Source organism: Onychomys torridus, chromosome 18 (genome assembly GCF_903995425.1).
Source record: "Onychomys torridus chromosome 18, mOncTor1.1, whole genome shotgun sequence".
Taxonomy (NCBI): Eukaryota; Metazoa; Chordata; class Mammalia; order Rodentia; family Cricetidae; genus Onychomys; species Onychomys torridus.
The window spans coordinates 62,233,582-62,304,092 of record NC_050460.1 but is presented as its reverse complement, the minus strand read 5'-3'; the positions used below and the strand labels follow the sequence as shown (position 1 = coordinate 62,304,092).

The 70,511-nt window shown below is 53.5% G+C and overlaps 1 protein-coding gene across 2 annotated transcripts; it reads right to left on the bottom strand.

Annotated features, from left to right (window-relative positions):
- Window positions 1–12,922: 12,922 nt before the first annotated feature.
- Mdga1 (MAM domain containing glycosylphosphatidylinositol anchor 1) lies at window positions 12,923–68,936 on the bottom strand. Of its 2 annotated transcripts, none has more exons than XM_036167548.1 (17): window positions 67,830–68,936; window positions 38,996–39,135; window positions 34,159–34,333; window positions 32,122–32,318; window positions 31,241–31,373; window positions 30,765–31,034; window positions 28,089–28,418; window positions 24,262–24,558; window positions 23,578–23,865; window positions 22,079–22,230; window positions 21,102–21,279; window positions 20,830–20,853; window positions 19,730–19,882; window positions 19,193–19,327; window positions 15,105–15,235; window positions 14,791–14,899; window positions 12,923–14,235 (listed from the first exon to the last, which is right to left on the bottom strand). In XM_036167548.1, the coding sequence occupies exons 1-17, from the start codon at window positions 67,894–67,896 to the stop codon at window positions 14,144–14,146; spliced, it is 2,871 nt and encodes a 956-aa protein (XP_036023441.1). In that variant the 5' UTR covers window positions 67,897–68,936; the 3' UTR covers window positions 12,923–14,143. The 2 variants fall into 2 exon arrangements, with proteins under 2 accessions (XP_036023441.1, XP_036023442.1); XM_036167549.1 differs by having other exon boundaries at window positions 14,174–14,235; window positions 14,791–14,847; window positions 67,830–67,899.
- Window positions 68,937–70,511: the final 1,575 nt, after the last annotated feature.

The following is a 70,511-nucleotide window of genomic DNA, read 5'->3' as shown; positions in this document are numbered from 1 at the left end:
TTTGTAAGGGAGAGGGACCTAGAGATCACACTAATTCAAAAGCCAGAGAAAGAGTGAGTCACTTCTGGTCTGTGCAGAGCTCTGGGCTCCAGCCCCACCCCTGCTTTGATTCTGAGAGACCTGGAGTCCTTCCCTCTGTGTTACCTCGGCAGCTCCAGTCAGGGTCCTTTCATTTGCTTTTCAGGGTGCCCTGGCCAACACCGAGCTTTGGAACAGTGTCTTCCCTCCATCTGCCCACAACAGAAGGCACAGAACTTCTGGATGGGAAAGAAAAGTGGGGGAGAGGGCTCCAACTTCTTCCTAAGGGCACTTCCCATCTTCCTTCATCACAAATAATTCAATAGAAAGACATTTAGCCCCAAAGAAGGTGATTAGCAATGAGGTTTCCCCACAGCAAGGAACACACCAGGATTAAAGAAGCTGGTGTGAAGTTAATGGAGAGAGATGTGTCAAGGTAACCTCTGGAGACCAGAGGTCTCAGGAGGACTGGGAGTCAAGGCTCCTCTTCTACCATTGGCCCAAATCCAGTGGCTAGGAGACTCCCAGAGGTGTGCGGCGGTGGTGGTGTTGGGGGGGCAGTCAGGGCCACCATTAGGCCTGCAGAGATGACAAAGGTTACTGGCTTCCCATCCGACTGGCTAGCATATCAACACATTCTTCAGACTGCTCAAGGAAAATTGCCTCTCTAATTGGCTCTTCTCTCAAACAAGCTGTAATGAGGCTAAACTTTACTCCCAGGGCGCTTAAACACCCACGAGCATTACGAGATGCCATCTGCAACGCTGCCACAGCCAGTGCTCTGGAGATGGGGCACATGCACGTGGGGCGGGGGGGGGGGGGGGCTTACCCAGCATCGCACTCAGGAGCCCAAGAGAATGTTCTACTTCTGAAATGCACACAGAAGATGTTTCGTGCAGGAGTATCAGTCCGAAAGGGACACAGATTGTCCTCAGAGGTTTCCAGTCTGAGGGTAACATGGCCTGTCCTTGGGGGACCCCGGGGGGATAGGACTCATTCTGGGGAGGACATAGCCCATCCTCAGGGGACCCCAATCTGGGGAAGACACATCCTCAATCCGAGGGAGGTATGGCATTAGGGAGCCCCAGGCAGGGAAGACACAGATTGTCCTCAGAGATACCCAGGCTGAGGGTAACATGGTCTGTCCTCAGAGGGCTCCAGGGGGCCATGGCCAGTCCTCAGGGAGCTGCAGTCTGAGGAAGACAGTTTGATCTCAGCACACCCTAGCCTGTGGGAGGAAGACACACCTCTGTAATCTCCCATACTGTATTTGGAACCTTCCCTCAGTTATAATGAGACCCGAGTATTTTGAGGACATCGCTACTCCCCCGAATCACTTACCCATCAGCAAGTGTCTTTTGATCCTTACTATCCGCCCTGCTGTGTTTCCGAAATTGGATTGGAGATTGATCTCGAGGAAGAATCATGGTCTCCACAGAGTGAGTCAGAAACTGCAATCCGGAGTTCCTCAGACTCTGCTGGCACATGCAGGGGCAGGGCAAGGCTCCTGACCACTCTCCCAGAGTCTAGGCCCCAGACTGCAGCATCTTCAGGATACAGGAGGTTGGAGGGAGTGTGGTGGGAGCTTGGAGGCCACACGGCACAGCAGTGAGCATGGCATGCATCACTGGGTCCCAGGGCAGACCCTACCCAGCCCCTGTTTTCTTCTCCAGGAATGAGTCCAGGGCAAGGTCAATGCCTTTCGGGATCCAGGCCTCTCACACACTTAGGACAGAAGGCCTCTGCCCCTGGGACATCATGAAGGCAGATCTGCCTTATTCGGAACCCTTGCAATCCATCTCCACCAAGGTCCACTGCCTCAGGCCCCAGCCAGATCTCTGGCTGCTGCTCCTCTCTCGCCTGATGCTGCTGGCGTGAGTCAGACACCCGCCCCAGGCCCAGAGCCCAGAGCTCAAGCCTGATTAGTGCAGTGCTTCTCTCTGTTAGTTGCTCTGGCCCACATCCCCCTCTCCGCTCCCCCCTTCCATTCCCCCTCCCACTCCCCCCTCTCCACTTCCCCCTTCCCACTGGGCGAAGTCAGCTGAAGCCCTGGGTCCAGTCACCTGTCCTCCTCCCAGTGAGGGGGGGGCCCGATTCAGGGGATGGTTGTGAGAAGAAGGAGCAGCCAATTGTATCCCACCTAGGCCTGGGTAGTGGGGCTCCCCAGCATGGAGGTGGAGACAGCAGACTCAGCTATATCAACAGAAACAGAGATGAATGTTGGGGTTCTCCTGGACCTTTTGTAGGTGTCCTGTTGTGAAATATTGGTTTAAGAGGTGTTACACTTGTTTATGCTGTGAAACATTTGTTGAACACTGTGAAGCTGTGTGACTGTGCCTGTCTAAAACACCTGATGGTCTAATAAAGAGCTGAACAGCCAATAGTGAGGCAGGAGAAAGCTAGGCAGGGAGAGAATAAATAGGAGGCGAAATCTAGGCTTGAGAGAGATGAGGGAGGAACAAGAAAAGAAGAAGGAGAGGAGGAAGCCAGGGACCAGCCACTCAGCCACCCAACCAGCCACGGAGTAAGGAGGAAAGAAAGATATCAAAATAAAGGTAAAAAGCCTAGAGGCAAAACATAAAGATATATGGGATAGTTTAAGTTAGATGGTTAGAAACAAGCCAAGCTAAGACTGGGCATTCATAAGTAAGAATAAGTTTCTGTGTATTTATTTGGGAGCTGGATGGAGGGCCCCAGAGTTAAAAATAATAAAAATAAAAACCAACTACATCATCCCTTCTCTTTCTTAGCATTCCTTAGGAACACACGACTCTCTCCTTTTATTGATCACTTGAACAGTAAGAATCTTTAAGTTTATAGACTCTTTCCTAATTCACAGGAAATTGGGCCTCGAGGGACCAGCTCAGCCATCTTCACACCAGACAAGTAACTTAGTGCATATCACTCCCTCAGCATCCAGTCTTTGTCTAGGCCTCCTCTCTCCAGTCTTCCTCCAGGAAATCCAGATACCCTCTCGGACCCTCTTGAGGCAGAGGCCAGCTGTGGGCCGCAAGAGCACTGTTGGCGGCAGGCATGGAGCCTGCTGTGTACAGGATGGGAAAGTTGAGAGGCTAACAGTCTTTCTTCCCAAGCTATGGCGGGTGCTTGACCTGATATAACATCTGGCCAAGCTACACAGTGATATGAGATTGATAGAAAAGAAGAACCTTCTACCAGGATAAAACAAAATAAATGTGTGTGGAAACCTAGAATGTTCTGGAGATTTCCCCATCTCCTCCTAAGGCCTGCTGTTGTATCACTGTCCCTGGGGAGATGGGGACAAATATCTGTTCCCTCCAGGTAGGGCACAGCCCACCGATCAAAGAAATGATACCACCACGTCTTATGTGGTGAACCAATGCATTAACCGCAGCATGGATGACTCCGAGGTGCTCACCCCAGCAAGGGTGACAGCTCACAAGAGCTCCCTGTCCAACTTGTAGGCAGCTCCACTGAAGAGTCCCCTCTCCCTAGTACTGTTCATGGTTTCTATAACTGCAGATAGGGGCCTTATGAGTATTGTCCCTTTTTTTTTCTGAGTTCTTGTTTTTGTGTATAACAGTCCTGGCTGTCCTGGAACTCACTTTGTAGACCAGGCTGGCCTCAGACTCACTGAGATCTGACTGCCTCTGCCTCCCGAGTGCTGGGATTAAACGTGTGTGCCAGCACTGCCCGGCTTTTTTCTGAGTTCTTCCAACTCTCTTGTGAGTTTCATGAGCCCCTCTTCTTAGCCTTTCAGTCTGGCAGAGATAGCTACATGGAACCTGCTGTCCCCACCTGCTCCTTCTCCCTGGACTGGTCACAAGTTCCCAAAGAGCTCTCCATCCTTCCTCAGATCCCCAAACTCCCTCAGGATGCCCACCCCGACCCCATCAGCAAGCATGTGATTCCATTTCTCTCCCTGCAGGGAGCCACTCACAGGGAGGGCTATTACATTCAAAGCCTGTTTACTTGGGCATAACGTTACCCAATGGACAGGTGGCGGGGTAAGAAGTCTGACCCAGGATCCCAGCACCAGCCTCTACAGCTGTATGGCCTCCCTGCAAACTACCCTTCTCACTCTGAGAGTCCTGTCTGGAGAGGGGCCTAATACAGCCTCCCAGGAAAGCAGAATGGCGGGCGATCCTTCTGTTTCCAGGCGGTCCAGTTTATGGGCTCATGGGCCAGAGTGACCGCTGCCTGATCCTTACCTCTCACTCCTTTCTTGGAGCTCAGGGCTTTGGTACCCGTCAGCCAAAAGAGAGAGGGGACAAGGAGGCTGATAGGAAGTGACAGGGCACAGGAGTCCTGGCTGATCACATCATCGGCTTCCTCCCCAGACCTCAGTCTCCTTACTGGGACCTCAACTCTGGGTGAGGATGCTAGAGGCTGATGAGCAAGATGAAGAGTGAGGAAAGTGTAGGAGCTGCAATCCCCACACCTCGCCTTCCCTGGCTTCTCCTCTGATGGTAGCAACCACCACCCCAGGGTATTTAATTACTCACTTGCTTTACAACTGATTGTAGGAGAAATGTAGCTGCAGACATCATAGGTGGGCATGCAATACACTTCCCCGTGTTTGTGCATACGTGCACATGTACTACACTCCCCTGTGTTTGTGCATACATGTACTACATTCCCCCATGTTTGTGCATACATGCACATGCACACTTTAGCCCTTCCTCTGTCCCTCACACACACATGCATGCCACTTTGGACATAACATTGCATGTTAGTATTTCTCCTGGAATTTGTGGATTCTGAGGCTTCTCTTACTTGGCTCAAGGGGGTTTATGAGATGGCTCAGAGGGTAAAGGTACTTGCCACCAAGTGTGATGACCTGAGTTCAATCCCCAGGTCCCACATGATGGAAGGAGAGACTGACTCCCAAGAGGTGTCCTCTGATCTCCACATGCATGTTGTGCCCATATGTATACACACAGACAATTAATTAGTTAATTAATTAATTAAACACCTGGCTCATACCCTTTCTTCCTGTCTTCCCTCTCAATGGTATGAGTATTTTTTTCTTTGAATAAATTAGGAAGAAAAGATCTCATTTCAAAGCCTCTTCCCAAGCTCTGAGATGTCTAAGCTATGGAAATAATATGAAGAACAGAAGGTGACCTTTACTTTTTAATCTATAGTCCTTGATGACTTCTGCCTTTTGTTTTCTCAGGGAAATAAGACTTTCTTCTTGGTTATTAAAAATCATACATGTTTATTTAGAAGTGTTCAGATAATGCAGAAGGCCTAGGGCTGACTCGGGGTCTCTGAATTTTCACCATTGTGAGAACCAGTGTTCATATGCCAGGGAAGAGTCTTAGGGGACACACACACACACACCCCGCAGCACCACAGATATTTTTATATAAAAATGAGATGGTAGCTGGGGAGATGGCTGAGTACCTGTTCTGCAACCCTGAGGAGGTGAGTTCACTCCCCAAGACACAGGTGAGAACAGCCTCGTGTGCTGACATGGATTTGTGCCCCTCTCACGGGGGAGGCAGAGACAGGAAGACTTCTTGAGCTCTCTGGCAACCCAGCCTCACCTGGGCAGGTTCCTATCTTCAAAACCAAACCAAACCAGTGGACAGTATGTGAGGAATGACTCCTGAGGTCGTCCTCTGGCTTGCATACCCACCCAGTCACATAGAAACATACACACGTGCACCTGTATACACACGAACACACTTACACACACGAACGAAGTGGTAACCAACATGCTGTTTTCCAATTGGCCATTCTCTCTCCTTGTTTTGTTTTGTTTTGTTTTGTTTTGTTTTGTTTTGTTTTGGTGGAGCTGAGGATCGAACCCAGGGCCTTGCGCTTGCTAGGCAAGCGCTCAACCACTGAGCTAATCCCCAACCCCTCTCTCTCCTTCATATATTGTGAATGCTTCTGACCAGAGAATACCCATGTACCGACACTGCATTCCCAGCACCCTGCTCCCTCCATTCCCGTTCAGCTCTTTTCTCCCCATCTCTCAGGTGAGAGTGAGTAGCTGGATGGCCGTGGGGGATAAGATCTGAGGGCGGAGTCCTGCTCAGGGCACCTGTCACAACTGAGTGAGGCTCCTAAGTGCAGAAACCATGCACCTGAGCTCCGGCTGGCCACAGGGTACCTGAGAGGAGCAGGAAGACCCCACTCTCCACCCCCATCATCTTTAGAGAAGATCTGAAGAGCTGAAGCGTCTGAATGATGGTGGATCAGGGGCTTGCATCTGAGGGAGCTGCCAAGTTGACCTCAGGGCAGGAAGCCACACTCGGTGCTGACAGGCTGCATGGCCAGGAAAGATGGATCTGGAAGCTGGAGGTGTGAGAAGCCGGCTGGAGGGAGGCCTCTGCCTGGGTTTGGGGTGACTTCAAGGAGAAGTGTGTAGGCTTTTTCCTTGGATTTATTTTTACTCAGCCTCTTTCTAAAAAAGGTGTGAGTGGAGCTTTCAACAAAGGACGTATGCAAAAAGGTCAGGATGCTAGAAAAAGAAAAACAGGAGCCGAGGACAGTTCCATCAACAGCAGAGGCTGGAGCCCAAGCCCCATGGGAAGGGCTGGTTTCTCTGGCGCCTGGGGATGAGCTGCTTAGCAAGATATGGCAATCCCCAGGAGGGAACACAGAACAGAGGCCATCAGGATGAGGAGGAACTCCATACTGAAAGCCAAACTTCTGGATGTCTCTCCAGAGCCTCCCCTCCTGACTTTTACAAACTTTGGTGACCACCTCACCTTTCTGAACCTGGTTGTCCTTATCTGCAATACAGAATTAAAACAGTCAACTGTGTGGCCCGTTCCTCAGAACTAGAACATCCCCTCCAGGAGGGATGGGGAGGCCCACGAGGTTCAGGAGGAAAGGGAAGGGAGCATGTCTGGGAAAACGGAAACTGGCAAGATTCTCAACGGCTCTCCCCAGCTTCAGAGAAACAGCACACAGTCTCAGGGGAGACTCTACCCAGCTGCTGCAGAGGGGAGATTTTCTTGGACTGTGGAGCTGCCCGTACGCTGTGCTGAGGACTCCCAGGTTGCAACTGTCTTGAGTCATCAGCAGTTTGGGGGAGAGGTTTTTGGTGATGCAGCTGCTTCTGAGTCATGCCTGCTCCTCCAAGTAACCTCTCACCCACACTCCTGTTAGTAGCCCCCCAAAATAAACAAGAACCTCATTGATTCACCAAATTGGATCTTAGACCAACGGCTTCTTTGGTCTGTCGAGGGCTCCCTTTCTGAGGTCAGTAGACATGTACGTTGCCTCTCCCCAGAGTCTCTCACTCTTCAGTTAACATGAGCAAACAGAGACTATGCTTCTGCACGTGACCTCACCTACCTGGATCCTGGTATCAAGACCTAGGGCCCTTGGCCAAGGTCAACCGGAGGACTTTCATGGTGCACGCGCCATACAACAGTGACCCTGGAATGGATGGCCACTTTAGGAAGGGTGGAGAAGAAAGGGCTCATGGGAGCCACCTGCCCCTTGCCTCTTGAAGTGGGTCTACCCACAAGCTCTCTAAAAATGGCAGAACCGCATGTTAGCCATGTTGTATACCTATGACCCCTTCCTTCAGCCCAGTTGATTAGCTCAGAGGTGGCACGCAGGCAGCTAGTCAACAGGTTGCTCAAGTGTGTGTGTTTGGAGGTACAACAGCAGTCAGGCCAGCAGCCACTTCTCTTGAGAGGATGAGTCAGTGGGTGCTGGCAGCTGCCACAGGAAGCTCCTGTAGGAGAAATGGAGCTGAGGTCCTGCTACCCGCTTGGCTGGAGTTCTGAGGGAGCCGACGTGAGTCAGGAGAGGAGCTGTGTGGTGGGATGGAGATGATGAATCATTCAGGCCAGGTTAACTCTTGCACTGGTAACAGGTGAACTAGCCCCTACCTCATGTCCCATGATGAGCCGGTCAGAAATTCAGGCAGATGTGTTCTGCACTGCACCAGCTGGAGCAATGGCTGGTCCGGAGTCCAAATGGCTCCACGCCCACATCTTCTGGTGCTTTGGCAGAAATGGTTAGCAGACCAAGCCCAGCTGGGATGGTCGGGGGTGGGGTGAGGGGGGGGGGGGGGACTCCCTGCCTCCTGGTAGTCTCGGTAGAGTCCGGTGCATGGTGGCTCTGGGACAGGACAGCTTGGAAAGTCGCATTCAGTTGTACAAAAAAAATCGCTAAGACCAGTGCAGACTGGAGGAGAAGGGACTCAGGCTCTGCCTCTCCCCTGGAAATGTAAGGAAGGATTTCCGGCTATCTTTACCTCACAGCAGGAGCTAGAAGTTTCTATAGCTGATGGCCTCAGCTCTTAGTTCTACCTTGAACCCAGAACCCCATGTAGCACAGGTCACCATCTCTGTCACAGTTCAACTCATGTTGGTATTTTGGAGTCTGTCCCTCTTGGTGTGTGTGTGTGTGTGTGTGTGTGTGTGTGTGTGTGTGTATCTCTAGAGAGTTTAAATTTTCTAGTTCCTTGTGAGCCAGACTACCCAAGCTATAAGCCTCTAGCCAGGTGTGTCCGTAAGAAGGTGTCTAGGCAGAGAGTCCTCAGCTTGTTGCCTTGTGAAGCCTCAGTTTCCCCAAGTGAAACATGGGCCTGGTGACTCTAACCACCTCAGTCATTGCAACCAAGTAACAAACAGAATCTTCTGCCACTTGCTCATCTCCCTACAGTCTCCATCATGACACCCATCCAGATGTGACCGTTGCTCCTCAAGCACCCCCAGCAGTGTGGGTCACCCTTGCCACTGCCTGTCCCGAGGCCTCAGCAAGCCCACTTCTCCTGAGGAGAGCTGAGGAAGAAGCAGAAGTGACTGAGACAGACCTCGAGGCTCTGAAGTCCTAGCAATCTGAGGCACCTGGACAATAGGAAAGACAGACGTGTGATGATTTGGGGCAAGTGCCCCCAAATACCACAGCACTATATCCCAGTGTTAAAATTTTATTTTTAATTACGTGCATGTGTGTCTATGTGTGGGTATGTGCACATGTGTGTGCAGGTGCCTGCAGAGTCCAGAAGAGGGCACCAGATCCCTTGGAGCTAGAGTTCCCAGTGGTTATCAGCCACCCCATGCTCGGGAATTGAACCTGGGTCCTTGGCAAGGGCAGTGTGAGGTCTTGCACCTGAACCTTCTCTCAACAGCCCCCCAACACATGCTAATTTTTTTAAATTTTATTTTAAGACAGGGTCTCACTAAACCGCTCAGGTTGGCCATGAACTCATTCTGATGTAGGCCAGCCTGGCCTCGAACTCAAGAGCCTCCTGCTTCAGCCTCCCACGTTCTGGGATTGCAAGCATGCTCCACACTTAACTGAATGTCCGAAGCCCCGGACCCCCATGCTCTTTGCCAGCCCCCTGCTTTCACGATCTACTTCTTGGCATCAGTCTTGGCTCCGGGTCTACCTCCCCCACCGGATGGGAGACTCCATGCCATCGCAGCAGAGCATGTGTCTGTGTGACGAAGGAACAGAAACAAGGACTCGCCGTGGGCTGACAGGACGCAGGTATCCTCTGTCTAGGTCACAGTGACGGGTGGCAAAGAGAAGCAAGGCTGCCCCTGCCCTGCTTGTCTCCTCGCTCTCTCCCTCCCTGAAGCCCAACACATGCAGGCTGACCCTGAGTTCTAGAACACTGCGTCTTTATTGATTGAAACAACCGCGGCCGCAACTAGAGGTTACATTTTGGGATTCGTGGGAGGGAGAAAGATGGGCAATGGAGGAACAGAAGTGGGTGGAGACAGAGAGCAAGGCGAAGGGGTGAGGCAAGGTCGTGAGACCCAAGACGACCCCAAGGCATGTCACCCGTGAGTGGGTGGGTCTCCTGTTGTGCTTTTACCTCAGTAGCAGGGTGGGCGGGGCAGACACATGGGCCTGGGTATATGGGGAGGGGTTGGCTTTCCTCCCATCTATGAGGCCCCAGGACTGGAACAGTCTCCTCTTTCCTGTCCCTTAGGGGCTGGGGATAAGGACTTGATGAGCAGGATGCCCTGGGGCAGGGGGAGGTGGTGGTGCTTAGGGATGCCCTGGGGCAGGGGGAGGTGGTGGTGCTTAGGGATGCCCTGGGGCAGGGGGAGGTGGTGGTGCTTAGGGATGCCCTGGGGCAGGGGGTGGTGGTGGTGGTGCTTAGGGATGCCCTGGGGCAGCCCCCCTCCTGCCCAACTGGGCCGAGATGGGGGGAAGTGGGGTGTCTGGATGGAGAGCAAGAAGGTGCTAGGAGGGGGAGCATTTCTAACAGGGCCCCTGGGCAATGAAGGCTGGCCACACATGGAAAGGAGAGGGATGGGAATAGGCAGGTGCCTTCTCTCTGAACCTCAGCTTTCTCACCTGTACAATGGGCACACCGGGTTAGATGCCTCTAAGGTCCCTTCCAGTGCTAAGGGTCAAGAGGTCTCCAGAAAAGAGTGGTCCTTCTGCCCATACACAACACACACACACACACACACACACACACACACACACACACACACACAGCACTGACAGAACAGAAGGCAGCCAGAATCTGAGCTCAGCCAATGGCCTGTAGGAACTCTCAAGTACAGGTTCACCCATCACACTCCTAGGACATTCCCGGGGAACCCCCTCCCCACCCCAGCCCCATGGAGCCGTCCATGCAGAGGAAAACCCAAGGACACTGCATGTCCTCTGCAGCCTTCCTGGTCCTGGGGAGGATGTCGGGGAGGATAAGGACACCAGCATCTGCTAGCCTTGGTGCCCAGCCCAGCCTCCTGTGCAGACAGCAGCGGCCAGTGGAGAAACAAAGTCTCCTCTGTCTGGATCCTGGAGGAGGAGCAGCGGCTGCAGCCAGTGTTGACAAAGAAATGGCAGCTTCCACGTGGCACCGTGCTGTCCAGGGGCTTGGAGTGACTGTGGCCTGGGAGAAGCCAGAATAGGACATGGAGACGGTTTCTCTCTCAAAAAATCCTCGTGACACCTGTCACGGGTGTGACAGGCCCAGCAGCATCGACGACAGCGCCCGTTGCCCGGAGAAGGGTCAGTTCCGCTCAGCCGCCTGGTGAGCAGTTCCCAGGAGCAGTGGCAGGTGCCGGCGACGCCCCCCGGGGCTGCAGCTAGACTTCCAAGGCTGGAGCCGGCCCCGCCCCTCCCCGTTCCAGCGTCTGCATCTGTGCCATGAGCTGCCCGCATGGTTAAGACTCATGCTGGCTCTGCTGGCCTGAACAGGTACGTCCACAGAACAGGAGAAAGACAGTGACTGGGAAAGAGGGGATGAAGGGAGGAATGAGCCCGGAGGAGCAGGCTTGGTTTTCAGATGAATGGCGCGCAACCCCGGGAGCTTCCCTATGGTCCCAGGAGCATCACAGTCAAGCTGAAACTACGGTTGCTATTCAGTACCTGGTCCCAAGAATCCCTTTCTCCCCCCACTCCCCAAGACTCTAACCTGCAGGGGCCAGGGGTAAAAGGGCCCCAGAACCCTGAGAGCTGGCTCTGGGATCCCTGTTTTAAGGCCACAATTTTCCTCAGTTCCCTCAACACAGAGAGGGTGAGGCTGCCACTGAAGAGATTCGCTAGATCCCGTCAGCCTGGTCTCCCTGGACTGGGGTGTTCACAGGTCACCTGACGCACAAGGATACATATAGGAATGCTGATTCACAGGCATCCATGTGCAAAGAGTTCCTACCCTACAGCTATACTGAGGTTCTCAGCCCCTACACACATCTAAGAGCTTCCAGTACACACGCATATTGACATCACAGCTCCTGCACACCACGGCCTCACACAGACATGCACACTCCGGCCTTACCCATTTGCACACAAGGGTAGGCTTCTTAGCAGACAGGCTTTGTAATCTCAGGCCACACATCCTCAGGCATGGCTGCTCTCACCACAGGGAAGATTGTGGAATATGGATGGGACCAATGCATACTGTGTACCTTTCCTGTGTCTGGCTCTGAGACATACGGTTACCATAATAGAGCAGTCAGGACAATGGACGGATGTGGGGGAGCAGGCTTAGGGTGGGGTGGGAACTCTGAGGAGGAAGAAGTGGAGCTGTTTCTCCAGCATGGCACTGGCCCAGGGGTCCTGGAGTTGAGAGGATGTGAGTTTCCCCTCTTGGGGAGTCCTAAGAGTCTTCTCAGTGTTCCTAATGCCAGGCTGCATTCCCACACCATTAAATCTCACCCTCACTCTCAAGCATTCGTACTTTTAGAAAGACCCCTGGAGAGTCGGTTCTATAGCCAGGGCTTATAGAATCCATTCCACCTGGTTTCCACCTTAGTCTCCCTTACAAGAGTGGAGGAGGGGCTCAGAGGGGGAGGGGCTTGCAGTCTAGCTGGGGCCACAGACTCCACACAGATGGGACAGTTAGGGAGCAATACCGGTAGATGCCATGGAAGCGTGTCCTGGAGACCAGAGAAACTCACTTCAGAGGCCTCCAAAAGGGCCAGGAAGGCAGCCACTCTGGTTGGGTACCAGAAAGTCTGGCTGTAGCCTGGCCTGATAACCCAGTGGCCCATGATGATGATGATGATGATGATGATGATGATGGTGGTGATGACATAAGCCAGGTGGAGTTGGGGGCTGGGCGCAAGGATCCTGATCCTCAGTGTGCCTCCCGGTGCTGTGGTGCTGCTGGGGTCCCAACCTCTTCTCTGCAGCTGCCCCCCCGCAAATGCACAGAGAAGAACCCTGTATCCCACCTCCGGCCAAGGGGCTAGCCTTGGGGCCAGCTCTGAGTTCTTTGTCATCCACAGGAGATGAAAGATTTAGTCTGTGGCAGGCAGTCTGAGACTGTAAATAAGGCCAGCACCCCACAAACATACTGTGTCATTAAGATGAAAATGCACAGTCACCCATGGGGATGGGGCTTATTATGCTCAACCTCATATTCCTGTACACACCCGTCCAGGGATGTACACAGTGGTACATGGACACAGATAAGCACACACACACACACACACACACACACACACACACACACACACACACACACACACTCTCTCTCTCTCTCTCTCTTACACATTCAGAGACACACAGACACACCACATGCGCGTGTATAGACTCATTCAAGAAGGGGCTAGGATTCTGCTCTCCCACAGAAGCTGGGCAGGGGGTAAAGTGGAACAAAGAGGAAAGTTCTAGATCCTATCCCATCAATTTCAAGCTCCAAGGGCAAAGCTCTCCCCAGCTCCCAGGGAACAAAGAGACACAGCCATCTCCATCCATCACCCCAGAGCTCCCGGGCTGACTAGACAGTGTCCTATCCTCCTTGGGCCCCTCCTTCCCGAACTCCCTGTCAGACTAAATACCTAAGAACCAGGGGATCCACTCCACTCATGAGTTCATGGTTCTCTGTGGGAACATGGAATCACAAGAGGCAGGAGGGGAAGACTCTGTTCCTCTCAAAGCCAAGCCCCACCTGGGAACATGGCATGGACACCTCTCACACGCCCAGCTTCTCCAGAAGTCCCAAGCTAGGACTATCTGGAGTGGGGGCAGGATGGGAGGCTCAGTCCTCACACTGCACATACCCTAAGCCCTGTGCTGGGTCCGTTCCAAGTGGGCACAGTGGGGAGGGGGGGGGGTATTGACATCTCAGGGACAGGATGATCTGAGTTGACTGGAACCTCACCCATCCAGCCTGTCTCCACACTCTGGGGACAGCTGTCTTCAGCAGGTACCCCTTCCTTCTCAGTCAGAGAGGTCCCACCTGGCCTGCCTCTGACCCCTGTGACCACCATCTGAGCAGCACAAGTCTGATGTGTGTGCCCACATCCAGCTCCCTTCTGGCAAGCCTCTGGGCTGGAGTTCGGCCTGGAGTCAGGGGACAGGGCAAGGTCAGAAACAGTGCAGTGTAGCCAAGATGAGGCCAGCGTGGCACCAAGGTCCTCGGAGGTGTCGGGCGCCATCCAGGTAAGTCCCTTGTCTCCATAGTAAAGAAGGTGCTGGCAGGTCGGATAGAAACTTGTGCTTTAATATATCTCTGTGTGTGTGTGTGTGTGTGTGTGTGTGTGTGTGTGTGTGTGTGTGTGTTGAACAACCATCAGAGCCTGGCCTGGCCTCTGTCCGTGTTCTCCGATCATCCTTGCAGCCAATGAAGGCCCCCTCCCTGGCGGGCCGGCCCCGCCCCTGGGCACCCCGGCTGGCAGGGGTCAGTCTTTGGTACGATGTGGACACTTTGGTGTGCCGGGGGCAGGGTGGGGTAGGGGCCACACAGCTCTCATCATCTCTGCAATGCCAAGAGGAAGATGGCCATGGATCCCCAAAGCTGCAGGCTGGACAGGCTGGGGGCTCCGCTGCCTGGCATCACCACCACTGCGACACAAGACAGAGAAGAAACAGGCCGGGGCTCCGGTTAGCTCCAGCAGGGGTAGGGAGAGACAGAGAGATAGGCCGTGAGAGGCCCCACGACTTTGCTGCTTCTCTTCTGGGGGTGAAGGATGCCTCAGGGTAGGCGTTCCCACAGTTAGCTCACACAGACACACTCATGAGGGTTAACTGGGTGTGCGTCTGTTCATGCTCACTCAGACAGAGCAAAGGACTTGACCTCAGTGAGCCTCAGTTTCTTCACCTACAAAATGGGTCTAGTAGTATTTGATATCCTGGGGAGCTGCAAGGAACATTAAGAGAAGCCTGCTACGCAGGTTTCTGCCCTGTGCCTGGTACACAGTCGTTGCTCAGACAACCGGAGCCACAGTATATACCATGGACAAGCCAGTAAGCTAGGGCCAGTGGGCCTCCGTCCGTCCTCCATTTTCCTCACAGCCTGACTCAGGGTAGTGCCCAAGTGGGCACTTATGAGCAGTTCTCGTCACCCAGGCATCCTAAACCCCCCACCCACCATCCCCCAACCCACTTCAGGTCACATACCTTTGTTGGGATCCATCTGCCTCCGGGGACATTCTCCCTTCTTCAATGTGACATCATCTATGGCAATATCCCCCAGGTAGCCCGAGCCTCGAACCCCCTCAAAAATAATCTGGGGTGGGGTCAGAGAGCAGGGGGAAGGGTTGGGGAAGTTGGGCCTGGCACCAGAGCCTCCCCACCCCTTCACCTCAGGCTACCTGGAAGCCCCCCATCCCCTGCCTTAACCGCCCCCTCCAGGAACCTGCACAGGACCTCCCTAAGAGCTTCTGGCCAGGGCAGCCACCTGCCTTAGGAACAGCCTTCACCAACTGACTCACCTGGAAAGGCCCACTGGGGTTGATGGGCACATGGGCCTGCTGCCACACATTGCCCTTATTGCCACTGAGGGACCAGGCATGTGTATCTAGAGCGCCTTTGTTCCTGGACCGCACCAGAAGGTTGAGGGAGCCTGTGGCAGGAGAAGGGAGAGGGTGGTGAGGCTGGCAATGACATCCTGGCCTTCCCATCTCCCTTAAGTTGGCCTCTCCCACCTCACCATTGCCCAGAGCACTGCCCTGCTTAAGGGGGCCTGTTCCTGTCCCCAAACCAGCTTGCAGAGATCTTTCCTCAATGAATCAGGCCAGGTGCATGGTGGACACACACACACACTCACACACACACCCTGCCATCCCCAGCTAGGAGAGAAACCATCCCAGAACAGGTGCATCCCTCACCTCAGCTCAGACAGGATTCTCAGAGCACAAGTGCATACCCACACGGTATGTGGTAACCATTTTTAATTTATTTGTAAGGTTTTAAAAATTTTATACAGAGAGATTTATTTTATAGATGCATTAGGCATCTTCCTGCCATCTTTTTGGACACTGACCCTGGAGCTCACTGATTGACAGCTTGCTTAGCAAACCCCTGGGATTTGCCTGTCTTGGTCCCCACCTCCCCACCCCACTGCCACTCAGCTTTTTCATGGGTGCTGAGGATCTGAACTCAGGTCCTCATGCTTGAGCAGCAAACACTTTACTGAGCCATCTCCCCAGCTCCTTATCTGGATGTCTTATGTATTGGGTAAAGCTACCCTTCCGAGTCACGCTCTCTCTAATACTGATGCTAGGATGAAGCTAAAAAACAACGCTGAAACACAGAATGGGTTTATTTAAAGATGTAAATCTGGGGGCTACATGGCTATGGTGAATACAATCAGGGTAAGATTCGGAGGGCGCCAGCCTATGGGTGCAGCCTCGGGGATCTGGATCCTAAGAGTGCTGAGGGGCACTTGGAGAACATCCGGCCGCAGCTTCCTGAAAGTCACACCGATGCTCTAAGTGTCCCCTGGATGTCTTTCAGCCCTTCTCCACCACTCCCATGGCACAAGAGACCTGGCTCTGCAGGAAAGGGAAATCCATCTTCAGAGGCGCCTGGTGGCTGGCATTTCCATGGAGTTGCCCACAGACGAAGCTGCACCATCTGGGACACCAGATAGACAGACACCTCCCTCTCCCCCACTGGGGGGAGAGTCACCAAATGTTACCTGCCTTGGATGAAAGGAGTTGGCTGAGACCAAGGAGAGCTGACGAGACACAAAGTTTAGGGACAGCTGGTGCCCAAAGCTGCCAGGCACAGTACGTGTGTGTTGGGGGGGGGGTTACATAGCAGAGCCAGGTCTGGGGGACATGCTAAAGGCTCAGGGCTGGCAGGGCCTTATCAGGCAGGCATGGGCCCCTAAGAGGGCAGCTACTTGTCCCAGCAGAATAGGAAATGGCCACCCTGGCTTCAGCAGGGCTCAGATCTATTATTTTTTAGGGTCCTTATAAGCACTCAACTACAAAACAATTTTGTTTATCTTGGGCTACATGGAACCCTGTCTCAAAAACAATCTTTTAAAAAGATGTATTCATTTGTAATTTATGTGTTTGAGTGTTGGCCTGCATGCATGTATGTGCACATGTGTCTGATGCCAACAGAGGTCAGAAGAGGGCATCAGATGACCCCAAACAGGAGTTACGGACCATTTTGGGCCATCACGTGGGTGTCAGGAATTGAACTCAGGTCCTCTTCAAGAACAGCAAGCATTTCTTAACTGCTACACCATCTTATTAGTGGGATCAGTGAGCTCCAGGTTCAGTGAGAGACCCTTTCTCAAAAATTAAGGTTAGCTGGGTGTGGTGGCACAGGCCTTTAATTCCAACACACAGAAGGCAAAGGAAGGTGGATCTCTGGGAGTTTGAGGCCAGCTTGGTCTATACAGTGAGCTCCAGGCCAGCCAGGGCTACATAAAAAGACTGCCTCAAAACAAGACAAAACAAAAAGCAAATAAGGTAGAACTTGACAGAGGAGCGATGCCTGAGGTTGATCTCCAAACTCCACCTACGGGTGCACACACACAGACCTGCACACATGCAGCCCCCGTACACACGCAACCCCCGTCCCCCCACAATCACACACATGCAAAGCAAAAAGCAATTTGAGGACAGGGGAGGGCAGCTGTGTTAGGTTTGCCTCAGGAGACCTGAGTAAAGGACGGAGTGCCAGGCCAGGCCAGAGGCCGTCCTGAGCAAAGCCCTCAGAGGCAGGAATGTGCCTGGAGTAGTCAAGCAAGGGATGGGACGCCAGTGTCAGCTGGCAGCAAACAGGACCAGAGAGGGGTCAGAACTGTGTCCGGCATGAGAGACCTGAAGATGGCCACAGGAATGGTCAGAGGGTCCTGGGCAGAGGAGAAGCATGATCTGGGATGGAGTCTGCCCACAGCTGGATAGTTTCATTTGTTCATGGGATGTGTTTCACCTCTGGAATAGCCCACTCCTGACCCATCGATCTGACGACGGGAGTCCCCCTTAGCTGGCCTCAAAGCTGCCTGCCTCCTCATCCCTTGGCTGCTAGTGTTTGCTCCACTCCTGGGAAGCCCAGAGCAAGGTCTGTGTGTCTGTCCTCTCAGGCTGTCTGTCACCCTAATTCCCCTAGACTTATATCCTCTATGATCCCCAGACACCTGGACGCCCAGGACCACTCTGAAGGTGTGGTGACGGTGACCCACCATCCCCATTTGCCTGGGGCTAGGGTGGCTCAGTACTAAGATGGGGGAGTCTAGAAGGAACTTACTGCTCTGAAACTCCGTGCCAACAGGGGCACACAGCCAGGGGCCCCATCTTTCTCACCCCAGGGGAAGCTTCTCACAGAGTCCAGCCAGACCCAGCCACGGTGCTGGCCTGAGCAGATGGTTGGGGGCGGGGCTCTGTGAGTGCAGAGTCTCCTATCCCACCCCATCCTGGCTCCCCGATTCGGCTTGGCCCTCCTCCCTCAATGTGGAGACTTCTCCTGGGTGGAACTTAAAGTCGCTCCCTCTGCTGTGCAGCAGAGAGGGGCATACAGGGGCCATGAAGCAGCTTCCGTGGACTGATAAGGAAGAATTGCCAGGATGATGGATGGTCCAGAGGGAGACGGTGAGTATAAAAACAGAGTATAAAACAGTGGGGAGAGAGAGAGAGAGAGAGACACCGTGCACTGCCTTCTGTAGTGACGGCAGGACCAGGAAGAGCGGGAGGTATTTACTGAACTCTTATAGCTTTTGGTCCCTGTAAAATGCATTAGCTCTGCTGCAGGTTAAAAAACAAAACAAAACAACAAAACAAAACACTTTGTTGTTGTTGTTTTGTTGTTGTTTTGTTTTTAAAGACAGGGTCTCACTATATATATAGTCCTGGCTGGCTTGGAACTGGCTATGTAGGTCAGTTCCCACAGGGCTGGGATCAAAGGCATGCATGGCCACACCCAGTGTAAACAGCACATTCACCAGTCTTCACGTTCACAGCAGTCTCCCAGGCCCAGCCTCCAGACAGACCCTGTGTTCCTTGTCATCTGCTGCCCCGGTGCTGTCCCTCCACTACCACAGTAGTCACCAACTCCTATCAGATGCCATTAGCGGTCAGATTTGCCGGTTCCCCTAGACTGAAGGACAGGGACTTGTCCATCTCTTGCATCAAAGCGACTGGTGCTGGCACATGGTAGCGGCGGCTGTGCTGGTGAGCTCAGGGATGAAAAGTGATGCTTCCCCCCATCTCCCTCCCCGTCCAGTGGTCCTTACATCCCTTTCATACTTAGGGAGCAGTACCTCCCCTCTCAGCTCAGGAAGACACACCTTTCCAGTGCTGTGTTTTAAGATCCTTGAGGAAACGCTTAAGCTCTCTGAATTGTGTGGACCCCAGTACCTGCTTGCAAGCAGTCGATACACAACCAAAACAGCTGAGGTGTAGTCCCCATCCTCAGCACCACTTGCCCACAATTCCCCGACCCCTACTCCCAGATTAGCCGACTTGAGAAGCTCAGGCCTCCTTGGGAAGTCCTCTGAGCTTTCTGTGGCTCCCTTATCCTCCCCAGGCAGCTCACACAGTCAATGTCATGGTCTCCAACTCACCGATGTGTTTCCCATACATGTGGTAGAAGAAAGAGACACAGTAGAACTTGGCGCTGGCATTGTACAGGGGACTCACCAGCCTTGCTCGGTCCCCCAGCTCCCGGGGTCTGGATGTCTCAATGAACATGTAATAGCCTGAAGTGAAAGGGGGGGGGAGTGTACTAGCAACCTCTCCTCAGCCACCCAGCCTCCGTCCAGCTGATTCCCGACCCCCCCCCCCCCCCCCCCACCCCCCCCACCCCCACCTCCACCCCCACCCCCCCCACTTGGTCTTTAGACCTAGCACAAGCTGCCAAAAGCCCATCCCCACCGAGTTCAGAAGTCCCCAGTTCCACGGACAATTTCTTCCGGCCTGATCTTCAATCAGGCCAGAGTTCTGTTGCCCTCAGACTGGAGACCCCTGAGACAGGGCATGTCTCCCTCAGAGGGTCCCCAAGGATTGTATGTGTCTCCCTTCACTCTTCAGACTGGGGCTCCACAGGCCTAGGGTTTTGCCAGAGGCCATCCTCTATTCCTAGCGACAGGCCATGTCCTCACCTTCAGGGGTGCCACTGATGTCGGTAGGGGGACCAGTATTAGGAGAACGCTTGGGATTCTGGGTAAGAGCATTCTGCCGAGTCCAGTCAAAGTTGTCTGTCAGATCCTGGGTGTAACCGCAGATCTTCTCATCCTCGAAGTGGCAGGTGTTGTCTGTGTGGAGGGCACAGGGGGTGAGACAAATAGCCCCCTTGTCTGTCTTTGCCCTCCCCTTAACATCCGTAAGCCAACTCTAAATAATCTAAACAATGGGTCCGGGACTTCAGGGCCAGAGAGACCAGGCAGTATGTGGGGGAGGGCCAAATTTATTCAGGAACAGAACTCCAGCCCTCTGGTTTAAGAGTTCCTTCCAGAATAATGATTCTAGACACATACAATAAAATGCACAGGGACTTCAAAGGAAATCAATTATATTGAAATACAGTTGTCAAAATATTCTTGTAATCTGTTCTATAATAACAGGCCTCTTTATTATGTAATTAAATCACAAGATCTAGTGTTAGGTCTAATAACTACCATGGTTCTGCAATACTAATGAATGGAGATGACATTTACAGATGTCTGCAACAACTGTAAGGCTACGGGGAAACACTGGGTATCTGCGGATGACAAAGTAACAGGTGCTGATTATTCTGCTGTGGCTTGTTGTCTACGCTCATCGTTAAAGAACAAATTTCTGCCAGAAGCTGGGAAAATAAAGAACTAACAATGCACCTCTTCAGATTCAGACACCCTTGAGTTCTCTGCAGAGGCCCCTTGCAGAAGTCCAGCAGCACAGATTGGCACCCTTGCTCCCTGTCTTCCCTAAGGTGCTTTCTGTTTAGGGAATTTACTGCAGAAACAGATGAAACCAGGAAGCCCGACTTTTCCATTCCTTTGGCGGGCCCTGCCCTCCCTCCACCAAACGTACAGTCTTTGAGCGCCCGAATAAACTCTGATTGCAAAGCATCTCCAGCCCCATCCTCTGCTGCTGGCCCTTCTCCATGGAAACACTGGAAGAAGTTATTTTTCTCTCTGAGTGTCTCTTAAGGTCCCTATATCCCATCAGGAGAGCCTCTGTGCCCATAAAGGGTGGGGGAAGTTAAGGACTGGGGTCTCACCTGATAGGTTGGGCGAGTTGATGGCTGAAAAAGAAAAAAACACAAAAACAAAAACAAAAAAAAAAAAAAGTGAGAATTAAGGTGTATGGCTGTGCAAAGTGCGCCCGGGCTGGGGGGGGGGGGGGGTCAGTGGGGAAGGGTCTTCGGAGGCAGGACTGGGGACCAATGGGGTGCTCCAAGTTCAAGGGCTGTGTAGGAGGGGTATATGCGATGGGCCCACCCTTCCTGCAGCCGCCAGGGCTGCCGCCGCCGCCGCCACCACCATCACCTACGCTCTGTGTAGTGGATGATTCGGGAAGCCATGTCACCAGCCCCAAAGGTGGTGTAGGGTGTGAGGCGGATCTCATAGCTGTGGGGCACACGAAGGTCAGTCAGGATGTACTCCAGCAGCTGCCCCTTCTCCACACGGCGCACAGGGATGGCCTTGACCAAGGCATTGTGCTGGTTCAACTGTGGATACAGGAGAATTCCCAGATGCTCAGCAGGCCATAAGCCTCCCCTGGAGGGGCAGCCCAGGCCCTGGAATGCTTTGGGGGAGCAGAAAGAGCAAAGAGCTGGGACATCAGGCCCTTGGTTTCCCCGTCTTTGAGATGGAACATTCTGCTGTTCCAGGTCCCCTCCCAGGATGCCACTGTACTAGCAAGGATGTATAGCGGTATACCATAGCAACAGGTAACAGGGACAATTAGTGTGTCCTGGGCACTACAACATGCTTAAGCTCCATAACTCACCTAATTCTCAAAACAACGATCCTCTAAGATAAAATAGAAACATTATCCCACTTCACAGAGAAAGAAATGAGGGTCAAAAGAGCTGTATGCTTACTAAACTCTTTAGAAGCTGCCCCGCCCCCAGGCCCTGTCCGCAAGGGCCAGTCTTCCCCCATCTCTTGGCGGGACCACATAGATTGGACCGGGCAGGCACGAGAGTAGCTCATGGACCCAGGCTCTGTCCCACAGAGATCCTGCCCTCCCCTGGACACCAGAGTGGATGCCCATTCTATAAGTCATACTGGTCTCGCCCTGCACTCAGCCGTCTTATTCTGGTTCTCAGGCGTACCCAGGGACAGTATGGAGGGCACAGTATGCTCAGAGGCTCCCAGCTCTGCCTGCTACATCTGGACTCTTCCTCTGCCTCAGAAAAGTTGCCCAGACAGGAGGGACTGTGTCCGGGAACTCCTCCCTGTCCTTATTTCTAGGACCCGCCACGGTACCATGCCCCATTGCCCGTGCCTCATGCCCTGGCCCACCTGGCGGATGCTGAGTCTGTAGTTGATCACAGGGTCCACGGCGTCCGGCTCCCTCTGTGTCCACTGCAGCACATAGGAGTAGTTCTTGGACAGCTTGTGGCTGCGGGTGGGGTTGGGGGTGTCGAAGTAAAACTCCGGGCTGTAGGCTTTGGCTGAGAGGTCAGGGAGGGGGGCCATGGGGCCGTGGAGGGCGGAGGTGGGAGAGACAGGGAGAGAGGAGCCATGGGAAAAGCGGGGTCAGAGGTGGGGGCAACAAAGAGAAAGGGGTGTCGTGAGGAGAGTTGGCGTTGGGAGGAGCGGGGATGGGGAGGATGCAGGTGAAGTGGAGGGTGGAGATGGGGGGGGGATTGTAAATTCCGAGAGGGGATGTTGGTGAGAACATCCAGGAAAGGCCAAGGAAGAAACAGAGGATGGTTGGTGGAGATGAGGGTCAGGCATATAGAGAGGAAAGGAAGAAGAAATGATAGGTGGAGGTCAAAAGGTGAGGAGACAGGGAAAATGGGAGAACAGGGGAAGGGAAGGAGGTGGGAAATGTCACTGGGGCCTCTGGCTGGCAAAGTTGAGTGGGTGGGGAGAGGCCCGGGAGGTCTGGCCCTGCCGTTTGAGAGGACCTGAGTAGTACAAGAGTCGAAGGGGGCACCCAGTGCCTCGGAGGGGCTATTGGGAAATCTGGGGGTGCCAGGCAGCCGGCAAACAGGTCTCCCAGGCTCACGGCCACCAGATCTGGCAGGAAGGCAGCTCTCACAAAGGAGAGGAGAAATGAGAGACCATTGGCCACCCAGGCAGCCCGGCTATTGTCCTCCCCATGCCTTTCTGTCCCCCATCCTGGCCCACCAGCAGCCCTGCGGGCTCACAAGGAGAGGCCTGATACAAAAGAGCAGTTGAGAAGGATGCCTGAGCACCTGACAGCCTGCATCCCTAGGGGAGGAGGGCTGGGGGACTTGTGTTCTGGCTAGCCCAGCCTCACCCCGACGACATTCCCCAGCTTTTTAGGGGCACCTTCTACCCCCAGGTTTATAAACGGGGTACCCAATGGTTTTCCCCTTTCACAATCTCTGAGGCCAAGGACCATGGAGGAACGGCTAGAGTTATGGCTGAGATGAGACAGGGCCCAAGTTTTGAGTGTAGGTGGGGTTGGAGGGACAGGAGCACTGGGCTGGACGAGGCTGAAGGGGTCTAAATCTGGTCGTTTGCAGAGACTGGATGGGAAAGGGGGCGTGGCTGTAGGAGGCCAAAGAAAGGGACGGGTCACCAGCCAGGAGCCTTAAGAGGGGGGGGCGTGACCTTGAGGGAGCCGGCCTTCAAGAGGAGGTCAAAGATTGGATCTGGGCTCCACGGGGCGAGGTCTACACCTGGCACGGGCAGGTGTCGGAAGGACAAACGCCTAAGACTGCAGGAACTAGATGCCCAGCCAAGGTGTGGCAGGGCCGCAGGGGGCGGAGCCTGGCCCCAGGTGGGCGTGGGCGGGAAGGCGTGGGCGGGGCCGACCGGACACTCACCCGAGACCTGGAAGAGGCAGGTGGCTGAGCCCACGTCGTTGGAGACGCTGCACTCGTAGCTGCCGCTGCTGTCCCGGGTCAGGGCGTCCAGGCGCAGCTCGGCGTGATCGGTGGCCTCGGCGGCGGCGGCAGGGACAACGGGCGGCGGGGGCAGCAGCTGTCCTTTGAAGCGCCACACGGCCGAGGCGATGCGCTGGGGGCTGCCGCGCAGGAGCGAGCAGCGCAGGAGCACCGGCCGGCCCAGCGCCTGGCGCACGTCCTGGGAACTGGGCTCCACCTCTGGCGGGACTGGGGACCAGGGCTGCGGTCAGTAGGACCGTGGAGGAGGAGGCTTACTTGTCCCCCTAATCCCGTGACCCTGGCCTGGGAGCATCTCAGGGCCAATACACACTCGCAACTCATTCATACAACAGCCAGGCTCAGACTGGGCCCCTGGCTGTGCCTCAGTGGGGTCCCTCGACCTACAACACTGTAACGAAAGCCCGCACCGCGCGCGGGGCGCCGCGGAGCTTGGAGAACTGTCTCTAGACCTAGTTCAAATCCAAGCCTTGCCGTGCAAACTGAGGCAAATTACTTAACTTCCCTGGGCCTCGGCGGAGGGATCGTCAAAGAGTTTTTGGGTGTGCAAGCAGTCGGTGAAGGGGTGGGGTTGGCCTAGGCTGGGTGTCTGGGGAGGGGACTCACAGTGCACCGTCAGCTGCACCTGAGCCTCCCGGGATCGCACGTTGAAGCCGTTGTAACGCGCCGTCTGGCAGCGGTAGGTGCCGCTCATGTCGCGGCTCACGCGCTCCAGCCGCAGCTTCCCATCCGGAGTCTCTTCCAGGGCCAGCCCTGAGGGCAGCAGGGCGGCCTCCTTGTCCACGCGGGACCACAGCACCGGCGGCCGGGGCTTGCCGCGCACTTCACACTGGAGCTCGGCAGGAGAGCCCTCGCGCACTGTCACCACCGAGCGGCCCTTGGGCACACTGATGGTGGGCGGCACTGGAGGAGGGTGGAGAGGGGTGGACGGAGTTAGGGACCCCTGGTCTCTGAGGTGGGGCTCTGCCTATCCCCTTTATCCAGCCCGTGGGCCCCACGGTCCCTCGGAATGTCCAGAGCACGGCGCAGTGGCCTTCCCCATCTCTCCACTCCTGGCATTGCCACCTCAGGCTCTCCGGTTAGAAAGAGCCCTGCAGTCAGCCTAACCATTCCCTAACATTCACACAGGGGGGCCCTGCTTTTTCTTTTCTTTTTTCTTCTTGCACACGCGGGAGGGTGAGAAAGGATCTCTTGTAGGCCACCTTTGTAGCTGGCCTTGAACTTGCTGTGTAGCGGAGGCTAGCTTTAAACTCATCCTCCTGCGTCCGACTCTCAAGCACTTTTAACCTCTCCCTTCCCAGCCCTTCTAGCCCTTCGCCCCTTAGAGATTTATTTGGGATATGTATTTATGTGTATATGCGTGTGTATGTACACGTGCATGCATTGGCCAAAGATCAAGGGCCCCGGATCCGCGGGAACTGGAGTTACAGAGGGTTGTGAGCCACCCTGGATCTCCAACAGGGATGTTGGGAACCAAACTCCCGTCCTTTACAAGAGCCAGCAAGTACCCTTAACCACTGAGCCATCTCTCCAGCTTTTCTTGCCTACAGTATCAGCACACCATAAGTCTAGCTCCCAACATCCTGTAGCCCTTCTTCCAAAATAATGACACTTGGTTTCAGAAGGGCGCGCCACCCAGACTAAAGACTACATTTCCCAGCATGCCTCTGAATAAATACTGACCAATGGGATATTAAAGAAAATAAAGGTCTGCAGGTCATAAGGCAGTTCACTGGCTGCAGGTGGAACTGCCATCATGGAGGAGGTGACAAGAAGTACTTGGCACCTAGAGTCCTGAGGACTTTAGGAGACCGCTATCCTAAACCAGTCGACTCACCAGCCGACCTTTACACGATGAAGCCACAGACATCTAGCACGCCCAGGATGGAGCCTGAGCTGTTTGTATACATGCTCAGCCAGTGGCACTGCGACTGAGTCACACATACACACACCCACGCTTAATTCACTGTTAATTAGAGTTCTGTTTGTCACAGCTGAACCCACTCCACCCCAACACACTGCCAAATGAAGGGTTTTGAGAAGACCTCCCTGGGTCTTAACCCACATCAAACATTTTATCATTAAATGTCAAGTATTGAACATTAAATATAATTAAATATAGAGTAATGATTTGTAAATAACTATAGAAACCAGGAGAGGGTCCAGTTATCAACTGTGCCCTGCCAACATTTGAGCATCTATTGGCTTCCATTCCACAGCTTTCTCTTTGTATTTTGGAGCCGGTTCATTCATTCCCCCCCAACCCCCCACCCACCCTCTGGGTTTAAATCGTTCCCAGAGGCGTTTACAAGGCTTCTATGCTCCAGGCATCCGACCTGTGAGCCAAATGCAGAAACAGCCATAGGCCCCTTCCCTCAGTCAGAAACTTCCTAGCTCTGAAGCCTTCCAGGTCCCCCAGGATGAAGAGATCCCCTCCCATGCGCCCTCAGGTTAAAGCTCTATACTTGGGCTCTGGGGAGAAGGTCCTCAGACTCTGGCCTCCATCATTCCCCAGCTTCAACTCCCATCTGTGCCCTGGCAAGCCCCAGCTGCATGACTCAACTTTGTGAGGAATCTTCTCACCTACCCCAAGACACACCTAGTCTCCTACACTGTGCAACTCTGTATTCTTTCTTCTTGCTGTACTCCTTCTGGGTTTATGTCCTCACCTGGCAGAGCCCACAGCACCCTCCAAGACTCACGTGGAACACACCTCCTAGAGAAAGCTGCCTCTGGCTTCCTAGGCAGCCTGGCTTCCCTTCACTAGCGTCTCCTTTACAGACCCCTCCTCTGCCTCCCAGGCAAGAGTTCCAGCATTTTCTCTGCTCCCTCCCTTCTCCTAACAGCCCTAGCTCCCCTGTCCAGACAGCGAGTTCTGAGGCAAGGGCTGGCCATGCTGGAGTCTGGGTTCTTAGCTTCCCACAGCTTTGCACAAAGTACTCTGCAAAACGACTCTTTGGTCTTGGTGGAGTTCCGATCCACTCTGAGTGGGGTCCTACTGAAGTCCATCTCCTTTTAGAAGCCTCTTCTGGACTCTCCACTCACTGGGTTTCCCTGTGTGCAGAGGGTCCTTGGAGGCCACTGGGTCTAATTGCCCACCAAGAAAAACTGAGGACAGAGCTTAAGTGCCAAAGGAGGAAATATTCATAACGATTTAAGAGTGTTGTCATTGTATTGATAGGTCATGTGGCTCGCCAGCCAAGATCAGCTCGCTTCTTAGGAGAAGGTCCAGGAGCCCTCTTCCAAAAACCACCCTCCAGCCTCATGTCATCCTCCTACAGTGCCGAGCACAGAAGGCCCCTGCCCAGGCTCTCACCCCAGCTCCACAGCTTGCTAAGTCTCTCAAACTCGTTTCTAAGGCACGCTTCTTCCTCAGTAAAACGAGAAAATAAATTGCTACCCCCAACCGGCCAGTGAGCTAACTCCGTGGTAAAGGCACTTGCTGCCAAACCTGACCTCCTGGGTTTGATCTCTGGGACCCCCATAGTAGAAGGAGAGAACCAACTCCAGCAAGCTGTCCTCTGGCTTCCACACGTGCACCACAGAACATGTCTACACATGCACAGCCACACAAAATAAATGAGTAAAATAATGGAAAAAAAAAAAAAAACCATGCCACCCCATAAAATGAGTCACAGAGGTGAATGAAGAAATCATATGCTCATAAGAACACACAGTGAATATTCAATTTCCTATTATCAACTCATTGTATTATAATAATTATTATAAGAATAAAGACCTAACTCTTCACCATGGCCCATCATAAGATGCATTCTGTCCTCTCAAAATCCATCTATTGTCATCCTAATGCTAGTGTATGAACAAAATGAGACTATTTTGGAGGCAGGCCTCTGAAGGCTGAAGTCAATGGGACCTCCCCTAATCCAGTCTAGGACACAGATATGAACAGGGAGAAGATGCCACCAGCCAGCCAGGGAGCCCAACCCTGCTGGCACCTTGACCTCCATGGCTGAGAAGTCCACAGGGCGGCCTCTCCGAGCTGGTACTACTCCACTCTCCTAGCCAGTGTCTCTCTTCCACCCTACAGATGACCAGTGGGCTCTCCCACCGCAGCAATTCTGGATACACAGTCTTTGTGGTCTCGCTGCTTAGCAGAATCTTGCTCCTCCCCCCCCCCCCCAGATCTCATTCACATTACAGTTTTGAGTGGTACGTTTATTCACAAACTGTCTGGAATAACCTCATCTTCCCATCACGTTCAAGGAACACAGCATCTCCCCTTTCCAGCCCTCTACCCAAAGGCCCGTCACGGAGCCTGGCTATGTATGACAGGGACCTAACAAGTGTGTGTGGCATGAACAAATGGTGTCCTCTTCCCATTAGACATCCACTTGCAAATTGCTGTGCCTCCCCTATGCACCTCCCCCCATTTGGGGCCTTCCCAGCTCCCCCTCAGCTCCCAAAGGCCCCACCTGTCTCGGAGGAGATGTTGACCTCAATGCTGAGGTCAGGCACTGGTGATCCTGGGAAAGAAGCCAAGCACAAATAAGTGCCGTAGTCACTGAAGTGCAGGTCAATGAGCTCCAGGCTGCTGGTGACGGCGGGCAGCTCAGGGTCATTGCGGGTCACCAACAGGCGCTTGGACATGCGTGCCGGCTTGCCATTTTTGAACCACTGGTAGGCCACCTTCTCCTGGGGCACCGCATCCACGTGGCATGAAAGCTTCAGGTCCTGACCGAGTTGAATGTTCTCGCTCTCTTTGATCACGTCGGGGGTGATCTGGAATGTGGCATTCTTCAAGGCTGCAAGGAGAAGGGGAGCGAGGAAGGGCTGGGGCTGACCCAAGGATGGGTATCCATGTCCTACCCCGGCTTCTCCTCTCAAATTGGCTGCACCCCAGCCCTGTCTGGAAATGGTTCCAATGGCTCAGAGGTGTTTTAATAGCTCTGAAGAGCTCTCTGCAGAAAAGCGAGGTTGGTGCTGACTCCAGGCATTATTAATGAGCACACTCCATCAGTGAGAGGTGCTGGCCCTGGTGTCACACATGGATCAGTGCATCTAACCCATCCCTGTCTCTGGACGGAACTGGGGCTCAGCCGGTCTGACTTGTACCTTCAAAGCCTTCTTGACCACACACTGCTTTGTTTTCATTTGTGTTTTAAACCTTGCATATACAAAGTACTGATAAAGAAGGGAAACCTGAGACTTGGTAGCTGCTCTATCCAGCGTGGATCATAAAGAAACCGAAGAGCAATTCATTGAACTCCCCCCCACACACACACACACACACACCCCGTACTGTCTGATTCTTTACAAGACTGTGAATTTTTTTTTTTTTTGATCATAAAAAGCCAACACGATGATCTTGCATGCAATTGCACAACATCACATGGTTCAGAGAACTAAGGGTCCGGATGCTTTTCAAAATGTGGGTCTTCCGTTTGAAGTCAGTTAAAGTCCCTTAATAGGCAAGGCGCTAACTTGGCAGAACACTGGTATAGTGGCTTGGAGATCAGCCTGGGGCTGGACAAGGTAGGCTGCAGAGCCACCCTGAGAGGTGATACCGCAGCTACAAACATCCAGAAAGATCTCACCACCCCAGGGTTTCCAGGTCAAGTGGGATCAGGTGGAGACAGCTCATCTTTGATGGGGAGTGTGCTGAGGAAGAGAAAGCTGGGATCAGAGAGCTCCAGTCTCGTTAATTTATTTCTCAATCCGAGTCAAATTGAAGAGAATCGTCTTCTTGCTGAGGGGAGACTCGGGAAGAGACTGGTCAGTGAGAGACGGACTCAGAGGCCAGTCTGAGGAGGCTCAGTTATGTTTGCCAACACCTGTACTTGACTTTCAAGCCTCAAGATCTGGGAATAAGCCTGGGTCTTTTTCTTTTTTTACTTGTTTGTTCTTTTAAAAATTTATTTTAGATGTGTATGAGCATTTGCCTACGTGTGTACATATGTGCTCCAAGTGTGTGCACAGTACCCTTGGAGGCCAGAAGGAGGTCTCCTCCCTCAGAACTGGAATTACCTGTGTCTGTAAGCCACAGTGTGGGTGCTTGGAACTGAATTCAGGTCCTCTGTAAGAGCAGCGAGTGCGCTTAAATGCTGAGCCATCTTTCCAGTTCATGTTTTTGTTTTTTGAGACTGGGTCTCAGGCAGCCCAGGCTAGCCTTGGACTTCCTATGTAGCCAAGGATGACCTTGACTCCTAATTTTTCTGCCTCTACCTCTCAAGTGCTGGGATGACAGGCCTGTGCCATCATGACCTGAAAGTTTGGGTCTTTAAAAAAAATCCCCTAACACTGCACAATCAAAGGAGAAGAGGAGGAGGAGATGAAGAGGAAGAAGAGGAAGAGGAGGAGGAGGAGGAGGAGGAGGAGGAGGAGGAGGAGGAGGAGGAGGAGAAGAAGAAGAAGAAGAAGAAGAAGAAGAAGAAGAAGAAGAAGAAGAAGAAGAAGAAGAAGAAGAAGAAAGAAGAAGCAAACTCCAGATTACAACAAGCAGCTAATGAAGGCAACCAAGGCTGAGAGTTAGTGAGGAACACATCTGGACTTCTTTAGATCTTGTTTAAGTTTGATATTTTTTTACATTTAATAAATTATCTTCAGATTCACTGATACCCTATGCTACTAAAGATTTTCACATATACAGAAAACCTTTAATCCCAGCACTTGGAAGGCAGAAGCAGGTGGATCTCTGTGAGTTGGAGGAAAGCCTGGTCTATATAGTAAATCTCAGGCCAGCCAGAGCTACATAGTGAGACACTGTCTCAAAAAAATTTTTAATGCATATATAACTACAGAAATGTATGTTATTGTCACTTAAATTTGGCCAATCTGCAGATAGAAAGCCAGGAAATTTCCCTTGAAGCCTACAGTACCCACTTTTTTTTTTTCTCTAGCCTCTGTTTACCAATCTAAATGAAACACCATCAGTATCAGCCCTTCTCGTAAATTACAAATTGCAGTTTTTCTGCCCCTGATGGTAGACTGCTGAATTGCAGGGAAATCAGAGTGCCTAGACCCTGGCTCCCTGACACAACTCATCCTCTGTAACAAACAGATGGTTCCCTCTCCCAGCTCCCCTGCAGTCCCTGAAGGACAGAGACCCTGTTCACCGCACAACCTCCCACCAACCCCTCTGGGTCACATACATCGCACCAGCAGGTTGACCGTCTTCTTGGCTGGGTTGCCTACGTTGTTGGTGGCCGTACAGTTGTAGTAGCCAGAGTCCCGGGCCTGCACTGAAGGGATGCTGAGGGTGCCACCCTGAGCCAGAGCACCCAGGGGCAGTGGGCCAGGTCCGTGGGACCAGTGCAGCTGGGGGAGGGGATCTCCACCAGTCAGTAGACACCGCACTGTCACGTTCTCCCCAGGGTTCACCACCAGAGTTTCGTTCACAGACAGCTTCAAGGCTGGCGGTGCTGAGGGGACAAGGAGGTTGGGTCTCAGGAGACTTCCAGGGCTAAATGAGAGGGAGATGAGGGGACAGAGAAACTTGGGTAGGGGGAGAGGTCAGGGACACTCTGGCAGGGATGAGAGAAACCCAGGAATGGATGTTGGAGAGGAAGATCTGGGCAGTAGGGTGGGGAGCTGGGCTAAGTAAGTGTGGGCGGGGCTGCGCCTGTACCTGTGGTGTTGGTGAGCCGGAAGGTGATGGCCTTGTCTGGGATGCCACACACGTTACGCACGGACACCTGGCAGGTGTAGCTGGCATAGTCTTGGGGCCGCAGGTTCTTCAGCTTCAAGACCTTTGTCTCCCCCTGGATGGCAGTGGATCACTGGAGTAAGGACTTGCTTGGGTCTCATGGGGTCCCCTACATCCATTCATCTACACCACACCACAGTCCACAGGCAATTCCTACTCTAGTTCTTATCTCCTCAAGCCCTACCCGCACCTAGGAAGCCACCATACTCCTGACAGTGCTTGCACGGGCTTCTCTGGGGCAGAGGCAGCCTTGGTGCACACTGTCCAGGATTGGGCCTCAGTGTTTCCTTCTGGGAAGAGGAGGCGTGAGCAGGGAATACCGTTGTGGCTTGTAATCCACACAACAAGGGACTGGCCCACGGGCCACATAAGGCCTTGGCTGACAGTCACTTTGGAAAGCCCTCCCTAGCAGAATGGCTTAGCCTCCATCCCTTGGAACCACGTGCAGGGAGGTATGGACCGGGAGGCCTTCCCACGCCAGCTCCTGTAGCATCCGCTCATGGGTCCCTATCTCAGCCACAGTAGCAGGCACAGATAGTTTGCTTGTCCTTTGGATGTGTTTTTTTTCTTTTTTCTTTTTTCCTATCCAGCCATGCTCTGGGGGAATATGTTGCCTTTGGGACTCCCCTGTCTGGGACTCCCTCTGACCTCTGACCTCTCTGCTCTCTGACTTTTCACCCCAGGCTGTGTGAACTCCGGAACAGGTGTCTCCCAACAAGGCACTGAATTGTTGAGATCAGGCCAGTCTCCAGGCGTACCCTCGTGGGGTACAAGAGAGTGAGGAGCCAGCTGCCCATCCTGACCTGGGTATAGAGAGGCTCGTAGATGTCAACCCCATTGTCCTGGCTGTGGGAGAGGGTGTCGGAACCTCTCTTCCAGATGAAGCGGGCGGGTGGGTTGGAGCTGACGGTGCAGCGCAGAAACACTGTCTTCTCCTGGTAAAAGTTGCCTCGGACGTCGCTCACTGTCTGGTGTACCGTCAGCATGGGCTCATCCAAGTCTGAAAGGACACCAGCCCGAAGTCAAGATGAGGTGACCCCCAGAGCAGGGGGCTCAGGCGCCTTGAAGCCTTTGGGGGAGAGCAGAGCCACTCTCAAAAGACACAGGAAGCTGATGCCTGCCTTTGATTCCGTAAGCTTGACCAAGCTGTTGGAGGCAGGGGACTGGATCTAATGGCTTCCAGGGTTCCCTAGCAGCTGTCCCTCTTTCCCAGGGACCCGAATGGGGCCTCTAGCTCTATACACCTCTCATGGGATGGAACAGGCAGCTGTACACTGGAAACAAGCTGAAAGCTAGGCTCAGCTCCCTCATTGGCTCTGAGTTTGTTGAGTGACTGCCTAAGTTCCTTTTCTTTCAAGTTCCTTTTCTTCCTGGGCCTCAGTTTCCTCACTGACAGTCAGACCAGATGGGCAGCATTCAGCTCCAGTTAAACAATATGGAGATCTCTTTTTTTTCCGTGGTTGCTTTTTTGAGTTTTTGGGGGTTTTATTGTTGTTGTTGTTGGGTTTTTTGGTTTTGGTTTTGGTTTTGAGACAAGGTCTCACCTATCCCAGGCTGGCCTGGAACTCACCATGGAGCTGAGGCTGACCTTGAACTTGTGATACTCTGGCCTCCACTGCCCACGCTTGGGTCTTACAGGCATACACCACCACACTCAAATTATGCAGTGTGGGACATCATACCCAGGGCCTTCACCATGATCTGCAAGCACTCTACCCACTGAGCCACATCTCAACCTGAAATTTCTTTTTAACGCCAATGCCTGGAACTCCTCATGGGTGGTGATTGTCTCTGGGGTGTTATTGTCTAGAAAAGGGTATTGCCTACATTTTGACAGTGGAACATGGTGTTTTCATCTAGATAGTTCACGACAAAGAACTGCAAAATCAAGTGACAGAAAAAAAAAAGAAGAAAGAAAGAAACGAATCTACTAGTGTTCTGAGCGAGTCTGGTATTTTATGCCAGGCTGTATTTATGGCCATTGTAGGGTGCATATGGTCTCTGGACCACAGGCTGGACCTGCCCTATCCTAGCTCCTTCAAAACACACTACGCCTTGAAACCAGTGGTGCTTACTCATGTGCAAATGTAAACAGTTACTGAACTGGTGGCTTAAGGCTACACTCCCTGTCACTCACGTAAGAACCTGTGCAAGTTGAAGTTGAGCCCAGGGATCAGCAGCGTTTGTTTGTTTCTGGTTTTTCTCGATAGGGTCTCTCTGTGTAGCCCTGGCTGTCCTGGAACTTGTTTTGTAGACCAGGCTGGCCTCGAACTCACAGGGATCCTGCCTGCCTCATGGCTCAGTGGGTAAAAGCACTTCCCACTGGTCCCCAAGACCCAGGAGGTAGGGGAGAACACGCTCCTGCAAGCTGTCCTGAGACCCTCTGCCACACACACACACACACACACACACACACACACACACACACACACTACATAAATAAATACAATCCTAAACTGTCCTCAGAGAGTCTAGTGTCCAGTCAGGGCTGTGACTGGGGGTCCACAGTTGCACAGGGTGGTGGAGAGGAAAATCCCAGAACTCTCCTTCTGTCCTCAATTCACAAAGGAAGATGTCTTGCTCTGGTACCTTGCTTTTTCTCTTCCATGGAAGAAATATAATCCAACATGCCCTGTCTACTTTAAAGGGCGCCATCAAGGTCCATGGGAGGAGAGTGACATGGGAATGAGAAAAAGATTCCGGGGGATACAGTGGTCCATTCCCAAAGACAAGTCTCTTGGGTCCTCCACTTCTCCATCCTACCCTTCCCCACCCGCCCAGGGATCAGGAGCTGTCCCCTGTAGGGGTGCGGACTGTCAGGGTACAGGGCCTCGACTCACACTGCACATCCACGCGGATGGACTTGATGGCCGGCACTCCCACCCCGTTCTCTGCCTTGCAGTAGTAGCGGCCGCCCTGCGTGCGGCCGATGCGCTCGATCCGCAGCGTCTCGTTGAACACGGACGTCTCCTGGAACTTGTCAGATGCGCTGCCAGCAGTCTTGGTCCACCGCACCTGGGTGGGCGAGTCGCCGCATTGAGGTTGGTGCAGAGGGCTGAGGGCCCTGCACAGGCGTGCCCTGCCGGCCCCGTGCTTTCCAAGGCACGGGAGAGCGTGAACCCAGGCCTGACCCAAACAAGTGGCAGGAAGGCACAGATGAGACCCCTCAGGACACACCACAGTGCTGCAGGGCGGAGGTCAAGATCAGAGGGAGGAGGCTCTAAATCAGGAGCGCGCCCACCTAAGTTGCTAGAGTTAACCGAGGACTGCGTTAAGTGTATACTTAGCGCTGGGAAGACTGTTAACTGAATAAACGGTGTGTGTTAACCCACTTCTTTGCTTAGTGACCTCATAGGTTACTCAACCTCAATCTCACACGCCTGGATTTGAAAGAGCTGTTCCGGAAGCCCGTCTCCAAAGGCGGGCTTCACGCTCTTCTGAGGCCCCGCCCACTGTTCTAGGGAGGGTCTGTGTGGCCCATAGACTTCAGATTCCACCATGGCCTTGATCTGCTCTTCTGCCCTAAGCAGTCCTGTGGAGAGGAGCCCAGGAGAAGCCATTGGTCGCCCTCTTCCCTCTGCAGAGAGCTCTCCAGCCTCAGTCATGCGCTGATGACTGGCACCCAACCACAGCCTTGTGAGAGACCCTGCGTCGTTGGAATCATCCCTTGCTGGATTCCTGCCGCTGGCACCGGGAGACAGGAAGGGTTCCAGGATCCAAGGCCCTGAGTTTTGAAGTGTTTGCCAGTCAACAATAACTAATATAGCATAATGCCTACTTTGCAAGTTATGAGGCTTAGGAAGAGAAGCACTTAAATGCGGTGCCTCGGATACATTAGTCACTCCACAATTTCTATTATTAATAGCGCTTGGTTAATTGTTAATGCTCTATGGCTTTATCTTCAATTTGTCTACGTGGATTTTAGCATACTATTCAAAACTTGGATTTTGGTTTGGGTAGGTCTTGTTGTTTTGTTTTGTCTTATTTATTTCTGTGTACAATGTGCATGCCTCCTTTGGAGGCCAGAAAAGGATTGTTGGACCCACTGGAAGTGGAGTTACAGATATTTTTTTTTTTTCCTTATCTCGGGTTGGGTTCAAATGCTATGTAACTGACAGGCAACTCTGAACTCCTGATTCTTCTGCCTCTGCCTCCACAATGGCTGGTATTACATGAGTGTAGCACCATGTCCCTTAATGCAGTGCTGGGGTCAAACCCTGGGCTTCACACGTGCTAGGCACGCTACTAATTGAGCTACACCCTCAAACCCCTCTTTCATAATTTCTATTGCTTCTCCAGACTTGTGTCTAACATCCTCAGATCTATCACCCAATTTGCTCATTTTCTCTTTAGCAATCTCTGAGATATTAAGGTTTTTTTTTTTTTTTTTTTTTTTTTTTTTTTTTTTTTTTTAAAGAAAAGACTACTGCTTTTAATCCTGTGATTTCTGTTTGTTCTTTCCCATATCAAACTGATCAAGGCATGGAGCAAGCAGGGTTCTGCTTTCTCCTGGGTGTCGGTACCCTGCTGTGACTCTGGGAACAGGCTTCTTCTGGTCCCCGTCAGAGGCAGAAGTTCTCGATCTGTAGCCACATCAGCTCTTAGTCCTGGATGGTGTGGCAGCCTTGCTGTGGTCTGCATATGCAGTGTCCCCAGAAGGCTCAAGTGTCCGCAGAGTGTTCAAGGCTTTGCTGCTTGCCAATGGGCTTTGGGGAGGTGGATTATCGATGGGTTCAGATTTGATGACATGCAGCAGCGTATGGGAACTAGTCTGAAGAAGTTTGTCACAGTAGGGCCATGCTGTGGGAGACTTTCTCTCATTTTGTTGCAGCGATGGCAACACGGCCTCCGTGGGCATCCTGTGGGCCTCGGGCCTACTTGCCGTGTGGGTATGAGCACACCTTCTCCTGAGGTGTGTGTAAACCCAGGCTCCCCAGCTTCTGCTCACTGTGGGGGAAAATCCTTTTTAAAAACCCCTCTCAATTCATTGTTCTTCTTAGTTGACTTAAAATCCCACTCATTTGGGAGGTCATACATCTGGGCTCTATAATATACAGTGTCTCCCACTGGCTTTCTAGAAGATGACACCTAACAGCTTTAAAACTGCGCTCCCACCCTGGCAAATGTTCTTCAGATGTCTTTCTCTGTTTCTCCCATACTCTGGGGGAAAGCAGCTTTCCATTTCTTCTTGTTCCCAGAGGAGACTTTTGTATCCTAGTAATTAGCTACAGGATTAATTATTCCTTGGAAAGCAAACCAAAAGCACAAAGAACAGAGACTTGCTCATTCATAACTCTTGCTTAGATTTAAAGAAACCAAACTATTCTCGGGCCTATAGTGGGCAATTCCTGCACATCAGAAAGGCAGAGCACCCAAAGTCTGCGACCACCTTGAGGACTCACACTACTTGGCTCCCATCTGTCTGCTCCACAGCTCCCTACAGAAGCCAGACATCACCACCTGGAGAGAGCCTCTTTTTCATTTTTGAGCAGGATCTCAGGTATAGCCCTGGCTGGCCATGAACTTGATATATTCCTGAGGATGACTTTGAACTCTGGACTCCATCTCCAAAGCTCTGGGTTTATAGGTGTGCACCACCACACCATAGTTTGTAGTACTGGGGATAGAACTCGGAGCACACGCTAGATAAGCATTCCATTTGCTGAGCTACATCCCTAGACCTGCATCCTTTCCCAGCTGGCTAGCTCTCTAACTCACCCCTTTTCCCTGCCCAACAACTTGTCCGCAAGTTACTGGTTGCTTGAACGGCAACAAAAACTTGGGGATGCGGCTTCCCCTTCTGTGTAGACTCCCTCTGGGTCGCAGACCCTAGCATGCCCATGCTCCTGCCTCTTCTTTGAACCCATGAGCTCTGTGTCTATAGCTCCTCTGTCCTGACCTCGGCTGGCAAGGGCCCTGTGGCTCACCCCTTGCTCCCCCGATGGTTAGGTGCCCCAGCTGCATCCCATCAACTGTGTTTGGAACACGACAGATGCTCAATGTCACTGTAAGGAGGCAGCTGGAGAGAGGACACCATAGTGACAGAAGCAGAATTGGATAGGGCACACCTCACCTGGAGAATGACAGGGCCATATGGCTGGGACACAGCTGTGCAGGGTCAAGTGGGGCCAGGATACAAAGACTCTCCAGTTGCACCCCAGGGGCTTGAGCAAAGATGGTAAACAATGGGGAGTCATTGGTAGTTGCTAAGTTGGGGGGTGAGAGGTAATGGAGCAGATTTGGGGTTGTTCATCCCAATGGCATCAAGGTAGGGGACAAGCAAAGAGCCTGGGAGATCAATTTCAATCTACTATAATTGTCCTAGAACAAGACTGAAGACAAGAGTCTGGCCAACTGTGGAGGAGGTAGGGCAAAGCCAAAGATGTGAGCTTGTCCGTCAGGGAGAGCAATAAAACCATTAACAAAAACAGGAAGACAGGGTGTGCTTGCCTACTCAGCATGCACCAAAGCCTGGGTTCAAGCCCCAGCACTGCACAAACTGGGTGTGGTAACTGGGTCTGTGATGCCAGCATGGCATATGTACAAACAGGAAGCTCAGAAGTTCAGTTATCCTTGTCTGTGTGGCAAATCTGAGGCCTCTCTGGGTTCCCTGTCACCCAGCTATGGCCTCCAGTGGTCACCTATGGGACACATACACAGATGGTCAGCATAGCCTGGCAGCTTCCTCTCTAGCCTCACCAGCCACATCCCCACTGCCGTCACCGCGCGTGACACACGGGTCCGCAGAAATGCAGCTGCATTGCCGGCAAGCCAAACAAACCTTTGAGCAGGAGCGAGCTGTGGCAGAGGCTTTAGAGGAAGAAATCTTTAGGGGTTTCCGTGCACATCTGCTTATCTCAAAGCCAAAGCTATGAAAGCTGTCTCCGTTCCCCCAAATTGTCAGGGAAGAAAGAAAAAAAGATTCTGTATTTCAACGTCCTTCCTAGAATCCAATTGCCACCTTTGTTACTGCTCTTCAAGTATTAAAGGTCACAGCAGCTCACCAGGCGGGCGGCCAGTTCCTCCAGCCCTCCTTCCCCACCTGCCTCCTCCATCAGCCTTCAGCAATAGCCAGCTACTACCTCCTGCCTGAACCTGAGCACTTGATCTATGGCGAAACTCATCTGGCATTTCCAGACACTTGTCTTCTGTCCCCTTCTAATTGCTTTGTGTCTTTGAACCTCCAGAGTTTGCTCTGGCCTGCCAGAAGCCTGAAGTGTTGCTGGTGCAGCTCCTAACCCAAAGAGGAAGGCAGCGTGCCAAGCTACAGAGAGGGCAGCCTCTGGACTCAAATTCTGCTTCTGCTATCGGAAGTGTTGTGGGACTTTGGGAGAGAGGGAGAGAGAGGGAGAGAGAACACTGGGCAAGGGTCCTCCTTGGCATACGGTCTGCCCGCCAGCATTTCTTGAGGGTGTGTGAAGATGTGTCTGCTCCACAGAGGATGGAATGGAATAGAACAGCCGGCATTCCATTTCTCCTCTCTGCTGTCCGCAGCATCCAGCATTTCCCTAAAGAGTCCATCTCCAGGCTAGTCATCCGGTTCCAGTCTATCTTGTCCTGTCTTGTTGCTAGACCTGTGGAGTGTAGTTCCTCACCTCCCGCTTCCTCTCAGACTCTGACTCCAGGCAACAGCATGTGAGCAGGATAGGAACCCAGCAAGGCCAAGGCCCAGCTTACCTGGGGCCGGGGGTGCCCAGTGACGAGGCATTGCAGCACCAGGGTGTCGCTCTCTCGGATGGTGTAGACTCTCTCGCTGATATTATCCTCCTTCACCACACAGGCCTGCCCTGCGTGCACGATCTGGGCCTGGGCTGGGGCTGTGGAGAGAGGACAGAGGAGGGATAGGAAGGACTCCCAGAGCTCAGGGGCTAGGTGCTGACTCTCAGTGTGTCTGGAGAGAGTCCAGACCGACTTCCCAGACTTCACTCACACCCAGGATGGACTCTTCCCAGGGCCTAGGCCAGAGTCAGGAGACCTCAGGATTTGGGAAAGAGGTGTGCCATATTTGCTTGTCAGTGAGCGAGAAGAACAGTGGGGTGGGAGTGGGGGAGGTGTTTTGAATACTCTGCTGAAACAGGCATGGCAGAAATGAAGAAATTCTAAAGAGATGCTGTCTCTCAATCTATCCTATCAGATTATTAAAACAAAGGCTCCTGAGGAATGAGAATTTTCCCCAGGAATATCATGGGAGAAGGAAAAGGACCAGACAGAAGAGGATTTTGTCTCCAGCAAGAGATTTCACATTAATTCCAACAACGCACCAGGTCACCTCACAGGAAAAGACCAAAGCCCAGAGGATGATGGGTCAGTGGTGGGCGGGGCCACACCATCACAGGGACTGCTTAGATGTGCATGTCATTGGTCTTATTTCAGGACCCCTAAAGACAGACTTTGGGGTTCACTGGATCTATCCTTCTTTCCAATGTGGCAATGTTGAGTAAATCTTTTTCTGCATCCTACTATTGATCTGTGCCTTTTAATTGGCTTTTTGAAGACAGTGGCAAGACATGACTTGGGTCGTAGGTTGTGCCCCCAAGTCTGGAAACACTGCAGGCTGGGTGGCCAGTTGCTGTTAGCTTGGCTCCCAGTCTTGGGTGCTGTTGGTGCTGCACCCAGATCTACAATACAACAGGTGTGCCCACCTCCCTCTGCTACTAATAGCTCACAGCACACAGGTGACCCATTAGCCAGCGCACACACACACGCACGCACGCACGCACGCACGCATGCACGCACACACGTGTGCGAACACACACACACAGAGGGAGGGGTTGTGTGGCTGCTCAGGCTTTGGGGCTCTCCCTAAGGACAGGCTGAGGCTAAACTTACTAAACCTTATCTTCGCTTGACTGCCCATCTCAGTTCCTCTTGAGACCACACACGTGCCTAGCAAATCTATGCCCACGTACCACCCGCTCTGACCCTCTCAGCTTCTGCTTTCTAGAGTTTGTTTTGCCTATGTGTGTGTAGTGTTTGTGTGTGAGAGTACATATGTGAACGTGTGTGTGCACACACGTGTGTGGAGGCCTGAAGTTGGTGGTAGGAGTCTCCCTTGGTCACTCTCCATTCATTGAGTCAGAGGCTCTCAAGTGAACCCAGGTCTTTCCCAGACAGCTAACTAGAGAGCCAACTTGCTCGGGGGATCCAGCTCTTCACCTTCCAAGCAAACACCATGATTAATGGCATACCGCATGCCCACATGGTGTTTACATGAGTGTTGTGCATCCGAATTCCAGTCCTACATATTAAAGCACTTGCTTTATCCACTAAGGCACCTCCCCAGCGCCCCAGCCTCGGCTTTTAGAGAAGGTAATTCAGCACAGCTCCCTCTCAGCACCAGACCATCCGTTCATGTTGTCCCCAAGCTGCGCATAGCTTCTCCTCCGAGGGACAGAAGCTTTAATGGGAGGCTGGAGCCCTCAAAAGACTGTGGACCCCTTCTACCCAGCGTCCAGAGGTGTAAGTCAAGGGTGGGGCTGGAGGGGCCCACAGGGAAACTAAAGTCTAGTCCCCTCCTCCTAACACACTCTCCCCAGCCAGAGTCTGAGCTCTGGAAAGGAGGGGAGACCACAGCTTCACACCTGCTTGCTCAAGACCGAGAGTACAGGGGTTAGGGGAGCAGATGTGATATGTGGGGAACATCCCCTCTGGGCGCCTTCCAGCATCCTGCATCCAGAGTGTACACACACCAGACTGTGTCTGCCAGGCTCGGGATAGTGGTCTGTAGGCCTCAACTTGGTCCCTACACAAGACCCCGTGTTGAGGGGTGAATTCACAAGGGTGCGTCAGGAGAGGTTACTAAGGGCGGCCCTGTGTGGGGAAAACAGTAGCAGCTGCAGGGGGATCCTCGGAGGCTGCATGGAGGAGCAGCGTCTGCCCTTCAAAGCACAAGGAAGACCCATGCTAGTGGCCTGAGCTGAGTCCCACATTGCATGTCATCCAAGGAGGAGCGGTAGTGATGTCTGGGCCTTACTTTACCTGTCTCTGAAATGGGGATGCAGCCAACTCCTAGAACTTACCTGGTGAGGGCATGAACATGATGAGTGAAAACAGAATTGCCAGGCGTTCCAAAGGTGTGTGCCCGCCATCATCACTGATGGGACAAACATGTTCCAACCAGAGCACTGTCCCAAAAGGCAGCCAGCCAGCAGCTCAAGAAACTCTTTGAAACAGGGTGTCAACCAAGCCCAGGCTAGCTACCGGGGCACTGTGCAGCAAGGATGAACTTGACTGATCCTCGTGCCATCAACCGCAGATAGGCTGAAAAACGTGTGGTACGGCCACTCGGCATGACACTGGCCACACCCAACAAGGCAAACAGCGTCCAGGGGGCCATCCTGGCTGCATGTCTGCCACAGAGGAGTGAACCCGGGTTGGGCCGTCTGAAGATAAGCTGTGTGTCTTAGCACAATTCAAGTCACCACTCTGAGCCCGTTCCCCCATCGGTGGGAGGAAAGTGGGTTGGTGATCTCTGAGGTCTTTTCAACTTGCTATTGATTTTGTAATCAGCGCACAGTGTCCGTATAAAATGCACACCACACTCCAGGGACTGGGCCCGTCATTGTCACCATGCCATAAAAATGCACGCACGTCACCATACACAGAAGAGATAGGCATCTTTGGCCCGGGTCTCCGGGAACCTCATCAAGCAACAAGCTACCAAGAGATGTCATGCATGCTGGTTGCTGATAAGACCAGAAGGCTGCATGGATGTCTGTAGGAAGCCCGGGGTGCCTCTTGACAAGGAAGACATCGGTTGAACAGGCCTCAATGGGAGATAAGCTATAATCTTGGACGCTGTGGCTTGCCCACAGCAAGGCAGTGTTGTAATGACAGCTCTGGTGACTGATAAGGAATGATGGAAAAGAGCTACAAAGCTTCACACGCTCAGGGTACAGCAAGCCTGGGCCAGGGTGAGGGGGGCCTGGCCAGCAGAGACAGGCAGGGCCTGCAGCTTCCTCTATGGAGGTGGGCAGGGAACGGCCATCACGGACGACATCATTAAGATTGCCCACCTCCCTCTGCCGATATCAGCTATTAAGATGATCCTACCCTAACATGGTTGAGTACACTGTAAGAGATCTGAGCCATATCTATAAATGCTAAACATACATGTGCTCCATGATGCCTGTTCCTCTCTTGGGGACAGTTACAACGGAAATGAGGACTTATGGTCATGACATAACAGGTCCAAGAATCCTCCAAGGGACGGGAGAGATGCTCAGTGGTTAAGAAGAGCACGTATTGATCTTGCAGAGGACCTGAGTCCAGTTCCCGGCACCCACTCACGCATACCCGCCCCCTATACACACATACACATAATCACAAATCAACGTTTAAAAAAAGAATTTTCTGAGTGGCCTTCCTTCCAATAACGAAAACTCCGAAGCAACCCATGTGCCTCTCAAGAGTGGTAGAGGTGAACTCAGTGTGGCAACATGTGTGTGTCTACAGCAATGGAGAGGCAGAAAGAGGCAGAGCTTGGTGAGCGAGTTCAAGGCCAGCCTGATCTACATAGCAAGTTCTATGCCAGCCAGGGCTACACAAGGAGACTCTGTCTCAAAACAAGAAACAAAAACAAAACAAAACAAAAGGCTCCAGGCTGCAGGCTTGCTGGCCGTGAGCTCCCGGTGACTCTCCAGGCTCCACTCGCCATCTCTCAGTAAGGGTGTATTGGGATTACAGACACTTCCATCACTGTGCCCAGATCCTCCACGGGCTCCAAGCCTCCAACCCAAGTCCTCAGGCTTTCACCGCACGTGTTTTAACCCACTGAGCCATCCCCCAGCCCCCGCTGGTGTCTTTACACGGTGCGACGTCAGCCTAAGTGAAGGAAATGAACGATAGCCGGGCCAACGCCGTCGAACCTCCCGGGCACGATTTGACAGAACCTAGACACGAAAGTGTCTATAATGCATGATTTCATTTATTCAAAATTCAGAACTGCAAAAGCCAACCTTGTAGTGACGGAGGCTTGGCAGTGACTGCCTTGGGTAGACAGGGTGTTAATAACTGGGAAGGGAATACCAGAATGTCCCAGGGAGGTGGGACAGAAGAACCGCCATCTGAATGCCGGTTCAATGGTGTGAGGTCCATGCACCCAGGTATCTGTTTGGGCGTTCACCCTGTCTGGTATCTGTTTGGGAGTTCATCCTGTCTGTCTGATACAGTGTGTATATGACATACCCCTTCCCCAAAGGCTCATGTGTTGGAAGCTTGGTCCCCAGCTCTGGTAAGAGGAGATTGGATCATGAGGGTATTAACTTAGTCAATCAAAGAGGGCTCAGGATGTAGCTCAATTTGTAGGGTGCTTGCTTGGCACGCATGTAACCCTGAATTTGATCCCAGTCACTGCATAAAACCAGGCATGATGGCACACACCCGTAATCCCAGCATTTATGAGGCTGAAGCAGGAGGATGGCCTCAAGGTCATTCTTAGCTACGTAGACTTTGAGGCTAGCCTGGGCTACGTGAGATCCTGTCTCAAAGTGGGCTGGGTATGGCTAAGTACATACATCAGTCAGTAAAGTGCTTGCACGTGTGAGGATTTGAGTTTAACAAAGAACTCTTGTTTGGGGGGAAAAAAACCCAACAACAACAACAACAAAAGAGCCGGACATGGGAGTATGTGTTTGTAATAACCGTGAAACAAAACAAACCTTTCTTCAACTCTTAGGTTGAGTTTCTCAAGTATTTTTTCACGGTGAATAACATACTAAACTATACTTCAATTTAAGAAGCAATATAAAAAAATCTATTTACCTGTCTCTGCTGGAATTAATCATTGTAATTATCCCAGAGAACCCAGAACCATCACGTAATCCCCATGTTGGAGATGGTTGTGTAGCTGTTTCCGGGGAACTGGAACACCTCTTCCCTGAGGGAGGAGGGAGACTCCAGAAGACTACCAGGCAATTCAGAGGGGTTCAGGGGTCACAGGACCCCTGGGCAAGGCCATACAGGCAGGAACATTGCTGGAGCGAAGACTCTTTGGTGGAGGTGCCTGCCAGTCGTACAGGGAGCTCCAGGGATGTGCCTGCCTTTGAGTCTCCAAGTCTCCCGTAAGTAACCCCCAGTAACTCAGTGTCACCAGGTGCCTTATGTGGGTGGACAGACATTCGTTCACATCTCCCCAGGAAAAGCCACATGTTAAAAGGTGATTTGGGCCGGGAGGTGGATGCACATGTCTTTAATCCCAGCACTTGGGAGACTGAGGCAGGCAGATCTCTGTGAGTCTGAGGCCAGCCTGATATACACAGTGAGTTCCAGGACAACCAGGGCTACAGAACCAAAAAAACTTGTCTTAAAAAACAAAACAACAAAACAGAAAAAGAGTTAATTTGGTTCCACCCTCATATTCCTCCTGGCATCGCATACCTCATGACCCCTGACCTTGGCATGCCAATTGGTACGCTGTCCTCCACAGGTCACTACTGCAGACTCTGCTGGCTCGGTGTTCAATGCTTCTGTACCTGACAGTTCTCTTCAGCCCCCAGCTCTGCACATCCTGGGAGGACTCAAGGAACAGCATCTGCTTCAAAAGGCCACCAAGCCAGGGCCTGTCATGATCCCCTCTGCCATTGGGCCAACAGCAAATGCCAGGATCCCAGGCGCCCTGCTGGGTACTGTCACCAAAAGTAAACAGGGCTCACTCTCAAAGCGAGTGACCAAGCAGGGAATCGAAGAGGACCAGGGTGGCTTCTGGAGGTGAAAGCTCTAAAGCAGGAGTTGGAACAAAGAACAGCAGGAGAAGGGAGTGGACTTCTGACATCACCGGGTCTAGGACTAAGGTCCAGATCTGTCACCCACCTGCTAGGAGACACTGCTCAATTTTCTTAACCTTTCTGAGCCTTGGCTTGTAAATGAGAACGCTGATTCCCTTAGAACCAGCATGATCCTTCAAAGCAATGTGTGTAAAACACTGGCCCAAATAACACAAGCTCTCGTGACCAATGACCGCTCCCAGGACAATGAAGCAGGTCAAGAAGAGGGACAGGAGACGGCCCATTCTGGTCCTCTTCCATCCCTGGGTGGACAGGAAACTGGGAGGGATGTCTCATAAACACACTGGAAATGCATGCTGGGGTCATGCAGGGACTAGGGACCCAGGAGGTACTTTTCTGAGCGCCCCCTCTCTTACTACAGTGTCCCTCAAGCCTTGGGAGCTGACTCAGTCTTCTTACTTAAAAAATGCGGTGACTGTGAGGAATGCATAAGTAAATCCACGTGAGTGGTGAAAACATCTGGGTGGTTAAAACATCTGGGGGAGATGGCTCAGAGCGCAAGAGTGCCTGCTGTGTGAGCGTGAGGACCTGAGTTCAAATCTCCAGCACCCATGTGAAAACCTAGAGCCTGACCTCAGTATTGGGGCTTCCTGGCTGCCAGCCTAGCTCCAAGCTCACAGACTCTTTCTGAATGGGTGACACACCCTCCTCTGGCTTCCATAAGCATGCTCACAGGAACACACATACACATAGGCAGATGTCACACTTATACAGCATGCTCATACACTCAGATATAAACATGCATGCACACACTAAATAAAATTAAATGGTGTCTGGCACATAGCAAGCCACCGAAACCATTGGCCACCACACTGAGGCTAACACAAATGAGCTCTCAGGCACTGGCCTCTCTAGGAGGTGGTACACATTTGACTGAAGACCCCGACACCCCTGCCCCGTGTGCTGAGTAGTGACATGGTCCTGGTGTGCCCTGTATATGTCCAAGCTCCTTATCTCTGTGCTAAGACTAGAAGGGCAAGTCTCTCTTTAGCCTCCTTCTCAAAGAGGGAAACCGAGGCACGGAGAAGAAACACTTTGATTGGGTCACTCGCTGGAACTGGAACCCAGGCTTGCCACCTTGTCACTCTGCTCACTGTCCTGTGGAATCCCCTGGAGACCACCAGCTGTGATGGAAGGCCTGCTTCAGAGAGTCAGAGAGGGACTTCTGTGAGCTGGGGACCTGGGTCACACCTCGGGTCTCCCCACACCCTCACCACCATAGTGTGCAAAGAAACACATTGATTCTGCAGTGTTCTACAGAGTGTGTCATCTCAGATAGGAACTTAGGTGTTGCCTTAACAAGCCTATCAATGCTCCCATTTTTCAGATTAGAAAGATGAGGCTCAGCAATGCTCCATAAGCTCCCCGCAAACCGCTCTGGTCTGGAAGCTACCGCACTTCCTGAATTTCATTTGCTGGATACCCAGTGCAGTGCTAAGGACTGGGCTGAGGACACAGTCTCTGGTCAGGTCATGTGGGCAGCATCCTTCACTGCTATCCCTGCCTCGTCAAGACCCCTCTTGCCCTCCCATCTCTGGGTACGAACATGTTTATTGATCCTTTTATGCATGTAACATAAACGGACACTTAGTAACTTAGTGGAGTTAACAGCGCTGAAATATTAGCAGGCTTTCATCCCTTAATTAGTTGCTCAGAGAATGGCGGCCAATGCCTGGGAGAAGGCTTTCTGGGGCAGGTGGCAGCCAGCCCTCCCGAACCAGCTTTTGCCAGGCAGACGTGGGCCTACCAGGGAAGTGAGCCTTATCCCTCATGGTCTCTGAGATGGGGCCTGTCTAACCTTCACATAACCCAGATGTCTACACGCTGCCGAAAGCCTGTCATCTGAGTACTGCCGGCCAGGGGTGACCCAGGCCTTCTGGGAACCTGCCTAGGCTAGAGATACCTCCAGTTCCACGCTGGGAAACCAGTTTGAAACAATCCCACTTCTCCCTGCCTATGTCCTCTAGCCTCACCACAGCACAAGCCATCTTCAGAGAAATTCCAGCAGACTCTTGGCCCATCCACCCCTGGTTCTCTCTTCTAGGCCGATCACCCCAAGGGCACTCGCTGCTCTTCACCCTCCCTCTCCTCCTGTACTCCAAGCCTTCCTAGGGCACAGACAATCACCTTTGAATTTTCCACTTATGTGGTGATTGGTTCTGTAACACTTCTTGAGCCTCCAAAATGAGCGATCTCTGCCCTCAGAGCCAGGATACAGAACCTCACAGACAGAAAGCCTCTTCTGTGAGGAGCCCTGGGGCTCCTCAGCTCAGACCACGATAAAATTTGTTCTCCACCCCAAGGCCTTTTGTGCTGATCAAAACCCAACCCACAGGACAGAAGGAATAACTCAGTCAGGGAAGCGCTTGCCTTGCAAGCACAATGACCTGAGTCCCACCCCCGCCACCCACGTAAAAAGCCAGAGCATGGTTGGTGGTGAGTGCTGAGAAGGGAGAGGCAGGCAGGCCCATCAGTGAGCCACTGCCCAGTGAGAGACTCTGTCTCAATATATCAAGGTGGATGGCTCCCAAGGAACAACACCCAAAGTTGACCTCTGGCCTCCACACATGCATCTGCATATACATATGCAGTCACATGCACGTGCTAAGTAAATAATTAAAGACCAATCACACATCCAGTTGATCTCCCCCTTCCAAGACAAGGATCCCTCACCTCTAAGTGGAAGGGTACCACTGCTGGGCAAGGCACGGGTCCATCGCTAAGGATGAGAAGTCTGCTGTCCCATCACCATCCCTGATCCCAGAAGCAAGCTGCTTTCACATAGCAGATGCACAGCTTGTTGGGAGAGCTGGAAGCTTCTGGAAGAGGCTGGCCCTCTTATGAACCCCATCACTTTCTGAAAGTGATGGCCAGCTCCTCTGTCCCCCCAGGCCCTAGCAATGTTTGGCACCTCTCACCACATCTGTGCCTCACTGGGGGTGGGCCAGGTGAAGCTCGCTTTTGTCAGCTGCCAATAAGCAGCCATCGAGGCTGCACACCTGTTCATGAGGCTCTGGCAGGACTCCGTAGGCCACTGGGGAAGACCTCTACAGGAAGACCTGTAGATTTCTGTGGGTGCAGGGACACCAGTCCAAACTTGAGGAAGACAGAGAACAGCAGTAGCCAGCACAGGGCAGTCGCTCAGGGAAGAGAAAGCAGGAAGGAACCCACCCAACCTCAGGCAGGAGCCTGCTAAATTGAGGCTGTGAGTCGTGGGCTGTATAAGGTGGGTCTGAGAGACAGAGACAGGACTCCACAGTCATGTGAACTTGGGCAAGTTAATAAACCTCTGAGCCTCAGTTTCTTTATCTGTACTACTCCTCATACTCCACCTCTCAACTGACACTTGAGGATTGAGCCTAGGGCACCCAGCACTGGGATTGGTCCCTGGGAGGCACTAATTTCTGCTCCATTTACAGTTGGAAATAGAGCCTAGGATCCCCTAGGAAACAGTCTCAAAGTCCCACAAGAGGAATCCATAAAACTGAGTGGGGGACACTTTAGCAGGATACAAAAACCAGAGCAGCAAAGGAGGCTGAGCCTGATCACCAATGAAAGAGCTCCCCCTGCTGGTGGGGGACTGAGGGTGCTGCCTATTGGCTTGGCTCAGGGATTTGGGACCATGTTCATTGGTTCACTCATTCAATAGCTTAACTTGGATCCTCATCATCTAGCCCCAACATGCTCTCCCATTCTCATGGTTCCTTCAGCCCTGGTCTCAGCCAATAGCCCAGAGTTTGATTATAATCCAGGCCCCTGCCCTTATACATATACAGATCTGCCCTGGGTGTCTCAGGGGACAAGCTTCCTGTCCCAACTGTGACAATAATTGCTGTGTGACTTGAGGCAAATCATAATACTCTCATTTGAAGCCTCAGTTTTTTTTGTTTGTTTGTTTTGTTTTTACTATAAAATGGGCTGGCTATAAATAGTGCATGTTAAGCATGTAAGGATGAGATGCTCCAGGCTCAGCATTGGATGCCTGACAGATATTCCAGAAGGACAGACAGGAGGGGGCAGAATAAACCAGACACGCACTGCAGGCCTGGCTATTCCAATGTGGATGCTCACATCCCCCCTGAGTACTGCTGTCCTTGTAAGCCTTGGACACGGGTCCTAGGAATCAGGTTTCTCCTACTTACTGTACAAATCCAGATCACCATCCTAGAAGCAGAGCCTGGGTCAGGTCCTGGCCAGGAACAAGCAAAGCAGTACTGTGCTGAAGCCAAGGGGCCCTGAAGACTTGGACCCCAAAGCCCAGGGATATGAAGGGTTAATGGGGCTCCATCTGAGCCCATGGATCCAATACCCAACCCCAAGGCATAGGGCTCCACTTGGGCTTCTGGCGGGTGTCTGAGACACTGAGCCCTCAGACAGAAGGTGATGGTGATGATTGGATGGGAATCCTTTCCATCCAATTTGCTGGAAGTGGGCGTTGAGGGAAGGCTCCATGCCAGCTCTTCACTTGACTAAACCCCCACAAAATAACATTAGGCTCACAGTGTCTTGCTAAATGCAACATCTAACAAAGTGCTGTGTAAACTGTAAAGCCCGGTGCAGACCCACTCTTGCTATGATCATCAGGTGCTGAGAGGTCCAAACACGGCCTCAGGTTGAAAAGTCGGAAATTAAAAGGCATGAGACCATACATCTATGAAACCAGGGCAGACAAACACAGAAATGATCAGATCGCCACAGCCAGGCCGTGCATGATGAACCTATCCACCTGTCTCAGTGCCAGGGGCTACGGGTGATCTCATTTTGGGGAAGAGGCCTCTGAAGAAATTATTTCGAAGAGAAAAAGCACTCAACATAAGGATATTCATAGTGGCATTATTCAAGAGAAAGGCAAATTGGCACCTGCCCAGGAGCTAGCTATAGAGAAACGGTGACCCAAGCCCGGCCCATCAATGCAGAGGGTGCTACCTGCCCATTAAAGTGGCAGGTCTGAGGGCTCTGTCAATAGCGAGAGACGTGTGTGGGAGATAAAGTCAGCGGAGAGCAGAAGGGAAGACTGTTTACCGCTATGTAAAAATGTATCGACAGGTATGGGCAGAGAGCTCGAATGAACGGTTAATGTTTGATGGGCACAGGGGCTGGCTGCTTCCTGTGAAGTTGTTTAAGTGGCTGATAATAACAATAACAACACTGAAAGCAAAATCAATCTACCGGCCTGGGAGCTGGCAGGGCCCCAATTCCTAGGATGCAGGAAAGAGAGGAAAAGAAAGGGAGGATTCAGCTCTGGTGGTCCCTTTCCCCTATCCCGGGTCGCTGTGAATCCCTGGTGGATCTCCCACTCTCAGGATGCTCTGGGCCAGCTCCAGGGAGGAACCACCATCACGCTTCCAGAACCTCCCTAAGACTGTCTACATATGGAGTCACCGGGATGTTCCTGGAGGCCAGGATGTCACCCTGGCCCCATGGGTGGGTCATGCCAAGGCTGTACTGACTCTTGCACCACTCCAGCTGCTGGCCTCTGGAGCCAGCACCCCCACATGAGTGGGACACACTGTCTCCTGATGATCACTGTCCGTCAGGAAGCTGGAAGCCACCTGAGCCCTCTCCTTCTCCTGTATCCCACACACAGCCCACTAGTGAGCCAGCCCAGCTGTCTTCTGTATGCCAGCTTGCCTCCTGTATGCCACCCTGTTCTTGGTCCCTATCACCAGCTCCTGCTGGATGATTAAAGCAGCCTCCTGACAGGTCTGCCCAGCCTTTTCTCTCACCCCTATCCTGCACCACAGCGACAGAAGAGACCTTTAACGGCACCCCCTTGTCCTTCGCTCACCCCCTGTTCCTTTCTCACTTGAATAGTGCTTTCAACCACCGGCTGTATCGTCTGACAAGGAAGAGTTTATTCCGGCTCACAGTCCATTTTGGTGGGGAAGTCATGGCAGTGGGAGCGTGGGGCAGCTGGTCACATGACGTCCACCGTAAGAGCAGAGAGAGGTGCACACTTCCTGCTTTTCGTTCACTCTGGATTCCGGCCCCTGTTAGTACTGTCTATCTTCAGGCTGGGGTCTTCCTCCTCAGCTAAACCTTCCTGGAACTATCTCCACTGACACAGCCAAGAGGCGTGCCTCCTTGGTGATCCAATGCCAGATGACCCTGGAGGTCAGCCACCACGAGAGTCCTGTCCTGTCATCTGCTCCCTCTTACCTCACCATCTGCTGCCCTTCTGAGCCCAGCCACACCGTTCTTCAAGCAGGCCAGGCCACTCTTACCTCACAACCTCTGCCCTGTCATTACGCTGCCTGGGAAGGTATCCCCAACTTTCCAGAGCCCTCTCCAGCACTTCCTTCCAAGAGGCCTTCCCTGCATACCCCATTTACAGCCACAGTCCCGCCCTGACTTTGTGGGTTTGGGTTTTTTTTGTATATAGCTCACCAGGGGCTGGAGAGCTGGCTCAGCAGCTCAGAGTGCTTGATGATCTTGCAGAGGACCCAAGTTCAATACCTAGCACCCACATCAGGTGGCTCACAACTGCTTAGAAATCCAGTTCCAGGGGATCTGCACCCTCTTCTGGCCTCCATGGATGCCTACACTCACACACACATACACACAGAGAGACACAAATACATGCACCTAATATTTTAAAAAGAAATAAATCCATCTGCACCTAGATATTTTTTTTATTTGTTCTCTCTCTGTATCCCTCCAAAGCAAACACTCGCGGGGAGGGAACATATGTTAAATATCTAAAAGGACATGCCATCTTTTTCTAAGAGTCAGTTCAAAAACCCAGAGTCTAGGAATGCACTCTCTTTAGCATCCAGTATATTTATAAATCCAGAAATACAATAATACCTGCCCTCCTCTTTAAGCATGCTCTTATTAGGTGTGGGTTTTTTTCCTCCCTCCATTACTGAAAGGTTTCTTTCCCTTTTTCTGGCTGTAAATGGCACAAACCGTGGGATCTGATTATAATGCTATGCTTCAAAACAACCTGTAAATGACTGGGTGGGCGAAGGGTGAAGGATTTGCTCCTGAGGGCTGAGGGCTCCACAGGGGACAGCTGTGGATATGACACGGAGGGGCCAGCTTTCAGGGAGGAAAGGTGACGTGTGGTGTCTGCAGTGACACAGAGGTGGCTGGTGGGTCTGGGTGAGGCAGAGGAACGGGAATTCTGAGGGTTAGACGTGAGGATCGTAGCAGGGACCCTGTCACCTCTCTCCCTTCTGGGGCCACCGAGCAATGTCCTGTCTCTCCTCTAGTGGCATTGTGTGTGACACAGTGGGAACTGTGGCTGCTTCTGTTCTCTCTCTCTCTCTCTCTCTCTCTCTCTCTCTCTCTCTCTCTCAACATCTTTGTCATTAAACCTCCCTGGACCAGGCACTGGGCTGACGACCGCTCAGCTCACATCGATTCTCCTCATAGGTAGGGAAACTGAGGCACAGGGGAACTAAAACCCTGCCCCAGTTTTCACATGGCTGAGGCGGGACTGGAACTCGGGATCCATTCCAGAAGGTTCTGCGTCTCCCCTTCAGCCCACACGGGCCCCACCGCCCTCCCTACCCTGAGCAAGAGAGACCTCATTCACCCACTGCGGTATATTTAGTTATGTGGTGCTGAAATTAGACCCCGCTGGTGTCACCTGAGCCTGACAAGTCATGTGCGACAGCTGACCTCAGAGCTGCGAGGCTGACACCTCAGTGTGACACCTCTTCTCCCTGGGGCTCTGAAGGAGGGAAGGAGGGAGGGAGCACCATGCAGGTGGAGGGAGGGAGCACCGTGCATGCCGAGGGGGGGGGGCACTTGGTCAACTCTTCCCAGAAGCCTCCTCTCTGGTTGTCATGGCACCACCACTCCTCAGAGGTCTGAGTCTGACGGGGGCCTGTGCATGGAGTCCCTGGAGAAGGGGCTGCAGTGGCCTCCGTCCTGAAGCTTCAGCTGTCAGGGTCCTCCTCATTCAGAGGAAAGATGCTGCTCTCTGGGGCCGTGGGGGCCGGGAGAGGACCAGGCAGACGGCTGAGGGGACAAGGTGTGCACACGAGCTAAAGGAATGATGGGGAGAAACTGAGGCAGATGGGGGAAAGTGGGAATTTGGCTCCTCTGGCCCAGTGACCAGAAAACAGTAGGTGCTTAACAAATGTTGGGGGAAGACGGCTTTTTTTCTCTCTTGAGGCGGGTCTCAGGTAGCCCGGCTGGCCTTGCACTCACTAAGGAGCCAAGATGACTGAACTCCTGAATTTCCTGCTTCTACCTCCCAAGTGGTGAACTCACAAGAGTGCCCACACCTCGTTTGTGCCTTGTGGGGGAGCTAACCAGCAACTCAGGCAAGCATTCCACCAACTATCCTACATCCTACAGCCCTGGAAGCCGAGATTCAGTGAAGGGGCTTGAAAGAGACTCCCTGGCTAGGTCACCAGCAAAACCTTTGCTCTGACCAGACCCAAAGTAGGAGCCTTAAGTCAGGAAGTTAGGCGCAGAGGAGGCCTAAGGTGCTGGCTCCCCTTTGAGCCATAGCTATACCCAACCAATTTGCCAATGGAGCTTCAGAAGGCAGCCCACCCCCACCCTAGCCCTATATCGCCTACTGCTGGGCCCAGCTGGGGGCACTGTGGTCCTGCAGCAGCCCAGGCTCTTTCCTGGCAAGGGTGTCTTGGGTGAGCACATGCCGGGCACAGGGCCCGGTGCCTGGGAATGAGGCTCTGGCAGGTGGCTTTGTGTTTTGTGAAAACCAAACCCACAACCAAGCTAGGCAGCCAAGCAAAGCCTGCTGGGAAGGCTGGCAGGCCTCCCTCCCAATCCCCCACAGAGGCCCCCCAGGAACTACGGATGGCACCAGCTGCCACCCTGGCTGGCACAGAAGACCCAGTGGACAAGGCCTGGGTCCAGCTCTGGCCTCCCAGCCTGACCCCCTTCTCCCTGGAATAAATTGGTATAGAAATGAGAGAGAATCGCTCTCCTCTGTTTGAACAAATTGCTATGGATCCCTCCCTGTCTCAGGTCAGGGCTCGCAATGGGGGATATTTTCACTTGCCGACTGCTAATAGACTCAGGAGAAGCTGCTGGATCGATTGTGGCCGGGAAAATTAGCCATGAGCTCCGGGCCAGCCTCGGCCTGCCCCTGCCCCCCACTCCAGGCCTCTTGCGGAGAGAAGAGGGGGCCTGTGCCCAGCAGGAACCAAAGCCAGGAACAGACAGATTGAACCTGAGGTGCTGGGGCTGAGCCTGGTGGCTGCCAGGAACCACAGTCTGTTGGAGGGCTGGGGACAAAGGTAGCTGCTCAGAATCCCTGAGGAGGTCCCTGGGGCACACCCAGTGCACACATGCATTCATCTGTGTGCAGCACCAATGCACCTACTCACGCATGCCCGCCAGATTTCCATGTGCGTGAGAGATAGATACAAGGCCCTGGTGTGAGGTAGCAAGAGCCTGTCAGGGCCCACAGTGAGAAGCACTTGCCGACCTTATGTTCATCTCCAGCAGAATGGAAGAGGGAGATGGCCAGCTCCTGTCCTGGCTCCCGTCCCCTAACCCTGAGGAATTCTCCACCTGCTCCCTCAAGCTCCTCCCACGGTGACAGGAAAGAAGTGACCCACACAGGGGTGTTCTGATTAGGAGACCCAAGAGCCAGAACCTACTGGACCCATCATGAGGCTTGTGCCGGGGACCACATTGTCTGGAGAAGGTAGGGTGGAGCTTGAGGTAGCCTCTAAATGTCCCAGGAGTGAGGTGGTTTGAAAAGCCACTCACCTCCTAGTTATCCTGCCATGTCAAGCACGTACATGCACACATACACACACACACGCACACCCATCACATCTCAATGTTAGCCCAGGTCCCACTGAGGAGACAGAGCAGGCCGCAGGCTTAACCCTGGCCACCAGTTTCTGCTTCTGAAGGATGGAGTTAATAGACCAGCTCACCTCTCAGCCGTCAACCTCTAACCTCTGTGGATTTGAGCTGGGTCTAGCACTTGCTGGGTGTCACCCAGCATGTGCTCACTAAATGCTAAATTCATCCCAGGTCCCAGTTGCAAGCACTCCAAAAGGCCAGAGGTGTTCCTCTGTGGTCCTTGGAAATGCTCCAGTTGTTCAGGGCAGCAAACTCCTCGAGGGCATGGACAGAATTCTGTAGACCTCAAAACTCTGCCTGCAGGGCAAGATGCTGGGCCCACTTTGACCTTGACTCGGAATTCTTCAGAGCTAGGATCCACTCACAGAATTGCCCAAAGTACCCTGGAAATCCCTGCTTGTCCTCACTACTCTCTTACCCTGTCTCCTTCAGGGACAAGCCCCGCCTCCATCCTCCCGAAAGGTCTAGGGCAGTAGTTCTCAACCTATAGGTCTTGACCCCTTTGGGCAAACAACCCTTTCACAGGAGTGGCCTAAGACCATCTGCATATCCGATACTTACATTATGATTCATAACAGTAGCAAAATTACAGTTATGAAGTAGCAACGAAAATAATTTTATGGCTGGGGGGTCACCCCAACAGGATGAACTCTTATTAAAGGGTCACAGCACCAGGAAGGTTGAGAACCACTGGTTTAGGGGAAACCCACACACTGGGATTTAATGAGTAGCTTACTCTGGAGAGAGTCTTGAGCCTAGGGCTCTCCAGCTCTGCAAATCAGGCTGGCTTGTATATGATTGCCCTTTGGCCCTTCCAAGGCCCAGCTTTTCACATCTTCCTTACTGACTGAGTCAGAACCTGCCTCAAAGGACTCGCCCTCTCCAACCTCTGGCAGAGAAGCCTCTGCTTTGACCTTGGGGAAGAAGTTCTGTGCTGAGTGGCTGTTTTGGAGGAAGGAGACTTCGGACTGCATCAACACAGTTGGGCTCCCAGTGGCAGGGAGGGTGCAGCCAGAGGTAGTAGATCAGTCCCAAGAGGAAGCAGGCCTCTCCTATAATCAACCACATTGGCAAGAAGGTCCCACTGGGCAGCCAGGTGCCCTGTGTCACCCAGGTGCTGACCAGCAGCATACTGTCACTGTGAATGAAGATCAGGCGGATGATGGACCAGTCTCGGGTGCAGCCCCCAGCCACATTGAACTAGGAGAAATAAAGGATGATTGCCATCCTCACCAGGTACAGCCACTCAGAGTTGGGGTTTGGCATAAATTTTGTGCCTTGAAGCCAGACCTGGAACAACAGGACTGGCCACAGGCTGAGGAAATGCAGGGCCACATAGTAGGGGAAGAGAGCGGAGAGCAGGGTAAAGGGTCCTCAACAGCGGCAGGTTCCACAGGAAGCAGACGGCAGAGCAGCTCCAGCCCAGGCGAGGCTTAGAGCAAAGACAAGTACCCAAGGCCGGGTGGTAGTCCGGTAGTGCCCACGAGATGCCCAGGAAAGATGAGCTGATGCCACTCTCTGTACAGATAGCTCAGCTGCAACAGATGCAGCAGCGCCAGGAAACTCCACGAGAGCTGCGACCCATGCAGCTCAGCAGGGTGGGAGGTCAGCCAGACCCAGCTGGGGAGCTGCAGCTGCACGGAGGTGAGGCCCAGCAGCGCCAGCACCAGCGCGGTCCCCAGTTAACAGCCACCGAGCTCGTACTGGACGGGGTGCCCACCACGCCCACGACCAGGTCCAAGAACACAGGGTAGCATAGCAACAAAGGCATGCCCCGCTCCAGCCTGCCTCACAACTGCGGGCCTGCCCTTCAGCCCGGCTAGCTCCAGCAGTAAAGCATGAGACTCTTAATCTCAGGGTCACAGGTTCGTGCCCCATGTTAGGCACCGAGACCAAAAAGGGGAAATGTAGTGGTATCTTACTCTGCCCATGACCTTGGGCTATAGGGCCGGAAGGAGGCAGTGCTTCTTGCTTGCTGTGACCTCTTAAAAGGTCATGGGAGGAGCAAATATCACTATCCTGGCTCCATCCACCAAGGATGATGGGGAGGTACCTGCTATCAGTCCCCCATGTCTTGCTAGCCATTTTAGGGGCCATCCATCTAGCTCCTGCTAGCACCTGCCATCCTGGGGTGTCTGACACCATCCTGGCCACTGCAGCCGATGTTCCTAGGTGCCCAGTGGGCTCAGAATGCAAGATTAACAAGTCCTGCTATGGTGGAACAGCTTGGCCAATGGAGCAGGAGTGGGTGTGTCCCCACCCCAGGAGCAGAGGCAGATATGAACCAGAGCTCTCCAGAAGGACACAGGGCAACTGGTTTAATCAGACTCCTCAAGGGGGAGGGGGCCCCTCGTTTCCTTAGCTTACTTCTCTGCTTCTCGACCCAGGCCACCTAAAATGGGTGTCCCCTCACCCCCACTAAAGCACCATGAACTTAACCCAGAGCTCACACTCTGCCCTGACCACTCTCTCCTTTACCCCAAACCTTGCCCCTGGATACCCCCATGCCAGAACCCACCTGCCCATTAGGCCTGAGCCTCAGGGCCTGGGTTGTGTTGGAGCTCCCAGGTCTTCCCTGTCCCCTGCTAGCTGATGGCTAACACAGCATGCAGCTCCTGTGGGAAGTGCCACAAGACCGAAAGGGATTGACAGCGAGCACCTTCTCACACACAGGAGGCCGGGCCTCCCCGACACTTCATTAAAGGCCCTGGCGTCCAATCCTCAAGCATCTCATCTTGTCCTGTCTAGGGGACACCGAGGCTGTGGGAGATTCTGGAATGTGGTTCTAAGGGGTGAGGAGGGACAGGAGCGTATCAATACCACAGTAACATGCCTGAGAGGTGGCATGGGACACTGAAAGAGATTTGGGTGCTGGAGAGATGGCTCAGAGGTTAAGAGCACTGACTGCTCTTCCAGAGGTCCTGAGTTCAATCCCCAGCAACCACATGGTGGCTCACAACCATCTGTAATGAGATCTGGTGCCCTCTTCTGGCCTGCAGTTATATATGCTGTATACATAATAAATAAATAAATCTTTAAAAAGAGAGAGAGAGAGATTTGACTTTGGAGTCCCTCCCTCTACATGTATGGCTTTTGACTTCCGCCTGGGCACATGAGGGCTGTGCAGCCTTCACAAACTACTTGTCTTCTCTGGTCTCAAGTCTCCTCCTACACTGAATCTCTAAGATCCCCATCTGGGTCACAGGAGGCCACAGGGGAATGGCTAAGTCCTGCCCCACCACACCCTGTTGGGACCCTCTGCACTACTTGGAAAAGCCAGGCTTGTAAGGGAAAGAGGGCTCAGTGGTTGAGAGTACTGGCCGCCCTATCAGAGGAGCAAGTTCAGTTCCCAACACCCACATCAGGCAGCTCACAGCCACCTATAACTCCAGCTCCAGGGCATGTGGCACCTATTCCAGCTTCCAAAGGTGCCTGTACTTGTGTGTGTATACACACACATAGCCAAAAAAATAAATCATTTCAAAAGATAAAGCCAGACATGCCTATAGTCACAGCCCTGGGGAGGCAGAGACAAACAGGTCCCCGGAGCTTGCCGGCCAGCCTGTCTAGCCAGTCAGTGTGCCCTGGGTCCAGGAGAGACCCTGTCTCAAAAGTTAAAGTGGAGAGCAGTGGAGGGCCCCTGACATTGACCTCTGGACTCCAACGCACAGGAACCCAATAATAGTACAGGCAGTGCTGGGTGGCACACGCTTTTAATGCTGGTACTCGGGAAGCAGAGCCAGGCGGATCTCTGTGAGATCGAGGCCAGCCTGGGCTACAGAGTGAGATCCAGGACAGGCACCAAACCCTGTCTAGGGGAAAAAAAAAAAAAAGACAGGCAGCCAACTAAGTGGAGATTGATGTCTAGCTGGTCACCTATCCACCTCCATCCTGTCTTTTTGAATTTTAATTTTTTTTTTTTTTTTTTTTTTTTTGTGTGTGTGTGTACACTCATTCCAAGGTGGTAACTTTCCTGAGTGAGTTCTTTCCTTCCATCACATGGGACCTGTGGATTGAACTCAAATCCTCAGGCTTGGTGGCAAGTGTCTTTATCTGCTGAGCCCTCTCACTGACCCCATGTGTGTCTTTCTATGGAACTCCTGTACTTCTGTAGACAAGAATGTGCCCACCTCAGCCTCCCTTACAGTTAAAATGGCCAGGGCACTCAAGGCTGCCCAGTGTACACAGAAGCTACCCAGGGGCTTCTGGGAAGTCTCCTTGAAGGAAGTTGGGCCAAAACGTCAGATGTGCTGATTTAACTGTCCATAATGCAACTCTAGGAATTGTTGAAGTGTCCTGGGTTATCTTATGTGCAATCCAATACAAGGACTACCGCTAAGGCAGGGCCCCAAGGTGGGAGGAGTCTGGATTACCTCTGGACCTGAGGAGCCAGAGACGGAAGCCTCAGTGTTTCATAGTCAAACGTGGTCCCTGGAGGACTGGAGGGCTCCTCATGCTGCTTCAAGAATCAACACCCCCCCAACCCACCGCAAAGAAAAACTAGGAAACCAACCACCTAGGCACTGCCCAAATCGCCTCACACTTGGGGTAGTACAGGCAGGCACGAAGTTTGGCATTAGGTGGCTTTGAGTTCAAATCTCAGCTCTACCATCTACCTGCCAACTGTAGGACCTTGGTATATCACTCAGCCTGACCCTCAACCTTTGCACTTGGAAAATGAGCCCTCTGGGGAGATTCTTAGGGACAGCCAGCACCCATCAACCTTCCAGCCCTTAGCTGGTTTGGGATGTGGTTAAGAGCAGGGATAAGGTGCTAACCCGATGGCCTGGTCTGAGCCTTCTGTGAGAACCATGCAAACAGAAAGACTCCATCCAGCTGGTGGCTTCAGGGATAATAAGTGGCCTGCTTGAAAGCCCCCAGGGTCTGGCAGAGCTTGGCTGAAACCCAGCGTGGGTGCTGGCCTGGAAGCCTAGACAATGCCCTGGAGACATCCCAGGGAGAAGATGTGGTTTGGCCTGACTTATTCTAATGTGTCTACACCCACTGTGTGGATCCAGCCAGCCTCTATGTCAAAGCACCAATTATGGGGCTTCCAGCCACTGCTTCCGTCTGCAGAGCTTCTGCAGCGGAGAGTCCATGCAGAGCGAGGCCCGCACTGTGGATAAACTCCCGGATGGCTTTAATATGCCACCTCACGGCTTCCAACCCACCAGATAATCCTAGCATCTTGGCTGACTCTAGGGCTGGAAGGGAACCAAAGAGAGCTTGGGGTAAGCTCTCCCAAACCACAAGGTCACCCATCCCAAAGCCTCAATGTCTACCAGATACAACAAACAAGCTGAGCTCAGGTTAGAGAGCCTCCAAGGTCTTCCAAATTTCTCAGACGAACACTGCTTCCACGCAGCACACACACACACAGGGACCTCCTCCAGGCTGCTGCCATCGCCTCTGCTCCTGCAAGTCCCTATAATTCACCCCAAGAGCTGGCAAAATACTGGCATTACATTGATGATTCCCCACGACCCCAGTACCTTCCAGACAAGGAAACGGAGGCTCTCCTTGAAGAGAGACCCGGCCTTCCTGTTTATTGCCCCTGTAATGCCAAAATCAATCCATGTGCCACCAGCGTCTCTGTTACCATCATGAGGGCTCCAATAGAAACAGCCTAGATCTACATTTCCCCCTAGAGCCTCCCCGGGAGAGTTGGGGAGCCCCCATCCCTCCGTGGGCCCTGAAGCACCTCCTCTTCTCCTTCACACAGTGCCCCCCTCAACTCTGCCCCAGGCTTCCCATCTCTTCTCAAGGCCCCTCTGACATCCCCTCCCCATTGACATCTATTTTGTCTTCCCTCTCTCCTCTCTTGGACATGGGGCCCTGGCCAGGGCCCCCACAGATGCGTGCCTTCCCTGGTGAAGTCCATCTTGTTTTGTGGACATAGACCAAGGCACACAGTAACCTCTTCTGAGCTGCACTCTCCTCACACCAGCCTCCCTGCCACGCAGCCTACACACAAAGCCGGCCTTCAGAACCACACTCGGTGGCTGGGAACGCAGCTCAGTTGCTGGAGTCCTCACCTAGCTTGCACGAAGCCCGGAGTTCAGTCCCCAGCATAAATGCGGCATGATGGGATACAACAGTAACCCCAGTACTCCCAGCGCTTGGAAGGTAAAGGTGGGAAAAAGCAAAAGTTCAAGGTCATTCTTGGCTACATAGCCAGCCTGTCTCAAAACAACACGTCATTAAAGCTATTTGTCAGGCTTTGTCTGCTTGTCTGCCTTGACAGAAGGCTGGCCCAGGGGCAGAGCCTCTTCTCGGGCTTCATTCCGGGGCAGGATTGAGCAGCAATTCAGAAGCCCAGGCCCTTACCCTCCTCACTCTCCTGCCCCAAATCTGCCTAATCAACAGCTTTTTTTATTCTTCCCACTGTGAGCCTGTTCCCCAACTGCCAATTGCAGGCCGTCGGCGCCATCAGCTCCTGTCCCCACGGGAGGGATCTCTTTCCCGGCCAGCTCTGGGTTTCATGATGGAGATCTGCAATATCACGAACTCACCCGCTTCCCCTCTTTCAAGGGACTCTGTTAGGAAACTGCCCACTGTGTTCCTCATGCCTAGTCTCACTTACACTCAGAAGTCCTTACACAGCCTTGAATACTTCAAACACTGGTCCTTCAATACTTCAAACTAATTGTTGACCCTGTCTGCTACACACCCACCTCCTCCAGTTCATTCTCGTCCCCACAACGGACTCCCCGATTTTTGTTCTAACAAGCCAGATCCGCCCTTTCCCCAGGGCCATTGCACTGGCTGTTCCTCTGCCTGGAATACTTCCTGGAGGTATGAGGTCTCTGCTTTGGAGGCACCTCCACAGGGGAGCCCCAACCCCAGCCATCATGTACGAACTTGACCCACGGTGTCTCTACTCAGTGCCCTTGTCTGCACGACATCCCTGTCACTAAGGTGCATTGCATTCATGTTCTCATGTGTGTGGACAGTCTCTCCCTCCACAGGCATGTAAACCTTAGGAGAAACAAGAGCTGACCACCATCCCCAATCCTGCTACATAGCCAGCTCCTCCGGTCCCTTCTCCCAGCAACTGAGTAAGGCTAAAACTCATGACAGCTCTGCACCCTGCAAGGGTCCAGAAAGTCTCTCCACACCGCCCCCTCAAAAACACTAAACACCACTGTCTCACCTGCCAAGACCTCCCTGCCCATTTCCCCAACCTGTCATTCCAGCATGGCCTCCATCAAGTCCTTATCTCTGGGCCCTTTCCAGGGCCTGCACCCTCATCTCTCTCAACCTCTTGGCTTCCTCAAGGGTGAAATGGACTGAGGAGTCTGTCTTTCCAGGAGGCTTGGTGCAAGCTAGAGACAGCAATGCATATTCATGATCTCTGTCGCTATTATTATTATCCCTTGGCATTTCCAATCCTCACAGCCTTGACTTCCTGTCAACCAATGTCTGACCAACAGGGCAACCCTCGCCATGCCCAGGGTCTTCAGCTCCATATGCCCTCTTCCAGGGACAGCCTCCCCAGGCCTGATGACCAAGGCTGGTCCAATCTTTTGTGCTCCACAAGCCCTGAGAGGTGACTTTCCCATTCTCCTGCATGCCTCACGTTGTCTTTGTCTTCAGGGACTTATCGAATCTCTGTGGAACTATCCCCTCCTTCTCCTGACTCATGTCCAGCAGCCCCATGGTGCCCCAAACCAGCTTTACCAGAGGTAAGACTTGGTAGATGCTGAAAAGATTCACCTTTCATTATCCTTACTTCCTACCCAGAAGGCCCCTGGGACCAATGCTGGGGTCTCCCTTCTTACCAACTGTGCCTCACTGAGCAGGTTACCTACATCCTTGGAACCTCAGTTCAATGACGAAGACAGTGCCCCCCACCCATGGACTGCCTTCTCAGTTAGGCCAAGACTTGGCAGGGCATGGGGTACCACCATGCTGGTGAGGGACCATCAGCTTCACCAAGCATTCTCCCTGAAAGGGGTCACTCTCCTATACACTAAAAGACACAGGAGCCGGGCGGTGGTGGCGCACGCCTGTAATCCCAGCACTCAGGAGGCAGAGGCAGGTGGATCTCTGTGAGTTCAAGGCCAGCCTGGGCTACCGAGTGAATTCCAGGAAAGGCTCAAAGCTGCACAGAGAAACCCTGTCTCAAAAAATAAAACATATATATGAAAAATAGAGAAAGATTCATTCTTCTGAGCTAAGCATGGCTCTTGACAGCCTTCTGCATCAGATATTAAACGCCACATGGGCCCTTAGTCTTCAGGGGAAAAGGAGATGCTGGCCAGGGACCCTGTGGGGCAATTGTGCAGAAGTGTTAGACCCCTCCCTACACAGAGTCACGCTCAGCTGAGCCCCCACAAACTTCTCACCTGCCCTGGAGATGAATTGAGTTATCTTGAAAACGCAGGAAGTACGGCTTTATCCGTGGTGGGTGCCCTTGGATTCTGAGGCAGGTATGTGGGAGTTGGAGAGAGCCCCCCTTCCACCTCAGGCTGGGGAACCAGTCCCCTTCTGTGATAGGGCAAGAAGGCCAGCAAAGGGAGGCAGCGATGTGGTGGCCAAGCCCGCCCCCTGCTGGCAATGTCCGGAAGAGCAGCACAAGCTTTCCACCGCAGGGCCCAAAGGGATTTACACCCGACCTCTCTGACACATATGCATGGGGACCCACTCACATTGGGATGTCTGGGCAGGGAGAAGCTGAAGCGGAGCTCTTGCTAGAATGAGAGACTGAGATTCTATCTCCAGTCTCCCAAACTTTCCTGGGTGGGGTACCTTCTGGTCCAATCTTCCTGAACCGAGTCACGGGAAGAGTCGTCAAGGTTGCTGTGGGGAATGGCTTGAGGGAAGGATCCTCCATATCCTACCTTGGCTTTACTACTCCAAGGCCCCTCCGTGCCTCTTGGGCAACCAGGAGAAGCCAGCCCTGCTACCATGGCCTGATTTCCACTCCCACCCCAGGTATCGATCTTCTGCATCATTCATTTGCCAGGCCTTGGCGGCTGTGATTAGCTCCCTCCACCTCCCCACGGAGCTCCCCGCCCATCCCTCCATGTTCCAGCAAAGCAAAGCTAATACGGGGCTCTAAATGAGGCTTTACCACCCGGCAGCAGCAGCTCAGAGACAGACCTGGCCAATTACATGTAGGCCCCTCAGACAGTCCCAGCCTGCCCCTCAAGGGTGCTTTCCTGACTCGAACAATCCCTTCCAATCTAGCTTCCTGATCCTAGAACTTCACCCATGTGTGATGCCCAGATGCCCAGCCTGCAGGGTAGGAAGGTACATTTGCTTGAAGTGGGGTGGGGAGGCAAATCAGGAAGAGATCTAGAGATGACCCTGTGGGGGGTCCCCAGGCAGGATTGGGGGATTGTCAAAGGCAGCACAGGCAAAGTAGCCTGGATTTGTAGACACAAGACAATCTTTCCCTCGGGCAACGTCTATAACGGAGAAGGAAAAAGGAACCAAAGTAGGAGGGACCTTCTTGGGGATTTAGGAACACCCGAGCCTGCTGCCGATTCTAGGGACAACCTGCTTCTAGAGGTGAGGCCTTCTCCAGGGAAGACCCTAGACAGACAGCCATTTTCAAGGCAGGGGTGTGGAACTCAGAGGGAAAAGTCCCAAGCGCCCCCACCCACATCAACACTCAGAAGCCCCACACTGGGGAATTCACTCCCTGAAATTCCTTCCCCACACACCCCTGAGGAAGAGGGGGGTGGGCTGACTTGGTGATAATTCTGTAAGCGACGTTGTTCTTGTCAAATTATTCAACATCTGTCTTCATGTTCCCACAGAAATTAGCATAGGATAGTAGTTTCTGATGACACCTTTGGTGAAATATTTTGACTTCCCCCAGTAAGTTGCAAACAACCTGTCTTAAGGATAATGTCACTTCCCACTCCTGCATATTAAATAATCCAGGGGTTTGTTGTGTTTTTGTAAGGAGCTGAATCCTGCCCACCGGCCCCTGCCTGGAAGTCTGACTTCTCTGAGACGGGGACAAGAAGCCAGGGTGGAGGGTGGGAAGCCTCTAACTCCACCTTCATAGAACGTCACCCCCCCTTTACCTGCCTACTGTCTCTGTCACAGAACTAGACCACTGGAGCCAGCCTCAGCCACACACACACACACACACACACACACACACACACACACACACACACAGAGGCCTGGCAGAAAGCAGATTACAGGATCCACCCTGTAAACAACAAACTGGGCTAGAGATTGAGAATCAGGGAAGGAGGAGGCCCCGCTCCAAATGGACCATCTGGTCCCACACGAGGCCTCTGCAGCATCTGTGGCCCTACAGAAGAGCAAAGCCACTTGGCCAGACTGAGAGGACCTCCCCAGTCCTGTGCTGCGGATGGCAGGCTTGAGAGCTGGAGGGTGGACCCAGCAGGATGCACGGCCTGGGGCTCTGAGCATCTGTCTCCCACCAGGATGTCCTGATCCTCCCTCTCCCTTGCCTTCACCCTCTTAGGAGATGACCCTTCATCTGCAGCACAGGCCTGGGGCAGAGGGACAGCAGCCGCTGAAGTCTATCCCCAGCACTTGCTACCATACTGCATCCCTCCTCCATGCTAGCGAAACCCAGCACTTGGGTCTCTTCTCTCTTTTAGGGCGGCAAGCCTAGGGCCCCATGGCTCTCTGAGCAGAAACCTTCAACTAAAAGGCTTGGGGAGTGGCAAGCTCTGGAGACACCTGAGAATTTCATGAAGCATCATCAACCTGCAGCTCTTCATCTACTCAATGAACCTCATTGGAGTTCCCGCAGGGTGCCAGGCACCACACTGGGGCTGGGGGCTGCGGTGGATGGACATCCCCATTCCTGTACACATTTCCACTCACTTGCTTCATCTCCTTTGGGGTGCAGAGGGATGGGTGGGGCAGAACAAGCCCTAGCTCTCCACCCTACCTCTTAGGCCAGTCCCAACCCTACTGGGGTGTCACCAGTGCTTGTAACACCACAAGGCACAGTGTCCCCCAGCTTCTCTTTCTCCTGCTTCCCATCCACCTCCAAGAAGATTTTTCCATGCAGCAATCTCCCCGAAGCCCAGCTTCCCCTGAAGCCAAGCTCTCCAAAAGCAGATGCAAAGAACGCCCCTGAAGAGCCAAGGGTGGACCCAATGGACCTAGCCTTCTTTGATTTGGAACACGAGCAGCTGGGACCTGGGCATGTGAGAGATAGGAGAAAATAAAGAAAATAGGGGCGGCGTGCAGAGAAGGAAAAGGACAGGTCTACAGAGACCATAGCTTTTGTCCCCTGACCTCTGTCCTCATTGTTGGGGTTCCTTCGTAGGCCCAGAGAACTTTCCTTAAATGCACATTGAGCCACCCCGATGAAGAAAGACTTCATGGAGAACCCCAAACCAGATAGCCATGAGATGGGGTCGTCAGACCAGTCCAAGAACGCCGCTGGTAGCAGGCTGAGATCTCAAGAGGTTGTATGAGCAGGTTGCAATAGCTCGTTTGGGGCACTCCCTTAAAGGTAGCCGAGGCTAAGCTGCTGGTACCTTTGGTGATGCTGGAGAAAGAACTCTGAGACCTCTGGTATCTTCCTCTGTCCTAGCCGGGGAGGACCTGTTTCATACCCTCCCCCAGTACATACAACCCCGCCTCTTGCAGCATCCCTCCTGGCTGCCTTGCCTCGCCTGTGCCAGGGGCCAGGCAGTAAGAGACACACAAACTAATTAAGAAAAGGAGTTTGGCTGGATGCCTGGGCTGGCCTCACCAGGGAATTAAGCCTAAGCCAGCTAGCTGTTGGAGCCCAGGGATGTATACTTTCCAGATACCCGCTCCCCAGGACGCTCCCTTCCCTTGCCAGGAACAGGCAGAGACCCAGGACCTAAAGCTAGTAGTCGGGGACATGGACTCTGTCACCAACACAGTACAGGTCCAACTCCCTCCACTCTCAAAGAGAATAATTAGATTCTTGGCCCCAGAGAAAGAGGGAGAATCCTGCCCACCCCAGCCACACATCATTAGAAAGTAACTACAAAGCCCACCCTGCGGTCAGGAGAAGGCAAAGTCAGGGCCATAGGCTCTAGGGATTGACTCTCTGTGCGGTGCACGTTGGGAGGATGACCCTGGCTGGGTAGTATTGAACCAAGGAGCCTTCCCTGAGAAAACCCACGGCATGAAGTGGAGAAAATGTGGCCAGAATACTCCTTGGCGCGATGGAGCGTGGCTTGGTGATGCGGGAGCAGAGCTGCGTGGCGGGAGGCAGAGTTTAGACACGTAGCGGATGGGTGCTAGCGGCGGTGTTTGCGTTTCCTGAGGACGGTAGCTGAACGTGTCTGTGTGTGCAAGCAGGCAGAAGGAAGCTAGAGCCGGGGTTCTGAGGTTGGGAACCAGGGAGAGGAAGAGCTGGCTCGGGAGAGGTCTGAAAAGGGATGCTGTGAACGGTAGCCGCCTGGGCTAGGGGATGCCCAGCATCGGCTCAGACCGTTAAGAAGGGAGAAGAGGCAGCCGAGCCGTGGCTACTGCCGGGAATGCAAGCCAGCCGCCCGGCCGCGGTGCTGGCGAGCATCTCGCCCGCCAGCCAGCCGCGCACAACTCCGGATCGCGCATCGCTTGCTTCCACTCTGAGCCAGGGGAGGAAGAAGATTCGGTGGAAACCGCTGCTCCAGCCCAGAGCTTAGGCTCTTTTCGGGTCTCCTGAGCCCACCGGATTCTCCCAAGACTTCCAGATCACTCCAATCCCTGGCAAGGTTTCAGAAAGCCGAGACTTCACCCTGGCACCCCCAGCTTCATGCCATACCCTAGGACCGGCTCCTGGGCTCGGGAGCAGGCTGCTCGGTGTCCTGGCGCCCGGGTGAGGGCGGGGACGCGGTCATCTACTCCAGAGTGCAAGCCCAGGGCTTCACCAAGGCCCCGGCAGCGCGCACTTTGAGCAAGATCTTGCAAAGTTTCCGCGCGGCTCCGCCAGGGTGGAGCTGGACGCGGGCTCTTACCGTAGACTCCTTGTCCCCGACAGTGGAAGGGGATCAGCGCCAGAAGTAGAAGGCAGGTCACCTCCATCTTCACGGCCAGTGCTTCATCCCCGCGAGGCGGCGCAGCCTGAGAGGCGGCGGGGGGCGCATCCGCCGGGGCACCTCGATGCCCTCTGCCTTCCCTCCTTTTCCCTGAGACGCGACCGAGAGCAGGAGTCTTGAGCAGGAGGCGACTCGGCTCTATCCTCTTCCCACAGGGCGGCTGCCCGGGTGGGGACGCTGGGGGCGCTGGCCCAGACCCTGGTGCCTCTGCGCACCGGGCGCAGCAACCAGCTCCCTGGTCCAGAAAGCTCGGCCACCTAGCAGCCCCGGGTCCCCAGGGCTGTCTGCCGAGGGTGCTGAGCGCGGAGGACCTCTCTGCTGCGGCGGCCGCGCTCGGATCCAACAGGCCACAGATGCCTGACAAACTTGTCGTTCCCCGCCCAGGGGACGCCCCTCGGTGGATCCAGGCCGGGAGGTTAACCCGCTGGCTCCAGTCCTGCAGTGGGTGCGGAGGGCTCGGCAGCCCGACCCAAGGGAATGGGGCTGGCGCCCTTTCCGGAGGCTAGGGCGCCCCGGATCCCGGTCTTGTCGAGAGCGGGAGCAGCGAGGACTGGATTCGGCCCCGGGGCGAGCACTCCGGGTCCCCGGGTCCACGAAGTTGGCTGAGCCGCCGCCGAGGAATCCGAGGGAGGCGATCGCGTCCCGGCGCCCCCGCGGGAACCCGGAGAACGATTCCAAAGCAAGAGGGACCGCAGCCAGCAGGGGAAGGAGGAAAGTTTGAGTCCTTTGAAAATAATTCGCGCTCTTGCCGAGGCCGGAGCAGCAGCTCGGGAGCCGCCGGCCGCCTCCGGTCTCCGCGCTCGGCTCCCGCCGTCTGGCCGCGGCCGTGGCGCTCCCGGGCTCTGCGATCTCGGGAGAGCGGGGCTGCGCCGCGCCCCAAGTTGGGCGTCCCCGCCCCCCTCCCGGAGGCCTGGGCCCGAGGGGGCCCAAGCGGGCGGGGCCGGGTCGGGCTCCCGGGCACGGCGGCCACTCGGGCTCCGGGGCCGCGAGAGCGCTCCGCTCGCTCGGCAACTTGGGCTTCGCTGTGCTGCTTTCTGGTCCCTCCGAGCTTTTCATTCCGCGCTTCCTCCACCTCCTCCCCACCACCACCACCCCGCCTCCCTCTCTCCCTCCTCCCTCTCTCCCTCCTCCCATCTCCGCGATCGGTCTCTCGCTCTCCCACCCTTTGTCGCTCGCTCTCCTGTTTGATTCCCCTCCAGTTAAAAAAAAAAAAAAAAGGAGCCAATTAAAGGCAGCCCAGCTCGCCCGGCCCAGCCTCTGTCCAATTTCCTTGCTTCCCCCAGGACCAATTAGAGAAAACAAAACAGGGCTGGGGGAAGCAGTCTCTCTCTCTCTCTCTCTCTCTCTCTCTCTCTCTCTCTCTCTCTCTCTCTCTCTCTCTCTCTCCCTCTCTCTCCCTCTCTCTCTTTCTCTCTCTCTTTCTCTCTCTCTTTCTCTCTCGCTATCTCCGCCTCCCCCACCAGCCCCCTGGCAGAAAAATGTCAGAAAGCAGCAACCGATCCATCTATCCCGAGGACAGTAGCGGAAACGTGGGTTCGGCGCGGGCTCTGCAGCCGCGCACTCGCACACGCTCTCCACCCGCCCTTGCACAGCCCAGGCTGGCAAAGCCCCGGGCCGGGTGCAAACGGTCGCCGCACGCTCGCGGGCCAGGCACCGGCGGCTCGTGGCGGGGACCCAAGCCTACAGGGCACTGGACACTTAGGAATGTTTTGCACTTTGGAGAAGGCGGCACTGGAGCCTAGGATCGGAGGGAAAGGCCGAGACGTCTGCTTTCTTCTAGACCAGGGCTGGCGCGAGAGCCGGTTGCCTGCTGTCGCTCTACAGGGATGTTGGCTGGGCTTGGGAATCCCGCCACCTCCACCACCACCCGCCCCTGGCAGACCCCGGCCCCTTCCCAAGCCGCCTCGGCCTCTCCCCGGGTCGGGCGCCGAGCCACTGCTAGAGCCGAGGAGGAGGAGGACGCGCTTGCAGCTCGCGTCCTAGCCCTGGCCCACAGGTTGCCAACAGGTTTGCCAGCAAGACCCCAGTGCCAGAGCTCCACGGGGACACCAAGTGCCTCCTTTAGCCCGCTTCTCTGGCACCCTGCCTCCCCGCGGGACTTCAGGCGTGGCCAAGCGCGCTAGGGGTGCTCGCCCTTCCCGCAGCCAAGCCGGGCCCTGAGTCCAGCACTCCGGGTCTCCCGGTTCACCTCAACCCGGCCCTCCTGGAAACCGCGACCAAGACGTGGTTCCTTCCAGACGCCCTTGGGGAGGGGCGTGGGCTGGGAAGCGTGGCGCGCCACCTTCCCGGCGCCTCCGATCGCGTCCTCCCACCCGGGTCCTGCTAATCTCACCTGCTCCACCTGGCGCCGCCGTTATTTATCTCGGCGTGAGCGCGGACTAGAGCGGCCCGTGGGAGCGCGACACCCGCCGCAGCTAACAAGCTCGGAGATTGGATCCTGTTCAGGATCTGCTGCGATGGTGGATCCATGACTCCAGGCATCTGTCCAAACTCAAAGACCTGTTCACCCAAAGAGTTGATTCTCTGGCGTGTAAATTCACACATAAATTTAAAAAATATGTTAATAATAAACCCCTCCTCCAAATCCATTTCCCACTGGGA

Bases quoted from the DNA above. Each gene is read 5' to 3' on its own strand.
- Mdga1 (XM_036167548.1), bottom strand. From the start codon at position 67,896: ATGGAGGTGACCTGCCTTCTACTTCTGGCGCTGATCCCCTTCCACTGT. The intron at 23,866-24,261 runs GTGAGTCCCCTC...CCTGGTCCCCAG, and splicing joins GGTGCAGCTGACGGTGCACT to TCCCGCCAGAGGTGGAGCCC. The intron at 14,236-14,790 runs GTATGTGACCTG...CTTGTGTCGCAG, and splicing joins GCAGATGGATCCCAACAAAG to TGGTGGTGATGCCAGGCAGC.